The sequence below is a fragment of the Parasteatoda tepidariorum genome, chromosome 10 (assembly GCF_982258835.1).
Source record: "Parasteatoda tepidariorum strain Cologne lab strain chromosome 10, Ptep-v5.0, whole genome shotgun sequence".
Lineage (NCBI taxonomy): Eukaryota > Metazoa > Arthropoda > Arachnida > Araneae > Theridiidae > Parasteatoda > Parasteatoda tepidariorum.
Genome location: NC_141764.1, coordinates 26,908,805 through 26,966,586, shown reverse-complemented (window position 1 = coordinate 26,966,586; position 57,782 = coordinate 26,908,805). Strand labels below are relative to the sequence as shown.

The 57,782-nt window shown below is 29.4% G+C and overlaps 2 protein-coding genes across 2 annotated transcripts; both read right to left on the bottom strand.

Annotated features, from left to right (window-relative positions):
• Positions 1–8,770: 8,770 nt before the first annotated feature.
• LOC107456984 (prostatic acid phosphatase) lies at positions 8,771–30,978 on the bottom strand. Its single transcript, XM_016074997.4, has 10 exons — positions 30,725–30,978; positions 28,612–28,707; positions 27,606–27,686; positions 26,105–26,257; positions 25,069–25,164; positions 19,334–19,423; positions 16,971–17,091; positions 14,184–14,269; positions 11,670–11,979; positions 8,771–9,427 (listed from the first exon to the last, which is right to left on the bottom strand). The coding sequence occupies exons 1-10, from the start codon at positions 30,815–30,817 to the stop codon at positions 9,291–9,293; spliced, it is 1,263 nt and encodes a 420-aa protein (XP_015930483.3). The 5' UTR covers positions 30,818–30,978; the 3' UTR covers positions 8,771–9,290.
• A 5,679-nt stretch (positions 30,979–36,657) lies between these two features.
• Positions 36,658–57,213, bottom strand: LOC107456987 (lysosomal acid phosphatase). The gene is made up of 10 exons (XM_016075001.5): positions 56,866–57,213; positions 53,985–54,080; positions 51,528–51,608; positions 48,387–48,539; positions 48,208–48,303; positions 47,324–47,413; positions 43,182–43,302; positions 42,559–42,644; positions 38,114–38,423; positions 36,658–36,952 (listed from the first exon to the last, which is right to left on the bottom strand). Exons 1-10 carry the CDS (start codon positions 56,959–56,961, stop codon positions 36,819–36,821), a joined length of 1,263 nt encoding a protein of 420 aa, XP_015930487.3. The 5' UTR covers positions 56,962–57,213; the 3' UTR covers positions 36,658–36,818.
• Positions 57,214–57,782: the final 569 nt, after the last annotated feature.

The window sequence follows — 57,782 nt, the reverse complement described above, 5'->3', positions numbered from 1 at the left end:
TACAGTTAAAACCATTTAAGTTTTTGCAAATAGTAAATAGTTTTTCTGAAATTCTTGAATTAATGAGGCCACATATGTGTAATAAATAATGCAAAACGCAATAAGGCAAAATTCCCTGGAAAATTTTAGCGAAGTATAATGTGGAATGAAACTTGCTGGGAAAATTAGATTTCCAACCATGAAGTTGCAAAACTTACCTTTTCTTTGAATTGCTACTCAGTTTTAACTACATGAATGATTATATAATAATTTTCAAAATTGTGGATTATATGCATGCTTAAAAAACATTGCAAGACATTGAAACACAATGCTTGATAAAGAACACTGAAAATATCATTTCACCTATGTAACTGTAATACTTGGCGACCGAAAATGCAATGATCTGGTTTATAAGCGCACATCTAAGAATGCTTATTTAAAAAAAAAAAAAATGATCTAAGCTTGAAACTAAAATGATCTGTCGATTTAAATCAGAATCCAAATTTTTTTCAAATAATTATTTGTAATTGTGATATAAAGGCTTTATAATACCAAGAACAAAAAAAAAGAAAAAATTGCACCACTTTTATAAAGCTTAGTAAATTTAGTTAAAGCTATTGGTGCAATGGTGGATGATAATAATTATAATTTAGCATCAAATGCATTCCCAGACCCAATTCATCACTAAAAAAGTAAATAATTAAATAAAGAGGAAAATCTTACCCATCTTCATCTTGGGATGCCGCCTCCTCCTCTTCCACATCACTTCCCTCCTCTTTAACTTCTTCCCCATCGTCTTTACTGCAGTGGGGATGCTCTTGCGGCCACGTGGCCTTTTGGGCCCCTTCCGGAGTGCCCGTTTTGGGGGCCCCCGCTTTTCGGGACTCGCACGCACTTCCACCCCCTCCCCTCGCCTCCCCCACCTACGCACTCTCAGCAGTGCGCTATGCACATATTTTTTTGCACTCTCCAATTAACACACAATAGCATCTTCAATTGAGCAAAATAGCACCTTTTTTTTTTATTCCAAAAAATTATGAGTAATCCTTTTTGTGAAGTAGCCGGATCTCGACCTGTGTTCTACATGCAGGACTCGGAACATTCGCCGATGCAAACAACTGTTGGCCGGAGCCCGGACACATGGGGGGGGGGGCATAGGAGGTGAGCACTTTACACGGGACGATGACGTCAGTGTATCTATGGTGACGTCGGGAGAAGAGGGGGGTGGACGAGAGGGAAGGGAACGATTGAGATTTTCCACCCTAACTGTGCATGAATGTTGAAGGAAAAGTTTATCAATGATCTAGAATGTTTTCCACTGGTTGCAGTCGGGAGCTTCGAAGGTATTTGGGAGATCTACACTGAGGGCGATTTTTTTCTTAATTTCAAATGCAAGTGAATAAACGAAAGAAAAATTTTAACCAGTTTAATGTATCCGTCTGGTTTCAACAAATTTTTTTTTTTTTTACAGAAGTTTAATTAAAATTTTAAGTTTATGTTTGACAAGAAGGTGTCCTTAAATTATAAATTTAAAGTAAAGTTTAAAAATTCATAAAATATTTTTTTAAAAGTAAGGGCAAATTTGAGCTAAATACAGATTTTATATGTTACGCTAACAGCTTTGCGACAAATTGTAATGCATAAATTTCGGAACTATTTTTTGTTTGTTTATCTTTTCGCTCAAAACATCGCTAACATTACACAAAATCTACATATGAAATTTCAAAAAATTCTATTCTATATTTTCTTGAAATTAATTCTATTCTAAATTTTCTTAAAATTAGCATTCAAAATAGTTAAAATGCAGGTAAATTCTTAAATGTAAGAAAATTCTGACAGCAATAAAATTTATAAGTCGAAAATTAATTTCTAAAAATTGAATTTGATTTGCCTTAAAAAATATAAATTATTCAAATAAAAAAAAAAGGCAAAGCAAAAACTAAAACATTTCAGTTTTGTTTACGGAAATATATTACAGTTTCAGTTGGGCCCATCAGCATGCGAAAAACAACTATAACTTCATTTTTAAAAATCGAAGATAAAAAATTTACAGGGTTTCAGAGAGCTAATGAATAAAGTTCAAATATAAATAATATTTTTTTTTAAAAAAATAAAATTTTGTCGAACTTTTCTGATTTTTATCCAGCCTTAAGAATAAAGTTTTTTTGCATCTAATAATCAGTTAAAAAGAAAAGTTTTCTTTTCCACCTAAAAAAAGGGGATTTCTCAATATTATGTATTATCTCAAAATTTATAGCAAAATGATCATTAAGAAATTTTTTTTTTAAACTTTAATATATTTTGCTTCTGCTAAGGGCTTGCAAAACATGCTTTTAGTGGTCCATCCTATCAAAGTAAAGATAAACAGTATTCAAACTAATTTGACGTGATGCTGTTGCTCGAGGTCAAAACATGATAGTCAAAATTTAGCACAATCACACGATTTTCACCGGTAATTATCCTCCTCTTATAAACCTCTTTGCACAATATCTACATTAAAGTATCAACACATTTTTAATAGGTATCAAATATAGTTATACTTTATTCCTATATTTGTACTCGCGGTACTTGATAAAACTGTACCAATTATCATAATACGATCAACGTCTATTACCAAAATTAATTAAACATCATTGGCGTCAATAATAGTGTGGCGATTTTGCACGTTTCTCCATAACAAATCAGCCTTTTTTCTCCATTAATTTTGGGCATAGAATACTTAGCTTGTATTAGTAGCGCCTATTACCAAAATTAATTAAGCATCGACATTAGCTCTAATGATATAGCAATTTATTTCATTTCTCCTTAACAAATTCGCGCCACTTTATTAATTTTGCTTCATAATAGATTACGCTTTTATTTCAGTTAGTAATTATTACCAAGATTAATCGAGCATCATTGGCGTCAATAATAGTTTGGTACTTTTCTACGCTTCTCTAAAACGTATTAGTACCATTTTCCCATTAATATTGCCTTTTAACATAGCTTATTTTTAATTTCAATTAGTAATTACTACCAAAACTAATTAAGCATAAATAGCGTCTATAATAATATAGATTTTTTACGTTTTACCTATACAATTTAATATCATTCCTCTATTAATTTTGCTTTGTAGTACTTAGTACATATATTTTTTAATTTTCAGTTAGCACTTATTACAAAAATTAATTAAGCATCATTGGCGTCTGTTATAGTTTGATTTTCTATTTTTCTCTAAAATGAATTAGTAACATTTCTCCATTAATTTCGCTTCGAAGTGCCTAGCTTATTGTTAATTTTAATTTGTATCAATTACCATAACTAAGCATTTTTTTTTCCTTTTACCTCAGCGAAATTGAAACATTTCCCCGGCAATTTTGCTTTTTAGTAAATAGCTTTTGGTCTTATTTCAATTAGTACTTATAATCACAACTAAACATCATTGGCTTCAGTAATAGTAAGGCAATTTTATTATTTTTCTCAAAAAAGAATTTGTACCAATTCTCCATTAATTTTACTTTCTAGTACAGTTTATTTTTTATATCAGTTCGTAGCAAAACAAAATTAACTAAGCATTACAGGTATACAGCTTATTTCTTTTTAAACTTTGATTTGTACATATTACCAAAATTAAACCTCATTAGAGTCAATAATAGTATGGCAAATTTTCACAGATCTCTTAAAAGAGTAAGTACCTTTTCTCCATTTATATTGCTTCCTAGAACATAGCTATTTTTTGATTAAATTATTACGTAATAACACATTTAATCAAGTAACATTGGTGTCAATAAGAGTATGCTAATTCTCCATTAATTTTGCTTTTCGATACATAAATTATTTTATATTTCAATTACTTTTGATTTCAAATTGTTAAGTTTTATAGATTCACGTTTTCAGAACAAAGCCATAAACAAAATAAACATATTGTTTCAAATAACTTTAGAAATACTAATTTGATTACATATCTGCCAGTGATATCATTGAGTTTATTTGACATAACGAATAAAAAATAATTAAATATTAAAGAAAATGCACAAAAAAAAAATCAATTCTCAATGAGAGCTATAAGCTAGTAAATATCACTGATGTTATCTTTAAATTATTTAAAAGAAAGAAAATCGTTTGAGGTCTCATTTTTATTAATGGGGAGCTCTAAACATTTGAAAAAATTCCATTTTTTTAAGTCTCTCCCGAACGATTTAATAAAAATTTTTGAATAACTTTTAGGAAAGAGGGCTAAAATTGTCTCCTTAATCCACTGTCCAAATTTTAGAATGCTAGTGCAAAAGGTTCTGGAGTTGTAAAAGCAACAGACACACAAACTCTTCGTTTTATTATTACATATAAGAGATTTCGTAAATAAAAAAGGATATTTTAAACTGAAATTTTCATTCAAAACTATTTCAGAATTTATCACTAATAAGAATTTTTGTGGGAAGGGATTTTCTGCAAATGAAAACAGTCGAACTCAAAATTACTATTTTAATGATAATGATTTTAGAAAAAGAAAAAATATTCTTTGCACAGTTACATTTTGATTGTAAATAAACATTTCATAAATTGTTACTTTTAAAGACATTTGAAAACATTTCCTACTCCTACACTGTGTTGCTCAAAATTATTATACAAATACTTCTTCCAAGGAAGAAGTATTTTTGCTTCGAAAAGCTGTTATTCAAAATTAGATTTGAATAATTATCTCATAAGAATTTGTTAGAAAAAGAGGACACTGAAACAATCACATTTAAAATTTATAACACTATTTTTTACATATTATGATTCTTCCAATATATATATATGATTTCCTCGTATCAACAAAAAATCGAAAATTGACGCTCAGTCACCAGATAACTTAAAGAGCAGTTCTCTAGTTCATCATAACATAAAATGAAAATTTATATTTGTAAAACCGTTATCTTCATTACACTAGCTAATCTGAATATACCTTAATCATAATAACACAGTAAATATGGACCCCAGAGGAGATGACAGCAAAAAGGACGCAATCAAATAACAATTTTTGTAGTAGAACTGAGGCTCAGATTTTACAAAAATGAAAACTTTAACTAAGTAATGCAGCTCCTAAGACAGTCTTAAAAATTCTCAAACTGTTATCTATATTCTGACTAACACTTAAACTAGATGACAATTAACGTTACAAAACCTCCTGTGACACTAAGTCATCCTATTTTACAATACTTATTTAATTGATTTTTTTCATTACAAAAATTTAAAAAGTTTTACTCATTCATAAAATAACATTCTCATTGAGATGTTAAAAATCTTGCCAAATTCGTCATACAAAAAAAAAAAAAAAAAAAAAAAAAAAAAAATTCACAGAAATTAAAAACTTCTTTAAAAATTTCAAATTGTCCAAAAAAAAAGCAAATAAGTAAACTATTCAAAAAAGTATTTTATTTAAACATTTTTACATAATAAACAATTTCAAGTCAATAAACATTTTTCTTTTTATACATCACAATTACCTTAAAACACTGTCACACAAATATAGTTAATTTATAATACATAAGGTCCATTTCTTTTTGATATGTATTTGTTTATAGCAATAATACAATAAGACTAGATCTCAAATTTAACAAAGTCTATACCTGACAAAAGTTTAAAAGGAATTCGCTATTAGAAAACAAAATTGTAAACATTGAAGAGAATAAGAGATATTTTTGAAAAAAAAAAAAGTTTTATCATTGAAAATTATAGTCTTATTTAACTGTAAAATACACACTTATTTCGCCAAATTTTCACCTTGAAGGTCTCGATTGATAAAAGATCAAAATGACAGTCTCTGAGTGATTTTGGAGCAGAAGAAAGATCATTTGGCAATAAACAGTCGACGAGCAGAATACCTGTGATTTGACCGCAAATTAAAATGTCGATAATGTCATGAAACAAACATTTTAAGTGTGTGTTAGGAATTTATAGATTTTGTCAGTTGGAAGTTAACGAACAAGAAATAAATGTCACAGCATTTCTGAATGTATAAATTTTAAAATTCATTTACTCAAATTTATAAAAATGTGGCATAAATCTTTCACTCACACATTTCAATTATTAACTATAAATTGAATTGCAAAAAAAAAAAAAAAAATTCAGTGAATAATTATAAATAGTTTGTTCATTTCTTATTTATTTTTGCAAAGTCAGAATAATTCTCTAAATTCCTATTTTTTTTATCATAAAACAAATTTTATGCATTTTGCAAGACTTTCAAATATTTCTTACAAATTAAAAAGGATGTAGAGAAAATTCCTGAACTTAAACTTCTTAATTTCAGATTTATTGCTACCTTTTTTAGAAAATAATTGAAAGTTTAATTCATATGTTCTATTTCAAAACATTTTTCCATGTGAAAACTTAGATTAGATTTAAATTTAAAAATAAAATATCTGAATTGCAAGATGAATTTACAAAAATGATTAATGTTATTAATATTTTTGCATATTATGCAACAATATTAATGTTTCATTTTAAAAAAATAGAAAATGTGAGTATCCAATTTAATGCATTAAATGGAAGACTGATAAGTTACACTAAAAGTAGAAATTAAATACACGATTTTTTAAAAAATGACAGAAAAAAGGTCACAGAACGTAAGTTTTTTTAACATTGAAATTTGAAAGAAATAATAATAAAAAACTTTATATGCTTATAAAAAAAATATAAGATTTAGAATAATAAATTGCAAGTGATATATACAGAATATAGGTCATACACACAAAATTTCATTTACGTTAAATTTATAGTTGTTACACATTTTTTTTTAAAATTGTAATATTGAAATTTGTTGTTCATAAAGCTTTTATAAATAAATTATCAATTAATAATTTTTATTATACTTACTAATGTAAAACTTAATTACAAATATTGTCATAATGAAAAATTAATTTATTGCAGGTACGCCAGGATTCTATGCATATTAGTAAGAATGCATGGATTCCCCCCCCCCCAACTCAGATTATGGGCAGACTCTAAAAAATATCAATTTCATTGCAATTCTTACAATGATTTGATAACTTTAAATGCACCAGAATATAAAATATGGAATAACTTGCATAACACTACATAAAACTTTCACTTATCACATTGTTCTACTAAACATGGATCAACTGTTTACACAAATTATAAACAATTCAAGAGATCAAGAGAAATCAAAATTTGCAAATTTAAAAATATTTCATTAATTGCTTATCATTACAGGAGCTTCAAATACATAATACATTTAACGTTTTAATTCTAAAACAAAAGAACAAGGCAAAGGTAGTAACACAAAATCTTATTTACTTCTAAGATAATTTTATCTATATTAACAGTGAACTACACATGATCATTTCTGTCTCAGAAGAAATATATTAATATTGTAACATAAATGCTACACAAAAAATCCGTCAAAATTTATTCAATATATATTGTACAAATATTTTTTATGGTAATAATATAACAATAAATACAGAAATGCATATATTATTTAACTTTATAGTTAATGTAAAACAAAACATTACAAAACAATATTTAATATATATACAATACGTTACAAATACAGCAGTTAGTTGCATAATTAAATTTTTAAACAAAGAAAGTATGAAAGTAATAAAATTATACTTTATTCAATTATTTTAAAAAAATGTTTAAAAAAAAAACCTAAGAAAGATGAAAAATTTTGAGCCATATAATTATTGTAATCTAATTAACTTAATTAAATTATAATTATATCACTATTAAAAATTTTTAAGCATGAAGTCGATCACAAGTAACTTTGGTCTGTATTATCTGTATTTAAACAATTATCAACTTAGACAAAACTTGACATTTTACCAAAGACTGAACATTCAATGTAAAGCTATCACACCAAAATGAAAAAATTTGGCAATGGAAAATTTGCATTAGTGAATTAGTTCAAATAAGGAATGGTAATCATCACACAGAACTTTAGAAATATTGAACAAACTATCACATTTGCATTTTGTTTTGAATACCTTTCTTTGGCTTCTGACTAATCTCACCAAGTGAATTTTTTTGCATTGTTACACAGAACTTCACAAATGTGAAAAATTAAAATTAATAGCATAAAAAAAATGAAATTTTTCAAAATTAAACAAAGAGTTTAAAGAAAACTGGCTGTTTTGGGAGAACAAAAAATATAACTCATTAAAAAGCACCAACTAAACTTTTTAAAAAAGCACCAACTAAAATTTCATCTACAGATTATTCAACCATAAAAGATTATTTAAAAACAGAAAACTCCAAACTATCAAAATAAATTAGAGTTTAAATTGTATTTTTTAGCACTTATGAACATTTCGAACATTTTGATTTTTTAAACATGTGCTCCAAATTATATATATTCATGGCTACAAACTGAAAAAAAAAATTTCTATTAAAAATAACTAGGCTAACAAACCAAAAGGTACCTGTCATATTAAAGTACAATTAAATAATAACAAATGTATGTATATGGATGCAATAATTTGAATATTTCACTTTGCATCTTTAATTAAGTTATCAGTAGAGGAGCAAATAAATCAAGTAACAAACTACAGAATTATATTTAAAAATATGTAACAGTTGAAAAGGATAACTGTAATTACAGTTTTTGTTATTATTAAATAAAATGCATTTAAACTCCAAATACCTGAACTTTAATTTATAAAAAAAAAATGCCAACTATAATAGATAATTTTGAAATTTGTTTGATGAATTTATACAAAATTATTTCTTTACATCCCAGAGATGATTAAGGTTAGTAATGACAAGTTATCTACCCTATGTTTGAAAAAGCATAGAACTGTAAACATTCTTTTTGTTGTCATTACATTAATATGTTAAATAGTTTTGGTGTCTATATTATAAACTTTTTTCTCCATCTATTTAAACATTAAGCAAATTAAGTTCTGATACCAATTAATAAGGATAACTGATGTTTCATCGTAGATAACTTTCTTTGTAAATAGAGAGCATAGATTAAATTTTATATAGAACAACTTTGATAAACAAAATTAAATCTGATCCATGAAATTAACCAAGATAATTAGAGTTCCCCTGTTCCCAACTTTTTAAATTAATAAACAGAGAGCATTACTTAAGTTCAATGAGTTATTTAAAAAGGTTAAAAAGCACAGAATTGCTTTTTATTACACGTTAGAAATGCAAACACATAATAAAAATTGAGTTTGGGGACGAAAAATATTTCTTTGAGATTCATTTAATAAGAAGACAAGTAATACTGAATTCTGTTGTGTGCATTTGACAATACATAAAAGAAAAAACAAATTGAGCAAAATTTCAAAAATAAATGCAGATTATAAAAATGCCACCATTCAGCTGTAATTCTCTTGCACTAACTGATAAGAATATTTATCTCTTCTTCTGCTAGTACACAACTTCCATGTACAAAAAACGGCTGTTCCTGCGATAATCAAGGCTACAACCAGGAAAAATACCTCTATCATCAGTTCTGAAATAGAATAAAAGAAAGTGTGCAGTTATATATTATTCAATCAAAACTACAGGTGTAACAAAACTAATGGTCAAATGAAGGTGAATGAACTAGCCAAAACAAACAACTTTCACCATATAAATGGAGTCGGAAAGCAGAGATTAAAGCAAGCCGGAAAGAAAGGCCATTAGAAGGTACCTGCTAGACGAAACTATCTGGCTTTTGAATTTCCAAACAGATGGATTGCTCTATTTTCAGAACTTTTTCTTCTTTGGAAATTTAAAAAGTTACATCTACAAAGTATCCAACAAATTGAATTATGAAATGCCCAATGCAGTAGCAAACATTAACATTAAACATACACACTTTACAATACAACATACAATAACCATTCTCTTGATCGGTTAAGTTATGTTTAACGTTAATGAAATGTAGAGAACTTTCAGTGTGTCATTTACTATCACTAAAGTAAAACCTGTAGAGCTACTGCTTGACTATCATACCAAAAAAACAATATTCCACATTTTTTTAAAATTTTTTGTTATTTATGTGTGATTAAAGTTTCTGAAAAAATTTATAAGTGGAATTTAATTTTTTTTAAGCATTTATTTTTCTAGTTACACTTTTATCAGTGTAAATGTAAAGATGTCGTTCACAAAACAATCTAGTAAGATCATCCAATTACTCCAAGGCCAGCTCTTATTCTATTTTAAATTGCAAAATATCTCTCAAAAGCTGCAGCGGTTATTGGCAGTGTAATAGCAATTAGTTTTCTAAATTTAGAATACAGAAAAGGGATCATGGCTACTATCTCTACACTCATCGACTGATTTTCTAAGGGATTAACCTGTATCTTATCAGCAGGAAAAAAGAACTAACATATTAACAAAATTTTTACCAAAAGTATTTCCACTCCAATCAAAGTTTGAGGAGTAAAACACAAATCCGCCAGAGGATGCATATTAGCAAACTAAGCCGGGCAGTAATGGTATATTATTTTTTAGGAATTTCTTATAAGTTCAACTGTGGTTTTTGTTTTTACTGAATTTCTACACAGACAGGCATGAGTTCCTGATTCAAAACCATTGATAAACCTCAGGGCATATATAACAGTAAAAAATAATGTAAACAATAAAGTTTTATTTTACTAAGAAAATTATTTGTTATCAAACAATCGAACTTAAATTATTTTAGTTGCCATCGCATGTCAAAATTGAAAATATAATTTTAAAAGATCTGAATACAAATAGCACTTTTCAATAAAATATTACATAGTTTGTAAATTAAGTAAAGACAGGTGTTTTAAATATTTTTATTCGAATAGAATTACACTTCAATATTGTATCCCACAAATAATTCCCTTCAGAAACCACTTAGGGTTGAAGTTGGTTATTCAACTCCTCATAGAGGAACTAGAACTCAGATATTCGAATAACCATAACGAAGACGGTTACAGCTCTTTTTTCAGTGTCCCAATACAGCATACCTTGAGTTAAATATCTAAGAACAGGAAAAAGTCTAAATAATCAAGACAGGTGAATGAGGAGGTTAACTAAAACATTTAATAACATTGATGGTTGAGAAGGCAGGATCTTGATTTTTGATGCCACAAGTATGTGCCTTTTTCTGAGTTCAAACTAAATTTGTTACTCAAAATCTGACAAATGGTGATGGGATTCAAATTCAACTATTCTCCGATTATTTTGACTGTCATCTGAACACAGAAAAGCCTAGATTCTATTGAAACTTTATTGATCCCTGCACTTGAAGGTCTTCTGCAGAATAATTCATTTTCTGTCATCTCTCGTCCTTCTAGAAATGTTTTAACACATCTTCAGAAGGAAGAGAGTTGATAAAAAATGAATTACTGACCAAAAAATGCAAACTTTTGAAAAAAACACTGTCTTCATGAGCCTGCTGTATTTTTTCAAAAGTTTTTGTTGCACTGAATCAAAGTCGAAAGCAAAATCCAAAATTTACTTCACATTAATGTCACTTATTTTTAAAACGAACTACGAAAACTGTTTTCACAAGAAAGTAGACTTGGATGATAACATGAATCTACTGAGTTCCCACTTGCACAGAATATGCATGATATGTCCACCTTCAGCCTCTCCAAGTTCTTCAGACCTAAGTTGCCCTATCAAATGTTGCTGTGCCAGTTTCTTAACTTTTATTTACACACATTGCACAAACACAAAGTTTTAAAAAATCAAAGACTATATTAATAAAATAATAATAACATTAACAAGAAACTTACCTTGATCAATAATTACTTCTGTCAGTGATTTTGGAATTTGGCATTCTTTTTCCCAATCATCAGGTATTAAATGTTGGGTATAATTAATAAAATAATCCAAAGGACAGAACTCTGTGCAGCCATCGATAATCAGTATATGGGGAGTTTGAGCAGCTTTTTCAGGCTCTGTCGAGTTTAAGTATAGTAAACGGAGAAAATAAGTATCATCTTTTCCATTATACAGTTCAAACAGAATCGTGGCACAATAAGGTGGCATTTTGTTGTTAAAGAGGTTTAAGGAATTTAAGACGACTGCTACATTTGTGTCGTGCTGTAATATCAAAGATAAAATTTAAAACTTTTACTCAATTCAACCTTAAACATTATAAAATAGCACTTAAATTGCAATATTCTTTTATAGCGTAAAATATTTAGAATATAATGGATTATTTTTCGTTTTGTAATTTCTCAGAAACAAAAGGGAAAAAAAAACTAAGGAAAAATCTGTAAAAAAACAAGTTTCTTCAAACAGAAAAGAAGCAATCAATGAACTTTTTTTTAAAAAGGAAATAAAATATTCAAAAAAACATTTTTAAGCAGCTTATAATAAATTTTTTTATTTATTTAATATTATTTTTACATTTTGTTTTAAAAAAATAAGGTTAACATAACATACATTTACAAAAATATTCGGCACATTTTGCGTGTTCATCTTACTCTAACAAATGTTAAATAGATTTTAAGAAGGTTAATGTGAAAACTTCTACCTTTTTTTTGCACTACAATAAGTATTATTTATCTAAGTGTAAAAATATTCTTATAAAGCTCACTGCTAAAAAATTACATTAGTCATTTGTAATTTGTCCATTTTAACAAGTTTTTAAAAGAAATAAGTTTCACCAGGAAAAAATTCTAACCCAGTAAATCAGTCTTTCAAACAGTTCAACACTTATAATAACAATGATAATATGTAACAGTGATCTTCAAAATTTAAAAAAAAAATAATAAATAAATAAAATAAAAAAAATAAAAAAACAGTGAGAATATTACTCTACAATTAATAGAAAAATAAAATATTCTTGAATATTAATTTGAAACAATTAAAACACAACTTTAGCACACAAATTAAATAACAATCATACACCATCAATCCTCAGATAAGTTAAATATATAATACCCAGGTAATAAAGCAAAAATTGCTAATTAATATTGAGATGTACAGTGGATAATTCCCATTATTGCATAACATCAAGCAATGTGTGAAACAAAATAAAATATTAAATGACATAACATTAAAAAATGAAAATCATGTCAGTTTTTTAATTTTCTTAAGGATATTATGCAGTACATTAAAAATGATTGACTACTACAAAAAAATTAAATAAAAAAGACTTTTTTTTAAAATTATTCTTTTACTTTAAATTATTAAAGGGTAATAATGTGCGAAGTTTTTGAACAAGTTGTCATTTATAATTAGCAAACATTAGAGTTTTGATTTATACATAGTGTTTTAAAGAAATTATGTAAGAAAATTCATTCAAAAAAATTATGGGTTTAAAAATATAGTATTTTATGACATTTTACATGATTTAACATAATCTTAGTTAAATAAAAACGTATTCAATCAAAAAATATATATTATATCTTTTTTACATTGTTTATTAGTTTTAAACAGAAAGAATTTTGGTTCTTAAACAGAAGGAATCAGGTTTCATATAAAACTAAATTATAAAAAAAATAGGTTTTACAAAAATCTTATAAATATGCAATAAATATTGCATTAAACAACAAACTTATTTTGAGTCTGAATTTTTGTACTAAAACTAGAAATTTGCCCATTTCTATCACAATAACTGAATGGAAAATTAAGCAGATGAAGCACCTTAAACAAGACAAAAAAAAAAAAAAAAAATTATGAATATAAACTTATTTTCGTTTCTTTAAAAAAAATGAATAAAAACCAAATAATAATTCAAAACCGGAACCTATAAGGTGACAAAAATGATTTTGGTAATGATATTTAATCTAATTTACACTTTTATCGGATATCACAAATCGTTCAGAATTTGTCTTATAATTTATTAATTTTTTAAAAGCCCATTATATAGATAACAATAAAAAAAAAATTACAGCTTAAAAAAAAGAGAACAACTTTGATTCAAATTTAAAATAAACATTTGAATGCGAGTGCTAAAAAGATTTTCCTGGCTAATTTATGACTGTAAAAGAATTTAATGTAATTAATTCTCCTGAATTCTAATAAAATACTTATAAATAATATATTATAGATAATTTATTATTATATGTAATTTAGAATTCAATAATATTACTTATAAATTGTAAGTCCTATTGAAATGGATAACATATCAAAATATTATATGGACCATCTTAAAATAAGTTATAATTTAAAATAGTAAGTATTAATAACCTTAAAGAGAGAAAAAATTACCAAAATTTTTAAAGCAAGCTAATATAAGAATATATAGCGAATTGAAATAAGAAAAAATAAATAAATAAATATAATTTAAAACTTACAGCTGAATATACTTGAAATTTCAAATCAGGAATATCACCATTAATTTTCTCTTGCATCTTTTGGATTATTCTTTGAAGTAAAGGTCCTTAAATTACAAAACAAATATATTGAAACTTTTGTTAAATATAAAGCTAGATTGTATAAATATACTTTTAAAAAAATAAATAAACATATACAGTAGACTCAGGATTAACCAGTACAGTCGGGAAATGCTTTGTCCTGATAAGTAAATGTTTCTGATAATCCAATTTATGATATTCTGATAACCCAATGATAGTAAATGTAAAATAATTAAAACACATTCCTTTTGAACTATCTGAGGTTTCAGAAAATTTTAATAACTTTTGTTTCTTTTTCACAAAGCTTGGTACAGTTGGATCACCAATCTCAAATTTATGCAATTATGATATAACTGTTTGTCCGTTTTCTAATTTTCCTTTTATTATCCCCAGCTTTTGATTTATACTAAGAATGACTCTGCTGTGTTTAAACATGTTAACGCTACAAACCAAATGCAAAGCATGTGGAAATTTTTTAATCTGAGTTAGGTTTTATCATATCTCGCCTTACCCCACTCCACCAGCGTTTCAGAACAGCAAAATCGGTTGGCTGTACCAAAGGTCAGTTGGGATGAGTCTAATACAATAGCAAGGAAGGGTTGACAATAGTGCAGTCTTCCTGGACATTCTAACTGTTACAATCTGCACTTTTTATTGGAGGGGGTTGTCATCTCGAATAATCTGTAACCTGGATAATCCGATGCCGGTTAATAAAGAGTCTACTGTATAAACAAATTTTAAAAAAAAAACATGTATAATTTTTATAAATATTCAGAAAAATTGCCTTTGTACTTTTAGTTCTATTTCTGTGTTTTGAAAACAGAATCAGGAGTAAGGTAGATCAGGATGAATTTCATCTCTAATCTAATCAATAGCTTTTTTTCATGAATTGCATAAACTTATTTTCAAAGTATTTATTTCGCAAAAATTAAATAACCAGTTTTAAATAAGAAGTTTTTTCTCGCAAAATAATGTAATTACTGTTCTATGATTACTAGGAGGAACACTTCCTAAGCTGCAAGTCAAACAGTTAAATATTTTAGGATGCGAAAAATCTGTAAACTATTATTCAACATTTTTATCTTTAACAAGCAATCTCTATTATGATTACTATAGACATCTGAGTGAAATGGGGTTTTGAAAAGTAAAAGTTTATGATTTACTTGAGCATTCCACTTTTTAAAGTTAAGAATTTAATTACAGTAGAATTTTATTTTATGTTACATAACAGAAAATAATTTGCAGATACTAAAAATTATTATATAACAGAATGAAATGAACATGAAATAAACTCAAGTAAACAAAAATATGAAAAAAGACACTAAATTGTAGAATATCTTTAAATCTACAGTATCAACAAAGCAATCCCTATTAAAGTTAATAGGGGCTCTACAGTATCAAGGATGAAAAGAAACTTTAAAATATGTGTTGTGATGTCACAATGGAACATCCTTAAGAAATATTCTTTCAAGATCAAACATGTCTGCGAAATTTATTTATATCAATGTTGATTATATTTTTCAAGGCATCAATAAAGAGTCACAAGGGTTTCAAGGAAGAAAATGTTTTCCTTTTCCTCAATATAATAAAAGAAAAGTATTTTCCTTTAAAAATCAAACCATTGAAAATCATTTCTGAAGTAAAAAATTTTGTAATTGTAAACTGAATTTCTAAAAAATTATTACACAATTCTTATTTAAATTTCCCACATCCTTTAGATAGAATTAAATAGTGATTAAATTAAGGGGTTTTTTTTCAACAAAAAAATGAAATTTAAGTTTTTGGATGAGTTTTATGCAAAAAAAAAAAAATTTACAAGTTTAGCTTAAAGAAAAGGAAAAAAAAAAACACTTTAGTTAAATAAGTTAATTTTGCCATGTGAAATTTCAATAGAATTGGGGCATTTACTTTTGAGAAATGGTGTCAAAGAACTTAAGAGTTTAAAAAAATATCTACTAATGTTTTTTGTTCCCTGACAAAAACAGCCCTATGAGAAGGACTACTATAGGATTCTTCTTACAGAATTTTACTTCATTGTTAAAACTTAGGTAAAATATTCCTGGCATGTTCTATTATTAGAAAATTAAAAAAAGCTTTTAAATTTCAAACCTTATAAAAACTTTTTCACTATTGTTGTACTTAGTTAAACAAATTATTTGCACTCTTATGCATTGTATTCAGCTTTATTACAACAAAGTATGCTATAAATAAAGCTGATATATATGTGGGAATATGATGAAAAACATCATTGGTAATTATAAAAAGGTTTCCAAAACATGAAAATGAAGTAACTCATTCATCTTCATTGCATAAAGTACAGTACAGAACCCGTTATCCGGAAATCAGAAAACCAGAAAAGCGAAAAACCGGAACAAAATTCGATAAATTTTCTGGCCATTTGTAAAAATTTTTTTCTTTTCCTTGTAAGATTTTACGATTTTTCTTTCTTTTTTTAAAGAGGTTTACCTTACCATCATTTTGGAAATAATCATTAGTGTATTACTTCATTGTTTTTTCTTATTTTTAAGATTATTTCCAATTTTTTTTTTTTTTAGTTGGGTTTAACAATAAAAAAAACGGCTTTTTGTAGCGATTCAGAAAACCGGAAAAATCAGTTATCCGGAATAGCGATGGTCCCGACCGTTCCGGATAATCGGTTCCCTACTGTATTTTAAAAACATATAGAGGGATAGAGCAAGTAAAAACCTAGATGACTTAAATACTTACCAGCTCGCAAACGATGAAGTTCAGGAGAATTAAATTTCCATTTGAATGACAGATCTGCCACTTGTTCCAGTTCATTCCACCAGGGGTCAGCCCAGCTTGGAACAGTGAGGTTATACCTCCTCTGAAATAGAAAAAAAATATTGAAACTTTTAATAAAAAATTTATGAATGTTCAATTATAAAATCTTAAAATTAAATAATAAAAAAACTATTCAATAAAACTTTCATTTATATATGCTATACCATTAGTTACTTTTCATTCATAAACTGTTAACTGTTATTATTCACTGTAACATCTAATTTCTAAACAATGAAAGAAGAAAAAAACATAAAAGAAGATTGCACAATTTAAAAAAAAAAAATTATTTAGCACTTTCTTTTTATTTGATGCTTTTTTCAGGGTTGCCATTCAAATCTGGAAAAAAATTCCCTGCATTTTCCATGTACATACTATACTCAATATATTAAGATGAAAAACACAATGATCATGCTTTTGTGTGAGCTGTATTGGGCTAGTTTTAATTGCTGGAACTAGTTTTTATTGCTGGAATTGCTGCTATGCTAGTTTTAATTGCTGGAAAAACATATATATATAGAGAGAGAGAAAAAAACAGCTGAATATACTTAAAACAAATAATGCTATAGTAAATGAAATAGTTTAATATTTCTAAAATATCATCTTTAAATATCCCAAATCTTATAGACTGCCCTTTAGAGTGGTCATCATTTCTTAAAAGACGAAAATAAGAAACAAAATTCCCTGTATTTTTTCAGTTTCTAAAGAACGTCAATAACTCAAACTTCCCTGCATTATCTGAGTTATTTTAGATGATTTTTAATTTCCTGTACTTTCCAGGTTGTGAGGTGTAGAAAGGCAAACCCTAATTTTTAACTTTGAAATTCCTTATCCAATGATTTTCTATCAATATTTGTTAAGCTAATTTTCATATATAAACTGTTTACTGTTTTTATACACTTAAGCATTAAATTTCTATTCAATGGGGAAAAAATGCATGAAAGGGGATCATGTACTTAACAAAAATATCAATGAAATTTTCTTGTATGAAGACTCGTATGAGACGTTCTATATTTTATATATATACATATGTAGGATGACCATTAATTAAGTCAAAATCAAAACCAATAAGGATCATACTTATCCATTAATAATTTAGAAAAAGCTTTCACACAGAATCATTCTCAAACCACACAAGTTAGCTTAACATTTACAACTCCTTTCTATTGAAATAGTTCTCACAGTTTTATTAAGGGGAGCGACATCTATTGGTCTTTACTCACACAGAGGTTAGGTTGTTCCGTTTGTCACAGATTTTTTACATTTCTATTTACATTTATCTATACATAATTTACTATTGGTAATTTTTACACATTAAAAAGAGCTTAAATCCTCAAATTTTCATGCATGTAGGAGATAACATTTATAACTGCATTATTTTCTGCATAGCATGATCAGATTTCTTACACTATTAAATAAGGTAAGAGTGTATTGTTGAATGATAAAGGAAGCAAGAGAAGGCTTGCTCTTGGTTTTTGAAAAAAATTTCTGAGAAAGATCTTTGAACCAAAATGGAACTTTATGCAATCATGAAATTCTTTAAACCAGTGGGCTGCGCCCCCTGCTCGGTAACGCTCGCCAACCCCCGAAAATTGCTACGCAATCTTATATGGCAGTACTAACTTAGGTACATTGCAAATGCACAAAATTCTAAGAATTCAAAACAATCATTCAAATCCATATAAAAACTTTTGTTTAAAAAAAAATTACATCTTTTTAGTAAATACTAAGTCATTAAAATAAATTTGAATTCAAATAAATGACATGTAATTCATTAAACCTATTAGAACTGTGCTATAGTATAATTCGTGATATAAATCAAAAATCGTCAAATAAATTCGTAATTTATAAATTCGTGAAAAAAAGCGCTTTCGACAAAATACTAAAATAGAGATCTATCGACAAAGACTACTCACTTCTGCCTAGCTTAATAGTATGAGATTGCCAAAGCTGATGCTCTCTGGTTACTTCAGTTTCCATTTTTAAATGCGCTATAAGTTGAGTCACCTCAACTAGATTTGGCATGTGACATTTTTAGCGGCAATCATTGGTCGATTCGCCATGTAAGAGAAATAGTAACGCAAACAAAACAAAGCAAACGTTGCCACTGGTGGAAAAGAAATACATCCAAAATTTGGGAGCCACGTAAGAGAATTATATATATTAGATATTGCTACAGATGTTTAATCAATTAGATTTTTAATCAATAATTTTAATATTACCACAGACAAATATTACCATAGACATTATTATACGTACACATAGAACAGATTAATAGATATTAGTACCTCAATCCACAGAACATCAAAAAGGTAAGAAGCTGAAGTCCATTCTGTAACGTCATTTCCACTATTTATAGTCAAATTATCAAACATTACCTGAAAAAGAGAAGTCGTAATTAACACAAAAGACTAGATTTTGTAAAATGGATTATCAACTAAAACCATTTCTGACTATGCATAATATAAATTTGTAAAAATTTAAAAATGAAATTTTTTTTTTTCAAATTTAAAAATTTTAATGATTTTTGGTCTAATTTTTTTATTTAAAATTTTTGTTAATATTTTTATTTCATAATATGAGTCCTATTTACTTGCAGCTTATGTGCAATTTAAGAAACTTAATAAATCTTAAATTCCTAATGTTTCTTAATAAATTTCTTCTCGCTTTAATTTTTTACTATGTTTATATATATATAAACACAATAAAATATATATATATATATTAATAATTATACATATATTAATAATTATATATATATATTAATATTGTTATAATATTTAATTTTAATCAAAGAAGTAAAATAAGTACTTAATATATATCTAAATACACATTGAATAGCATTTGCCTTGTAATTTATAGCAAGATATATATATATATATAAAATTGATTGATATTTTTCTTATAAATATCTGATGATACAATTATTAGTGACTAAAAACAGGTAATTAAATTATTTTTTAATTCACATTCAACATGATTAGGATTCCTTTAACTCAGAATAAAACTTTTTCTCAGAATGTGCAGTAATTAATGTAGCAATGAGTTATGAGTTTTTTGCATGTACAGTAAATGCATTTAAAAAAAAATGAAAATTTACAAACATTCATTTTTACATAAAACAAGCTATAAATTATCAAGTTTAACAAACTAACTTGAGTTGGTAAAAATACAAATCATATTTACTTAATCTAATTTCAAATAGAAAAACCATAAGACACTGAAATGTCAAGGTTGATGTAACAAAGTAAAAATATAAATGAAGAAAATAGGAAGAATAAGATCACTAGGATTCCTTGGGGCCATGAAATCTATATTTAACAAAGGAATGAAAATAATATACTATTAAATAATATATAAGTGGGTTGAATGTTTACTCACGGGTTGAAATAAAACTCAAATTTAAACAATTCACAACATTTAAAAGAATATCAAACGAAGGACTCATCATTAAACACCTCAGACTTCATAGTGGTCCAAAGAAAAAATATTAGGATATTTTTTGGAACAGTATACAGATACCAATATACTTTTAAAAAGAGTAAAACAAACTATATTAGTTATTACTATCTACTTAGGTAAAATAAAGACAAATTTTGTTTTAAAAAAATAATGTACACAATTTCTAATTTCAGAACTACTCTGTTTAAGACAGAAAGTTTCTATGGTTTTCAGTACAATTTTATTAATGGAGCACAGAACAACTTGTAATAGTTAAAGATCAATATATACAAAATTTTTACAGTATTGTTGTATTGTATATACTAACCAGTATCAATCAGTTAATATTCTCTCAAAGCAATATTTAATTCAAATTTATAATAATGTTCAAGATTTCCTTAAATAATTTAAAAATTGGGTGTCAATAATTCGAAAACATGTGAATATGCTGCATAGCATTTTTGCAAAAAAGTAATTTAGTGGGTGACTTCATATAATAAAACTTTACTAGGAACTAACACAAAAAAATTTTATAAAAGCAAATTACAACACAAGGACTAAAGCTAGCCATAATCAATGTATAGCTAGCTTTAGACCTTGCATAATGAATATTTCATAGGACTTTTTTTTCCAAATTTTTTAAACAGGGTTCCCACTCTATGATGAGATTAAAATTCAAGGACTTTCCAGGACTTTTCAAGGACCTCAACAAAATTTTTCAAGGACCTTAATCTAAGACTAATTTTAAAAATTATTCTCTTCCATTTTACTAGAAGCAACAATGCTTGTTGTGGCAATAATTAATTTCAAATATAATACCTAAATGCTTTGCCTATATAGAGAGAAGAGAGTATATGTATTATGGACTAAAATTTATATTTTTTTAAAAACAACCCTACTGGTTTTACAGATTAATTCACAAAATCATTTTCAGCACAATCTATCACTAATGGTAATGAGGTGTTAATGGTGAAATCTTTTAATCCTGTGTATTTCCATGTGAAGGCTGCATGAAAGACAGAGCTAAATCTTAGGTATTCCATAACCCCCTCCTCTCCTCGATTAAACATCGTTTCTGAAATTATTCATCCATAATTTACACAACGTTCTCTAAATGTTATGCAGCAACAATTCTTTCTGAAAATAAAAATTAGAAGGAACATATCCCATTTTCACCATGTTTAAAAGCATTATTCGTTATGTGTAATCCACAACTGCCAATGAATATGACCTGGTGGGAATATTTCTCTTTTAATTCACACTGAAGCTTCTAATAGAATTTCCAATTGACATAGGGTCCATCCATGGATAATTGAAGTATTTTAGAGAGTTTTTAACCATCATCCACGCATTTGTAAAAAGAGGACAAAATATTTTCTGCAGTTCCATGACCCATAAATTGGGAGGTAAGATACTTAGTGCAAACTTTATTATCAATTCCTTACCATAATGTCCATCTGCTTAGATTGTAGAGACTGATTTAACGTCTCATCAAAGAGTACAGTGTAGCAATCAACATTCTTCAGCTCATTTATAAGAATCCCTTTGAAGTATAGTGCCAATCCAAAGGAGCCCAAATAGGCTCACTTTGTGGCACTACAAAAAAATTGTCACGCTATACAGCTATCAGCAAACATTTTGGAGAACAATTTACTAATCCCTTCACAGGAGTTACATGAATAATTACTAGTGATGCACTTCAGACTCCAGAGAATTTCAGCATCAAGCACATTCCTTTTGACCAGATAAGAAGACAATGTTACCTCGGCCACTAAAGTTTCTGTTTCACATGGGGCACACGATGTTGAAGGAGTATTTACACCAGATGAATTAGATGTTGATGTCTTTGGAAAAAGAGAACTCAGGGCATGAGACTGCTTTTTTGTTTTACCTTTCTTTGATGTGTGATTTCAGAGCAGATTCTTCCATTTTCGCGATATCGATCTCCTTCATGCATAATCGGCACTTGGCTCTGAACTTCTTTTCAGGCATCGATAAAATCCATTCTTAATAAGCTTGATTATCCATCCATTGGGGATTAAAATAGCACTTCCCAGGCATAACTAGTCTAAACTACATAACACAAATACAAAGCCGTGCCTTTGCGAATACGCTTTACAATAAAGTTTTGAAATGACGCAAACGTAAGGACAAGTGTGGATGGTAAAACGGCAAATTTATTGAAAACTACAAGGTACATATTGTTACGAAATTCGAGAGTATTCCAGTTTCGATAAGAAAAAAGAAGATCGAAGCATATGCGACAGAAGATGAAGCGGAGTCTCGCCCCGAACGCATTGATTGTTTGCTGTGCTCCGCGCGCTTGGCAGACACCAAGACGCTAGGCCCGGTTAGAAACAGTGGCATTAAAAACCACGTGAGAGAGCTCGGGAACAAAACAGAAAGAACGAGAAATATCCGCGGGTGCTTTATAAAAAGGGCCTCCGGCAGTATTGGACAAATTCAAGGACCTATCAAGTTTTTCAAGGACCTAAGATGTTTTTCAAGCACTTTCAAGGACCTAAATTTAGCAAAAAAAAATTCAAGGACTTTCAAGGACTCTCAAGGACCGTGGGAACCCTGTTAAAGCTATTTTGAGATAAAAATAAATTTTCCTAATATTAATATATAAAACAGGGATGAGAGTAGTCAGAAAGTTAAAAAGAGGAAATCCAAGAATGAAAGAATATATATATATATATATATATATATATATATATATATATATATATATATATATATACATATATATATATATATACAAATTTGACGAATAAAGTGTGATTTTTAAACTTGTAAGCCATGTGATTGTAAATTCCGATGATTAATTTCAAAATTCTAGGAATATGAATCCCGATATGAGGCTTTTAAATCACGTGAATATGAAACTCTATATCGAATTTTAAAAAATGCGAAAATACAAATCATGATGCGTAATTTTTAGATCACGTAAATACGAATCACGATGCATAATTTTTAAATCGCGTGAATACAAATCACAATGTCTAATTTTTAAAGCACGTATAATTACGAAAATCGACGTTTGATATTACAACCGCAATAGCGAATCACGACATTGGATTTTAAGATCGCGTGAATACGAATCGCTACATAGGGTTTTAAAAGCGCGTAAATACAAATCGCTATATTGGTTTTTTAAATCTCGTAAATAAGAATCGCAATTTACGATATTTAAATCGGCTGAATCTCAATTTTCAACGTTCATATCAGGTAAATACGAAAATTGATGTTTGATAATAAAATCGCGATTTTAAAAATGCATAAATACAAAACGCGATATTGGATTTTTAAATCTCGTAAATAAGAATCATAATGCACGATGTTTAAATAGCGTAAATAAGAATCGCAATGCGCAACTTTGAAATCAGGTAAATACGAAAATCGATGATTGATATTAAAATCAAGTGAGTAACAATCGAGATATTTGCAGAGTCTGGACTTGGGATTTCTAAAAGGCTTGTTTGTATTGTTTTTGTTTAGACCTAATAAATAGAAATTTTCAAGATTAATTGAATGAGCAAATAAATATTTTCACCGCAAATCCACGTCTATATATATATATATATATTTTTTTTTTGTTTGCTTTTACGCCAGACAACAGGGTCACGACGTCTGAATTGCGAAAATACGAGCTATCCGGTGGACGAATAAAAATACGGAAAATCTTATTTTTTGTGTGTAAAAGCGGAGAATATAGCTAAAATAAGTAAAAATACGGAAGGGTTAACAGCTAGGACATAGTTTGAATTTTCTGTTTATCTTTGAAAATCGTAAATAAATATAATTATTTTATTTCAAAGACTGAATTTTCAAAAAAAAAAACAACAAAAAAAAAAGCGGGATATTTATTTTTAAAAAAACGAAACTTTTAAAGAATCGGAGTTTTTGATAAAAAAGGCTAAAATTCGAGAGGCAAAAACGAAAAATGTCATCCCTGTATAAAGGTCAATCAGTTTTATCCCAAGGAAATGATTTTTAAAGAAACTTCAGAGGGAGGAATGAGGACTTCAATACTTTCGCTCCGCTGAAAATTAAATTCCTCATAAAATATTTTAACTTGTTCAAAAAAAAAATTTCCGCGGAAATTAGCGGAAAAAATGGAAAAATCTGACAAAAAGCGGAAATCCGCGAAAGAATCACATCCCTGATAAAATGAAATATTTCAAATCCAATGCTTAGAATTTATAGAATACATAATTATTATCCGAAGTCAATTGATATTCCATAACTATTGTCTCGTTGTAATAAATATATATATATATATATATATATATATATATATATTAAAAATATTAAAATTTAATTTTTATTGCTATTTATTTTACTTACAATTTTTCAAAGCAATTAAAAAGCTCTTTTATATATTTATTATATAAAGTTTAACAATGAAAGTTTATTGAAGTAATTACTGTACAATAATAGAAGAAAATAAAAGTTTGATTTTTTTGTAGCATTGAAAAATTTTTTGCATATAAAACAATAAACAAAAATTCAAGTAGTTAAGGAATTCCTATATATTTAAAAAAATAATTAAATGTTTAATTAAGTATAATTAACAAACCTGGTGTTTCTCTATGAATGCTCGACCTTCAGGAGTGTTGACAAGATTTTTTTTCTCTTCATCAGCTTTAGGACAGTAACTGTCAGTTTCTAAATACTAAAATTTTAAAAGCATTATATTATGAACAAACAATGAAAATACATTTAGGAACAATCACAGTTTCTAAATAATATAAATTACTAAACATACAAAAAATGTGAAAAAAATTCGACATTTTCCCAATTTTTCACACAGTTTGATTCAAAACTATCTTTCTAATGTTGGTAATATATGAACAATCAATTACAATAGGATTAATTTGTAAATAGTTTAGATTATTGGACATACTAAAAAGTTTTCAAATTAATTATACATATTTTCAATTTATACATTCAGATTTAAAATTATATTTATAACTTTGTTAATACTAAAAATCTAATGAAATTAATTTTTTTAAATAAAATTTTTGGGTACTATTCACCTGTAGGAATTGCTGTTTGGTAATAAATTAAAATGCAAACCCTAATTTTGAAAATCTTTTAGGTTTTTCAGAAAAAGGCAATAAAAAATAAGGATGCTTAAAGATGATGCACGAATTGGAAAATAAAGTTTAATCAGTTCTTTACCTACCACCCCATGTCATTTTTCAAAATCGATTAATGGAATAAATGGACACAGTAAAAAATTTCGGTGACCTCGAAATGACCTTATAAGTGCTTAATTTTCTTGAGACCTTAATTTAACTCAATTTTGGGGAAAAATTGATATAGTAAGTTAAGGCTTCCACAATTTTCTATTTTACGTCCAGCAAGTGAATAAAAATAGAACAATGAGTGCTGCAAAAATATCAATATTTTAGAAAGTCAGAAAATTACATAGAATGATACTTGGCATTATTGCTGTTACATGAATATATTTTATCATTATATTGATGAGGAATTAACACTATTATACCCAAGTTGATGCATAAATGATGGCTAACTATCACATTTAAAAAGTGTGGATGAAAATACATAAATAAAAAAATTAATTTAAATTTAAAATGAAATCTGCTTACCCTATCTTCTTTCTTTGGAATGTAGCGAACAGGAAAAGGTTGCCAAGATACATCATCTTCAAACATCCATTTACCTTCAGGTGCATAAAAGGAAGCAAGATTTGTCTCTGCACTATCAAGGCAACGATCACAATCCGAACTAACAACATTTATCTAAAATATAATGCAAACATTTACATTAAATTACATTAACAAAAAAATATAAGGAAATGAAGTAATATTACACGAGTCTCACAATTCCAAACTCTATAAACACTATACAGAATTTTTTTTTATTACAAGAATGTTAAAAACATTACTTTGGAGTTTTTTTTTCCTTCCCTAGCTGCCTGAAATTTGACATATTTTTATAAAAAATTCTATTTCAAATATATTTTTGTCCAAATGAAGTACACTCTTAATGTTTTATCAACAAACTTTTAGACTGAAAGAGTTTTTCTGCAACATTTTGACATCGTAGATTTTGTAGCAATGCAAATTATTGATATTTAAATTTATCACCAACAATGAACAACCATCCACAAAAGTAAATTTTATAACTCCCACAACCTTCTGATTTTGAACATGACTCAGAAGGCTAAGGACTTTTGTCATATACGACATACTTACTATTCGTAAAAAAAATAATAATACATTTCTAAAAATGTAACACATCATAAGAAAACAAAAACATTGAACTAGGACTAATCAAAATGTTTTAAAAGTTATGAATCTATTTTCATAAGTAAAATTTATTTAAGTTAAAGCATGATATTCATTCTCACAAAAAAGGCTTCAGTTATTTGTACTTTACATGTATCGGATAACAAGTTTACAACATTAGAAATTTGTCTATTTAGAAAAAAAAAAAAACAAATCTTGTTAAATTAAGAGTGGTAGATAAAACTGTATAGATAAAATTTCCCTTACATTCTAGAGCAATTTCTTATTGATTAATTTTAATAATCCTTTTGTAAAAATAATCACACAAAAAAATTTAATTTAACATAATTTTTCAAAAATATTTTTAGCAATACTTAAACATTACATATCTATTTGGAAATATAATTTAATAAAAACAGAGTAAAATTTAACAATGGATGAATAGACAGAAAAAAATTCCATACATCTTTTAAAACTTATAACTCATACTTTTTGAAAAATTTAAAAAAAAATCCATTGTTATATATTTTAAATATAAAATATAGTCAGGAAACATAATAATTACAGTAATAAACAAAAAGTGTCCAACATATTTTTAAGAAATTTCTTTTCATATCTTTTATTAAGTTTGTGCATTTTGAAAAATATACACCATGATTTTTTGTCCTTAATTAATGATTCAATAACTAAATATTCAGCAGTTTTTTGAATAACAACTATTTGATCATTTCTCAATACAACTTCAATATTCATTATTTAATACTTAACAAAAATAACCTATTTGTATCTCTAAAATGCACAGTACCTATTCATTACATCTATTTTAAATTCTACTGGGAAAAAAATATATTCTACTTACTTCTAAAGGGTTGGAAGTCTTGAAATCTTTATAAATTGTGCGAAAGAATTTCCCTAATCCAAAGTGTTGCTTCCTGCCAAGCTAAAATGTAAAAACTGATACATAAATTTGATAAACAAAGTTACATGAACTAACTTCGAAAATATGATAATATGGGGTTAAAATAAATAAATTTGTTAACTGAAAAACATTTTCAAAGAATTTTGTACTATTTATCAATAGAAAGAAATTCTTTGTAAATCTTTTTCAGTAAACATTATTTTTTTTAAATTTATTTTCATCCACTTATTATCATATTTTCAACTACCTTTAATTCTTCAGCAATTCAAAAGTAGGTTAAAGGAAACATGAAGAAAAATTTATAAATCAATTATTTCTGTAAGCAATTATAGTTGGAGTACTAAAATTAATATAGTTCTTAAACAAGATAGTTTAACAAGCACAATGAGTTCATTCAATAACGCAAAGGCTAAGTACATATCATTTGATTTCAGTTAATTAGAATGTCATAAATTTGCATTATTTAAAGCTGTTTTCCCAAGACTTTAAATTTCAAAATAAATCAGATAGTAGAGAACAAAAATAAATGTTAATATGAGTTCAATAAAATTAAAATATAGTGCAAATCAAATTAAAATATAGTGCAAATCAAATTCAATGTGCTTAAAAAAAAAAATTCATATCCAACAGCAATTTTATGTTATCTATAACGAAATTAGTTTCAAAAGATTAGTTCAGATTAGAAAGATTTTAAATTTATAGAATAAAGATTTACAAAACTAAAAAGAAAATAAGTTACAAAACCATATAAAGTTTTGTATTAAAAATTTAGAATAAATGAATTAAATCAAAAACAAGATAAACTAATTTAATTATATTAATTTATAAATTAATTCAAATTCAAAATTAGTATTTTCTGGGTTTTCAACCAACACCTACAAAATCAATAAACTATATTTCTCAAAGATACACAATTATAAAATATGGAAAAATAAAACAATCTTACCAGAGTGAGAGCCCCAAGACCAAGAGGAAAAGCTGAAGATGGATTTGGATCATTGGGATACAATTCAATTGGAGCTCTATCCCCATGACGATATAGCTACAAATTTTATATAACAAATATTAGATTACATACTTAAAAAATGAATAAAAAAGGAAGTTATATAGAAAACAGATCAAATTTTATCCAAGGGATGTAAAATTACAAACATTCAAAAAAATAAATAAATAAAAAGAGAAAAGAAAAACATGTCCAAAAATACTATTACATTTTGATTGTTAAAATTCCCCACTTAAGTTGGAAATGTGTTAAAGCAACATTGTTTAAATGCAAGTTACAAAATTATATTCATAGAAAAAATATTTTTGCTTTATAAATCAAAACTCAAATAAAACTTAAAGTCGATGTGAACTTCATTTTAAAGGAAGGAGGCTTTAAGAGAAAAATACTCAAACATTGTCACTCAACTATATACATATTTCCAATTATCATAAGATTCAGTGCCCATAGGTTTGCAGATGAAGTTTCAATTTTTCGTCGGTTTTGCAGTTTTTTTACTGATTGTAAAATTTCTAGAAATTTTTTTAAAACATACCTTTAATAAGTAAATGGGAAAAAAAAATATACATGTTTATTTTGTAATACCTATGAAACTATTTTTTTAAAAGATAAAATTATGTAAATAAATTTAAATTAAACTGGAAGAATTGTCTTAATAAACCTTGCATGTTTTAGGCACATGGGAAAAAAAATGCAAAAAAAAATGTTGGAATTTTGGAATTTTTAGTTTATCTTCCCCACAAGAAATTTGCCATAATACAGCATAAAATAAAAGGCAATGTCGTAAAATAATGTACTTTAATCCAAAATAATTTTTTCAAAAACATTTTTAAGGTGACTAGTTAATATTGGGAAAATGCAAATCCTAACACCTAGTATAAACAAACATAAGTTTGAAATTTTTTTTAATGATTAAAAATTTTATTTATTTTTGTATTTAAGTATTATTGAGTTATATCAGTAATTACAGTTATAAACATTACCAATAAGAAGTCCTGAAAAAATGATAATGTTTTTATTTTGTATTTTGTAATTGTAATTTATATACTGATTAAATGTGAGATAAAATAAATTTATAATATATTTTAATATATATGAAACCAAAGATAGCTTATTATACAATAATTTTTAAACAAATATTTTTTTAAAGCCCAATGTCTATTAAATAAGAAAGAAAATCTTATTCTTATTAATAACCTTTCTCCCAATTCAGCAAACAATGCAAATCAACAATGTTTACTAATTCTTTTTTAAGTTTAACAAGACTTTTACCAAGCAATCAAATAAATACTAACAGTATAACAAAACTAAACAAATAAAATTTTGAACACATAAATAAAAATAAACCATCAAATATAAGAAAGAACACCAGAAAAACATAAACCATTTTAACATAGCAAAAGAAATAAAAATATTTGTTTTTTAAGATAATTCAATTTTTTATTATTTCAAGTTCATATACACACACTGTTAACCCAAATATTTATTTAAAAAGATAAGGGATCAAATCTTATCTTATCCTTTATTTGCAAAGTTGACACATCTTAGTCTGCATTTGCTGACTAGTACAAATTTAATTAACGTATAAAATTTTCGAAAAATATTATGTTATTACTTTTTTAGAATGGCTAAAGTAATTAAATAAAATTATAAAATCAGAAATAATTTAAAGTATAACATTGTAGGACAACATTACAAGAACCAAAAAATTTAGAAATTTTTATATTAAGTAAAAAATTATTAATTATTAAAATATTTTATTATTATTCCGAAAAAATTTAGTAACACTTTCCCCGAATAGACAAAAAAAAAATATTAAAATTTTATTAAAATTCGGGGAAAAGTTTTCTTTTGAGTCCTAATAAACTAATAAATATAAAGATACAAACATAAATATACAAATAAAAATAAAATTGAAACAACATTTATATAAACAATTACATATTTAAAAAAAACCAAACGCATATACATTTTTGAAAATGCAACACAAATATTTCCACAAAAGTATTTACTTAATTCATACTTATGACAAATAAGTAATAAAAGTTATACATACTATTTGTACAAATGTTAGATTTAGTGACTCAACAGCAGCTGTTAGGGAGATATAATAAAAACACAATAGCAAAGAAAGCAGTTTAATAACCATGATTGCGAATTTAAGAGAGTTAGAATATTAAAATAAAAGTAGTTTAAAGAAAATATAATTTAAAAGATCAGGAAAAGGAAAGAAAACATAACTACTAGCTGCGATATCGGCACAATCCGCGCAGACAAAAATGTTCTGTTGACAAAGCGTATGATTGGTTGAAAAAAAAGACAAACTTTTCAGCGCTGTTGCTAACCTGAGTTTCGTATTTTGAAAAAGAACTGAAGTTTAATTTTTACTACAGCCAAAATATACGTATACGCAGTCGCAAGTGCATGTACGGTTGAGGAAAAAAAAGAACAAACAAAAAGTTTATATCCAAAATCTCCTTTTATTAAAAAATTAAGAATCTGTCTAAATTTTGTTTTCATTTTCAGATTTTATAATTTCTTTTGTAGTTTTAATGCTTTGGTCCGTCTTTGATTCCTCTTTACTTTTTCCTTCTCTTTTTCTTCATGTCCCGCAGTCGACTGATGCCGAAGACACAGTTCTCAATAGAACACCGAAGTCAAACGTCACTGGCAGTGGTCATTAAGCGGGTGGGGTATCACTTTGAGCACCCTAAGTAGGGACAGAGGGTGTGCTGTATCGTTCCTCGTTAAACTGTTCTACCGTGAAGTGCTCGACTTCGCTTACATGTCGTGGTGCTACCAAAGCAGAGGAGCCATTCTCTTTGCAAGGATCAAAATTGTGATGGGATGTCAAGGGATCATCCTCGGGGATGTTTCCCAGACAGTCGCCAATAGCCCATTGTGCAGATCTAGAGCGACGTAAGCAAAATATCTACCTCTTTTTCTTCTTTCGCTTACGTTTGGAGTAATATGGCCCATTCTGACCTTTAGATAGCTTTTTATTCAGCTTGGGAAAATGTCGGGCCCTTATAGTCAGGGAAATGGACAGGTTAGTATTAGCCCCTCTTCTGTGAAATTTTCTTTGTTTCCCTAGAAGATATTAAAAAAAAGGGGGGGGGGTGAAAGGGTAACATCCACTCGCTTCGTACACCGATCCCCTTGATTACTGCAATCATTTTAATTTTTAAGCGATAAGCACTTGACAAAATTATTTCATCAAAATTTAAAAGTATTCAATTGAAAATTTGAAGTATTCTATAATGCTTAATTATATTTTAAAAAAAAACACATATTTGATTTTACAGATTAAGTTTTTGATTCTTTTGCGATAAAATTTGAACTAAATAATTTTGCAGGGTTACGATCATTATAAATTTTTCAATGATTTAGATTTTTTAAGTTTCTATTTAATTTTTATTTGTACCGCAGTGGACTGATCGTAAAGACATGGTTCCCAGTAGAATACCGAAGTCAAGCATCACTGGATGCGGTCATTTAGCGGATGGTTGACCACTATGATCAGCTTGCGTAGGGACCGAAGGTGTGCGGTATCGGCCCTCGTTTCCGTAGGTCATTCTACCGTAAATTGCTCGACTTCACGCGCAGATCATCGGGCTACCAAAGCAGAAGAATCATCCCCTCTGCAGAAGATCAAAATTGTGGTGGCATGTCTTCGGATCATCCTCAGGGATGTTTCCCAGTCAGTCTCCGATAGCCCATTGTGCAGATCTAGTGGACGTAAATATGTACGTACGAAAGTACGACATTTTATGACACAATTCGAAGAGTAGCACACTCAAACTTTTGTTTGACAAGATAGTGCTTGCTTTTAAGTTGTGTCATAGCTTATTCTAGTTTTAAAGGCTGACTCGTAAAGACTGATTTTATTTAGTCACTTCACAGTACGAACTTGCTGCACTTTTAATCACAATTTTATTTTTCTTCCCTATCAATCTCCAGGTCACGCATGCTTCCCGGCATGGTCGTAATATCGTTAAAAGTTTAAAGCGTAGCGTGAAAAACAATATTTTTTCTATTCCAACAGCGGTTTTCATCAAAAGACGCAGTTTTCAAGTGATCATCGAAGTCAAATATCACTAGTAGCGGTCAGTGAGTGGGTGGTTGACACTTTAATGTGCCTGCGTAAGAACCGATGGTGCACGGTATCGATATTCATTAAACTGATCTACCGTAAAGTGTTCGACTTCACACACAGGTTAACGGCCTATCGTACCAGGGGAGCGGTCTCCTTTGTTGAAGATCAAAATTACAATGGTATGTCTTCGGATTATCATCTGGGATATTTTCCAGATCATCGCCTATAGCCGAATGGGCAACTCTAGCATGATGTAAATAAAATACTATTATTTACTACTATCCTACTATTACTAGACTGATGTTATTCAATTACTTCAGAACGCGCACCTATTACCCTCTATATCACACCTTTTTATTTTTCTATCAATCTCTAAGTTTCGCTTGTTACCCGGAACAGTTGAATTAGCTGTAAGGTTTGAAGTATTGCATGTAAAGCAGACTATTTTTCTATGTTGTATCTTTGAAACGTTGCTCTTGCCTACAATGTGTACATTTATTTATAAAGAAATTGTTTTACGTGAAACATTTCAGAAGTTCAGAAACTCTTTAAGAGTTCACGCGTCTATGCCTGAAGTTAAGGCTGTCCTAAAGTGAAATCTAGCCTCAAACTTGAAAATTAGATGGCGCTGACAATCTCACCCCGCCTCAGGCTAAGAATATTAATGCTTACAAACAAATTGCGCAGAAGTGCTTAGATGATCAAAAACAGAATTTTATAGTCAGCACGCTACAAACTTTAGGCATTCGTTTTTACTATTGAAAATATTATTATTATTAACGACTAACGTTATCGTGAATTCAAAGTTGTTACTGTCTGCAATATAAATCATATTCTACAATAAAACACTTATGCGCAGTTCTTTAATTGTGTTGAAATTCTTGAAGTATATTTATCACTTTGGCTCATAAATCGACGGATTTCTATCTTAATCATTAATTGCTTGACAGATATACGCAGGATTGTATCTTCATTACAGGATCAAAATTGTGATGGCATGTCTTTAGATCATCCTCAGGGATGCTTCCCAGACCGTCGCCTAAAGCCCATTGTGCAGCTCTAGTGCGACGTAAATGAACTACAACAACAACAAGTATCATCTTTACAATGTACTTACTGTTTATCATAAAGTATACATATAAAGACAAAGCCAAATCTAAAATTCGATCACAAATCTACAGGGTTATGCACTCAAAATAAAAAGAGGCAGACAATGTAAATTATAACAGTTTATCACTCAAAATATTGCGCCGATAGTTGTTGTAGTTGTAGTTCATTTCCGGCACCCTAGAGCTGCACAATGGGCATGGGCGAATGGCGGCGGTCTGGAAAGTATCCCTGAGAATGATCCGAAGGCATGCCATCACAATTTTGATCCTCTGCAGATGGGATGGCACCCCCGCTTCGGTAGCCCGACGACCTGCACGCCAAGTCGAGCACTTTGCGGTAGAACAGTTTAACGAGGACCTATACCGCAAACCCTCGGTTCCTACGCAGACTGATCCAAGTGGTCACCCAACCGACTTCGACCCATTTCAGTGATCTGCTGGGAACCGTGCCTTAATGATCAGTCCACTGTGGGATATTGAGCGGATAGATTATGGGTTATAGGGTATCCAACTAGATAGACTTTTTCTAACTGAACAGAAATCAGTGGCCGGAAGTTATTCCAAACAGTTCCTTCTGTAATAAAAGCCCTATCTTCACTCACTCTGAGCCCACACTGAGAGTTATCGCCCAATCAGTCTACTTAACATACTTGGAAAAATATACGAAAAAATCATCTACAATAGAATAAAACCACTTCTTACAGCCCTCCCCGACGAACAGTATGGATTCCGACAAAAACTAGATACCACCAAACAGTTACTCCGAATAATAGACTATACTGGCAGAGCAATCATAAATAAAGAAACAATAGCCTTCCTGATGATTGACATATCCAAAGCATTTGATAAAGTATGGCACACTGGTACAATATATAAACTCATACAGCTGAATTTTCCACCCGGCATAATCAAACTCCTATCCTGCTATCTTTCTAATAGAACATTTCAAATCACCATCAAAAACAAAAAATCCACAAAGAGAAACATCACAGCCGGAGTACCACAGGGCAGCATTCTGGGACCGATATTATACATATTATACACTTATGATTTTCCTATAAACAAAGCCGATTATAACAGCATAACAGCCTATTACGCAGACGATACCGGTATTATTATTAAATCCAGAAACCCAAATCATGCTCTTCAAAAACTACAAGACCATATAGACGAAATAGAAGACTGGTGCTTAAAATGGAAAACTGCAGTAAATGCTGGAAAATCACAAATATTAATTATACAAAAAAGAAGAATTAAAATACTTCCACAACTTCAACCAAAAATGTTCAACATACCAATACCAATAGTTAAAAAAGCAAATTATCTTGGCCTTATAATCAATAGCAAACTCACCTGGAATGATCACATCAAAAGCACAATAGATACAGCAAATGCAGCAATAATAGCCATACAACCATTAATATATAATCAGAATATGTCACTTAAACTAAAGAAGCTACTATATACAGCAATGATCCGCCCAATACTTACCTATGCCTCACCTGCCTGGACAACGATACCTCAACATCTACTGAAGAAATTAAACCAATGCCAAAACAAGATCCTTAGAAAAATAACCTGTGCAAGATGGTTCATCCGGAATACCAATATACATGCAGATCTCAAAATACCAACTCTATCACAGCATATATACAAGCTAAATGCAGATTTTTTCGATAAAGCCATAGAATGTAAAACAGCAAATTTTAATGAAATCTTTAAATTTGAAAATTATATCAAAGATAAAAACTACAGACCAATAGCTGCACATTTCACCTCCGACGCCTCATATCATAACTATCAAAACAAATAATTTCATCAACTTTTCTGAAAATAACGTTTACTCATGCTGATACAATTCTGAACAACTCCAAAATCAAACAAACACAGTTTAGAGCAAGCTGCTCAATTTATTTTTGATTCTTTTTTAGTTATTCAAGCAAAGAGCTTGAAACATTCATAAAAGCAACTCCATTGCCTGCTCACCTCATTGCTCAACCAAAACTGATATAAAATTCCAGATGAATGGGATAGGGGCCGCTTCGCGGCCCAGGTGCCCAATAAAATCAGAACACTAGGACTAGGACTCTGAGCCCACAAGTCCTTTTGTTTAAGTCTCAACAAGTTGCCATATGCGTATGCTACAGGCAGGAGAGTTAATCATTTGTACTCCTGGAATTATCAATTAAGTCTTGACTTATAAGTTTACTTCCATTTTTGTAATTGTATTTATAGTTACTGTATCTAGGTATTTTTAAACTAGCACTGAAACTACCAAATTACATTTGTATCTCAAATTCAAAAATTCGTAAGAAATTAAACTTTTAGGCGAAGTTGCTGGATAAAATTCTAAATTTCAATCCATCTTTTTATTTAAATCCTTCAATATTAAAGCAATCGTATACATATATTTTTAATTAACTAGAAGGGGAAAATAAGTTTTGTGCACAAGAAAATAAAGCTATGCATAACTTTTTGAAAAATCTAAATAACTCGTTTCTGACAACTTTTTTTTTTCTTATTTGGTTTTTGTCTATTTTGTCTTTTGGTTTTTGTAAACAAAATATATGCTCTTAACGTCGCATGGTTTAGACTAAACAAATGCTGCTTAAAAAATGTTTAGTGTTTATTTTACTGTTATTAGCTTCACACCTATGGGTATTTTTGAAACATTTGACGCTTACATTGTCATCTGAAACAAGCTTCAAATGAAATCCTCATTGTAAAAAATTATTAAAAATTCACAAAATGTCCTCCTTTAATTTTATATGTATGCTAATAACATAGTAACAAGTTTTCAGTTTTATTAAAATATCACATTTTAAAGTATTTCATCATTTTGCAATTTATAACTATATTATGAAAATGAGCATTAATGAAACAATGAATTTAACAATTTTCAGCCAAGGTTAAAAGTGTGTTTAACAATTTTCAACATCAGTTTTTCAAGAGTTTGGTATAGATATGAGAAAAGCATTTTTCTTTCTGTTGTTGGAGTACATTTTCGAAACAGCCGCTGCAAAGCTTACCGTAACTATTATGAAAACAATAGCAAGGAAAACTACTCCCAATCTTATTTCTGGAATAGAAAAAGAAAACAATTATTAATGTTGAGGAAAACGGTTCCTACTTCTCTATTTTTTACAGACATTTTCTATCGATTCTCTCATCTTGTTTTGATAATAACTTAAATAATAGTTAAAATAAATAATAAAAAAACATCATTTAAGCTCAAGTGGCCGACACTTATCAACAAATGCAGTGTTATCAACCGGAATTTCTGGTTAATCAGAACGATAATAGTAGTATAACGATAATAGGTAATACGATGATAAAACGATAATATCCAATAAGAAAGCAAAACAATTTTTAAAACTTAAAAAGTATTTAAAACAACTCAATATGCAAAGTCAGTCTTCTATAAGATTGTGCGAATTGCTAAATTTCATTATGTCAATTGTGAATCCTCAATTTTACAACCACTTTAATATTTAGTAAAAATGACTAAGGGCCGGGATAACCTGGTTGCTAGGGCGTAGTCCAAGATGTCGTTAGTTCAGCCCCCGCCGGCCAAAGACTTTCCGTGTAGTAAATGATGACTGGTGCACGTTTAATCTGTCGGGTCACAAAGTCCTCCATGTTTCCATTATTGAAAAAAGGAGTACATCAAGTCACATACAGAAAGCAAAATTTGAAATTTGATTCTTGGATTACTAATTTTTATTCAAAATGAATCATATAATGCGCGCATAATTTAAACAGATAACTAAATCATATTCCGTTTCTCCAACATAACTAATAGTGAAACTAGTATTTTAAGCTTAATCTATTTTTTCGAACAAGTATTTTAAATTATTTTCATTTTCTAATACACATATTTTGAACCATATCCATTTTTTTAAGCACGTAAAGTTGCGTTCATTTTTATTAAGAAAATAAAAATTGCTTGAAATGCATGTTTATAATGGATATCTGTAGTTAAAATAAAGTTAAAGATAAATGCAATGATAGATGTAGTTAAAAATTGTTAATAGCATTTCCAGCTATATTTTTTAATAGCGCAAATCAAGCTATATCAATTTTTTTAAAGTGTTAAACACGTTAACGATTTGTTAAAAATCATGATTCGATTAAAACAGCGAAGTATTTAAACCATTAAAACATTTCTAGGTATTTTCTTCTGAAACATTTCTCTTTTAATTTTGATAACAACTAAACCCAACTACAAGCTGTAACTTACCTTCTTTTTCAAACTTTTGAGAATTGGATTCTGGCAACTGACATTCTTTTTCCCAATCATCAGGTATAAGATGCTTCGTATATTCCGTGAAGTACTTCAAAGGGCAAAATTCACTGCATCCCTCAAGTTGCAGAATATGAGGTGTTTGGGAAATCTTTTCAACATCTGTGGAGTTCAAGTAAAGCAATCGAACAAAATATGTATCATTCATGCCACTGTAAAGCTCAATGAAAACAGTTGCACAGTAAGGGGGCTGTTTCAGGTCAAAAAGTTTTAAAGACATCAAGAGGGCGGCTAAATTTGTGTCGTGCTGTAAGGAAGAAGGGAAAAAAACATATATTTTGACAACCTTATCACAACCAAATTTACATAAGTTTCATTTTAAAATAACTGAAAAATTTAAAATTGATAAGAAACATATTTTTTCGTAATTGCATTTATCAAAGCAATTAAAAAAAGTCTTATGTATTAGATCAATAATTTAAAAATCAATCATAGAAAGTGATACAAACCACGGATGTTTTATTTTTAAAATAGAAGTAGTTATTATTAAAAGAAAAATATTGTCTTATCTTAAATAGAATTAAGTTGAACAATAAGCCGACAGGTTAAGGAGTTAACTTCATACAGGAAGGTTCCAAATCCAACCCCGCTTCGGGCATGGACGTAATTTCAGTCTGTCTGTCCTTCTTGCGTTATTGGGATGAAGTTGAAACGTTAGATCGATATGGCATAATATATGTATCTCTACCTATGGCAACACTTCGTATGCTTTCATCATTAGCGTGTGGAGAGTCATAGGTGAAGGAAGTACGTTAGTTTCCGTCTTAATTTTCGAAATAAAAAGCTTTTAAGTTAGGAAACTATATGTAAATGAAAACTACATTGTACATAGTTCAAAAAGAAAGCATCGTGGTAATTTAAAAAAAAATGTTTTTTACAATTAAATACGAAAAATATTAAAAAAGAGGAAGATATTGTAGTACATTCTTATTCAACTGAAAAGAGGGGGAAAGGGAAGAGGAAAAGGTTAAGGCATGGAACTGGTCTTCTCCCCAGATGGCGTATTCGAGCGTTGCGATCGCGAATAGCATATGTTGCCCACGAACAGAAAAGATATCAATAATATCATCCGTCAGGTACCACGAGGCAATATGCAGCCAATAAGTGATTGGCATTTGTAAAAAAAAACTAGCTATAAATTTTTTATAATTATTTTGGTAAAAAATTAATAGTAAAACTACTTCATTAGTAATTTTTATGAAAAAGTAATAATTTGTCATTACCACTTTTTTTTGTTTAATTTAAACTTATGCATAGTATACTCAGGGGGCTGTTCAAAATAAAAGAAACACTTTTATACTAACTCTATATAAACTTTGTAATGTGATTTTTACCGCTATTTTATTAATTTACTCTATGTAACTTTTCTTTCATCAGTAAATTTTTCCGAAGATCTTACATGGCAAAACTGTTGGAACAATGCGACATTTCATGCTTGAAGCTTTTACAAATGGTATCTTTTTTACAAAATCAAAATTTGCATGGACCGAAGTGAGAGTGGGAGGTTAAAAGCTTCTTTATTTTTCCTATACCACTATAATCATAAAAGCATGTTTTGTATAAATATTGAAATCCTCAGTATGATTTCAAAATTGCTGGTATTAAAATTAAAAAGAATTTATTAAATCCCTTCCCTGATTTTGATCTATCCGAATTTTGCATGGGTAAAAGTGCCATCGTTTCTGAATGCTTTAAGCATGATCTTTCTAAGTGTATTAACAATTTTGCCATTGACAAAGATTGAAAGATCATACTTGAAGCTTTTAGAAATGGCATCCTTTCTACACATGCAAAATTTGCATCGACTAAAATGAACGTTTGAAGTTTCCTTCCATTTTTAATCATCATCATCAGTAGCTCGACAGTCCTGGGTGGACCCTGGCTTTTTCAAGAAGACTGCACCAGTCCTTTCTTCTGCGTGCCACGGCTTTCCAGTCTCTGACCTTGATTGTGGTAAAGTCCCTTTGGAGGCAATCCGCCCATCCCAGTCGGGGTCTGCCTCTCTTTCTAGCTCCAGTTGGCCTTGCCAAAAAGATTCTTTTAGTTGTTCTGTCATCGTTCAATACGACTATATAATTCTAAGCGTATTTGCATATAAATTATCTGAATCATTTTTAATCGTTTCAAAATTGTTGGTATTAAAGCTAGAACCATTTTATTAACTTCCTCTCCTCATTTTAGGTGATTTGAGTTTTGGTTGAGTAAAAATGATAGAATGTCTAAAAGTTTCAAGCATGATTTTTAAAAATATGCCAACTGTTTTTCCATGAAAAGTTTTCCAAAACATTTGCTACTTAAAGAAAAATTGTCTACATAAAGTTAGTATTGTGGCGTAACTACCAACCACTATAAATATTAAATACCAATTCACTAGTATATAAGACATGTTAACTTGATTCTATCATGAGGTACCTTTTGATAGATGAAGGTTGACATAGTCGATAATTAATTCCCCACATTGGTGACCTGCGGACGTGATAAGAACATGCCAATATCGATGGATGATCCACTTTAACAGTTGATTTACTTAAAAATATACTGCTTGAAAAAAAAATTGGTGAAGTAAATAAAGTCTCCTGGTCAACAAACAAAAAAAATTATGAGGAAAAAAAATAGCAAAATGCTATAAAAAAGCACCAAAAAAATAACGAGCAAAATGTCATAAAGAAAATATATATATATATATAATGAGCAAAAATGTTATAAATAAATAAACAGCATGAATCAACTAGTAGCATTCATTCATCAAATTCTATCACAGATACAATTCTGGAAGGGGAGTAATGTGGCGTAACTTCCACTATAAATATTAAATACCAATTCACTAGTATATAAGACATGTTAACTTAATTTTATCATGAAGTACCTTTTGATAGATGACGGTTGACATAGTCAATAATTAATTCCCCACAGTATGTATTTCCATTATTTTATTCAACTCCTGCATATATATTAAAATCTGTTTAGTGATCACTGCGCCGACCTCCTCTCAGAAAGATCCTGGGTTTGAATCCCGTTTCGGGCAACCAGATATCTCTTTTCCTGGTAAGTTATAACCGTGGCATATAATATTTGAGGTATACATCAAAACTGCTACCTGTTTTGCTTCCTATGATAACATTTTTGTAGTGATAAGGAAAAAATATTCAAATAGACAATTGTAAAAGTAAATTTTTCACAAAAACTTTCGAATGTCTCAGCGCAATAATTGGCCTTATAAATTATTTATTTGAAATATTTATGCTTTGCAGTAATAGAAAAACTTTGAAATTTAAACAATTAAACCAAAAATTATATGTTAAAACATAAATATCATTTCCACTTTAAACATTGAAAAAAAAAATCCGTTACAAAATTTGGATAGCTTTGTAGCTATGAACAGGTTATACAAATTATATTTGAATTTTGACTAATGTATAAAAAAATAGGAAGTTAAAATTTATTTATACGACGGAAATTTATAAAAATTGGAACATAAAACGTTTAGTTTTAATACCAGCTCAGCCTGCTTTCATAAACAAATAAAAAGTAGCATATCTCTCTCGAAGAAAGGGTTCAATCAATATTTCAGGTATGGTTCTTATCCAAAATGAGTAGTAGGCAACAGATTATAGAAAAAAAAAACATATGACAATTATATATATAATATATAAACGATATAGAGAATTTATTATTACGAAAAAAAAATTATTCTACCATTTAAATAACGGTTGCAGTAAACTTACATATGCAAATATAAAGGATATTTCGTAATGATTACTCTTTCTGACAAGGATCCTAAAAAAATATATTATGTTTCTTAATATATATATTTAGAACCCTTGTCAAAAAGAAGCCAAAAAAGCATACACTGTAAAAATTGAAACTTAAGTAGAAACGTTGATTATTAGAAACATCCTAAGTTTTTTTGGATAATCAAACTTCTTTAGACATTATCATTCTATCTTTCTCACAAGGGATTCGACAGATTAAAGTAATATCCACCCCCTTGAATAAATATTGATTTGCGAACCCTCGAGAGCATTATATTTTGACTTTATAAGGATTTTGACAAGGATTCTAAATTTATTCATTTTAGATGGTAATTATAGAACACCCTCTATACTTTATAATCTGTTGATAAGTCAGGATTTTACTAGTTCTATGCAGGAAGCAACTATGAATTTATCATTTAAATCGAATTGACACGTTTTGAGAGAGAAATTTTCTTCTGAGAAGTTTTTTTTATCACCTTGAAAAAAACTGTCATTGTACAAAATTATGTCTTCAAGATCGTTGTTTTCGTTGTTCAAGATCAATCAACAGTCTAATTAAAAAAAAAAAAAAAAATAAAAAAAAAAATTCAAAATTTTAATAACACTGAGTAATTTTTCAGAACTTACCGATGAAAATATTTGAAACTTCAGATTTGGAATTATACCTTCAATTTTGTCTTCCATTGTTTTAATCATATTTTGAAGGAGAGGACCTTTAAAAAGAGTATAAGAAAATAGTAGTGTCATTAGTATTTTAATACAGGTTTCCTAATGCTCAAAATGTAACAGATGTAAACAAAAAGGAGTCAAAATTCGAACATTTAATATATTTGTGTTCGCCATAATAAGTTATTTTGTAAAGAAAAAATATCGACCAATATTTTGTCCTTTTCGAAATCTAAAGTGTTTTGGAAAAACTGAAAAAGCTGGTTGCTAAGAATTCTAAAAGAGTATTCGAAGACGCATTGCTTTACCTTTTCTAGTTTAAAATCCGCATGTTTAGCAACTGTGAGCATTTGTAGGATTTAATTAAGTTCCGTAAATGGTGTCATTATTTTTACCCATTTCTTTCACGGTTCTTTAGTATTCTTTCTCACTGTTGTTTCGGAACATTATGGTCATAACTCCAAAACTATCGTGTTATCGCCTGATTGATTTAGCAATGAAAGTAAGTTATTTGATTTGTAAAACACGAAAAAATTTGTTTGATGTATATTGAGTGAAAATAAAAGCAGTGTGACGACACTTACCGGCTCTTAGGCGTTGAAGAAGTGGAGAATTAAGAATCCAAAAAAAGGCTAAATCTTTGACTTCTGTCAGTTCATTCCAATAGGGTTCAACCCAGGTAGGAACAGTAAGGTTATATCGCATCTACCAAAAGAAAAATAATATTTAAGATTTTAATATGCACACATAAAAAAAAATATATTGACTTTTTTTACACTTTTTTCATGCTCAGGTTCCCCAAAATACTTTGTTTAGTTGGAATACGGGGTACCCCAACCGAGAAAAATTTAAAACGCGTCTTCAATAATATCATCGAGCTTTTAGAAATTTTCTCTGACTGGGCTAGCCAGTTTTAAAATCTAAATATATTTTGACAGATGGAAATTAACAAAATAAATTTTTTTCGTCAAACATACCACTTTTTAGATTTCTATCCCAGTCCTGACCAATCTGTTACATCACACATACTGAATTGAAAAATTAGTAATAGACTATCACAATATGGATTCACTTGGTGCTTAAAAAATAAAAACAGTCGTGCTAATTTTATTACATGTAGGTTGTAAATTTAGTTATATTCAGCTTTCGCTTTTGAATTTAAACCGCAAAACTGCTGATTTTGAGTTGTCAAAACACTGTGGTACTTAAAAAAAAGTATGTTAAAATTATTCTAAAAGTAAACTCAGCGGCACGACAGCCCACAGAGGGCCAAGGTCTACTCTGCCCATCTCAGTTTTCTCGACCTTGGGCTCTGGGGTGCAGGAGCAGATGTTCCGGTCAGGTGGTCAGCCGAACGCGGAACCCCCAGTGTTTAGTCCCCAAGCATGCTTGGTACTCATTTATCGACCCACTGAAGGGATGAAAGGCTGCAACCTTGCTCGGCCCGAGGATCGAACCAAAGACCTGTGGCACGACAGCGCGAAGCCCTACCTCTCAGCCACCGGGCGTCCTAAAATTATTCTGATCTTCCTTAATTTTGAGTATTTAACTTGTCATGCTGTTTATAATAACTTTGGACGAGCCAAACACGCCAGTCATTGACCTTCCGCGAATTATTTCAGGAAGGAGCGCCTTTCATTTGACTAGAGAACACCGCAAAGGTGAAAATGCGTCTTAGTTCAGAACCCAACTGATAGAAGGCAGCACTACCAATTTGTGAGACCACTTCCTCAGTTTAGACGTAGATTTGATGGGGGAGATAATTTTCTCCAGATCCCTGTACCAATGCTATTGCTAAGCGACCGAACACAGGATGAATCCACAGATGTTTCAAGCACGACTTGGTGGATCTTAGTGGAGTAAAGGATTGAACCCCGGCCTTTCCGGATCAAGAGTCCAACTCTCTAGTCACGGCTACCACGACTCTATACAACGCATTCATAGAACAAGCCACGTATGTTTAAACATTACTCCTTCACGTAGCATATAATCGAGTTCAAATGCTGACTAAACTAAAAACTTTATTCCGTTCAAATATCATTTTATAACGATTTTTAAAAATTTGGGAACTCTGCTTAAATTAAATCATCCTAAATTTAACTTAATTCCTACGACTGCTAGCATTATTTTCTTTTATAGTCTGCCTATTTAATCTTTGCATCCGTCATAATTTATAGCACTGTTTAATTTCATTATATTATAAGCGTAATAGCTTTTTTATTTGGAGCTGTCTAGCAGCTTCTGATTCTTGCCTCATTAAATTTTAGTTTCCACCACAACGAAATAGAAGTGCATAAGTTAACTAACAAGTCAATAGGGGGAATAAACTTACTTTATTGTAACTCAGTTATTGAAGTCAGTAATGCAATTGTAACTACCACAACGTATTGACATTGAACAGAATAACTGATCTGCATTTAAATTATTAATTTTAAATACTTCCATCTGTTCTAAATTCTTAAACTTTCAAATTAATGGAGGAGAAAAAAAGTAGTCGCCAATATATATTTTCTAAACATCTCTTAAGGGATCTCCCATAACAACCAACTAAGAAACAATTTAAGACCAATACTTTATTTTAACTTCACTAATTAACATTTTAATAACACACAACAAATAGTTGTATTTACTTTAATTTTAAAATCTTATTATAACTCCAGTCAGCATGTGCAATTGAAGTAATGAATACGAAATAACTATTTAAAACTCGAAAGCAATATTATAATAATTGACTTATCACACTATTGCTAAATAATCTCTAACAAAAAAACAGGTTTTCATAGCAACCAAAAAATAAGTAAGAATTTAAAAAGTTGGTTTGTGTTTGAAGTTGCGATGATAAGCGAGCAAAATTTAAATGTATAAAAATCGTGATAGCGTCAGAAAAGTTAAAATGTCAGTTCATGTGGTTTTAAAGAAAAGCATGAAAGATACACCGCAGACTGTGTATAACTGATTAATCAGGTCAGATGAGAGCATTTGAAGTGGATATAAAGTTAAGCTGAGAAGGATGCGTCCAGAGTAGAGAAACGTGAAGAAGCGAGGCTTTTAGTATCAGGAATGATTGCATCATTCTTTGTTTCATTTCAAAGAGCTGCACAGGTGTCTGGAGTTTTAATTCGCTCATTACCACTAATCATTTCATGAGGAGCAGCAATGGATTCTTTGGTGACGAAAGCCTCTGCTTGAACTCATCTTGGTGGATCGGGTATGGAAGAACGCCCTTTACGAAATTTTTCACGCCAATTCTTTACATCCGATTGTGATAAGCAATGATCACATAAGCAAATATTTGACGCTAAATGGGATGGATCCATTTTAAAGTGGCTTAAGAATATCTTTAAATGCCAAAAACGAGGTTTCTGCGCAGTGTGCATAACATACTTAATTATGCACATTCAGTTATACGTACACACGTATACATATATAACATATATGCTTACATATTTATGATTCACATGTATTCGTGCATATGCGAACAGTGAGCAAAAAACCGGTCCTCCCTGAATAACATTTGGCGTAAAAATCAAATGTTCGGATCTTCACGTTCTAGGATTCAAACTTAATAGCTCGAAGGGGTGATTTTAAATTTGGTAATTAATAAGTGCAGACGATATTTTAAATTACGAAATCAGACACAAGAACGTATTTTCTCCGAATAAACATACCTTTTTTTCGACGAATTCGAATTTCTGACCCCAGAAATATAGAAGGTAGTCGCAATCTAAAAAATATGATCCCAATAGTTTGAACAGGAGAGCCCTTTAAAACTTGGATCCCATAAAGTTAATTTTACTTTTGGCGCATTTCGCTATATCTCATGAGCTTTTAAAGCGAATTAAAGAACATATGCACCAGATTACAAAATTTATTTATCCAAAGATAATTCTATACAAAAAATAACTTTCACTAAATATGTACTGTTTTTATTATTTTATTTAATGATAGTGTAAAAAAATTTGAATTGTAAGGTATAAAATTTTTTGCATAATTTTAAATAAGATATTTTTACATGATAAAATAAAAAATTTGAGAAAAATTGGTTGAAAAGTTCCTGAGAAATTGAATTTCAAAAATTTGATTTCTCAGGAACTATTCGACCGATTGCGCCCAAATTTTGTATTTTGCTATGTAAAATTATATTCTTTGAAATGACGCAAAAATATTATATCTTATAATTCAAAATTTTATCGACCTTTATTAAATAAAATATTAAAAAATAGCAAATATTTACTAAAAGTACTTTTTCGGGATCCCCTTCATTTTGGGGATCAGGAATATGAACCCGTTGGAAAAAAAAGAAAACAAGGAGAGAGAAATTATTCAGAGAAATTAAGTTTTTGTGTATGGTTTTGTAACTTAAAATATCGTCTGCACAAATTAATTAGCATATTCGACGTCAGTCCCTCGAGCCATTAATATTGAGACCTAGAACATGAAGATCCGATCATTAGAACAAAAGTTATTCAGGGTGGTCCCTTTTTTTTGCTCAGGGCAAAACAATGAAGAGTGATGCCGTCCTCGTTATTATACTTCTGACTCTAGCAAGCGTGTTCATTTTTCATTTGGGTCTAACATTAATCTACAAACACTATTTTAAAATGCAGTGATATTTTCGTTTCCCAATATATTTTAGAATCATTATCTAGTTTTTATCTTTCGGTTTTTACTTAATTATTAACAACGCTACAAGACATAATACGAAATAAACAGGAAAATGTCTTACTTCAATCCAAATATTATCTCGTAGAAAAGCAGCTGGTTTCCAACCGGTGATCGGCTTTCCACTGTATTTTTCTAAGTAATCATACATTTCCTAGACAAAGCAATACATTAATATAAATAAATAAATCAAGATGAGTTTACTAATCTTACTAAAAGTGATCAGCAAAATATGGTTAAACAGGAAAGCGGATTAAATTTCAGACAGTAAATTTTACTTTTTAAGTTTTTCGCCATTTCTTCGACGAAAAATTCGCCAAAAGACTTAAAAATGAAGTAAATTATTAAAAAAATTAAAATATTAAAAAAATCAAAACATTTTCAAAATAAAACGCGTTTATCCCTCAAAGATAATTTTATATATAAATAAAATATATTATTTTTTATTATTTAATTTACTCGAAAAAAATTAAATAAGATATACAACTTTTTACACATGTAAATGAAAAATTTCAAAAGGGAATCGGTCAAATAGGCTTTGAAACAAAATTAAAAATTCAGAAAAAGTAGAGCTGATCTGGGGAGCAATTTTTTTGTTTAAGACCATTCGCATTTACCGATATGACATTCATGCTACGCATCCTGCATGCGACAAAAATATGATGCTTTTAATTAGTAATCAGCATGTTAACATATTCAATAAATGAAACATTTAAATAATTATAATTTGTGCAGAAATCCTACCTATGATTATGATGCTTGTTATTAGTAATCAGCATGTTAACATATTCAACAAATGAATCATATACATAATCATAATTCATATGAAATCCTACCTATAATTCTTTTTATTTGCTCTTAATTATAATGCTTTTAATTAGTAATCAGAAGGTTAACATATTCAAAAAATGAAATCTTTAAATAATCATAATTCACACGAAATCCTACCTGGTGTTTTGCATTGAATTCATTTGCTTCTGGTGTATTTGCAACTCTTAACTCTTCCTCGGCAGCTCTAGGACAATCACTTTCTGTTTGTAAATACTTTAAAATACATAAAAATTGAACAGCAATAAAAACAATTTAAGAACACAAGAGTTAATTTCAAAATGAGAATAAATTTTTACCTTATCTATATTTTTAGGAAGATATCGAATTGATATTGGTTGCCAGTCAAAATTTTCATCAAACTTCCAAGGTTTACGAGGAGCGTAAAATGATGCTAGGTTAGCCTCTGCACTTTTGAGACACCGCTCATCGTCTGCGCTTGTGACATTAACCTAAAGTTAAGAATTATTCATTTTAACTTAATTATTTAGAAAGTTTTCATGATTTGATGGCCGAATGAAAAATATTTCTGAAGGTGTCAGAGACTTGATTTTCTTTAAAAAAAATAAAAATGAAAATAATATTTTCAAAAACCACGTTTTTGTAGTGGAGAATAATAATTAAAAAACCAAAATTTGAAAAACTGAAAACGTGGGGCACATGAAATACATGACAGTAACAGTATGTGTGCTCATGAGAATATGTGTATGTATATCTGAAATTGTATCTGAATGAGGATGTGTATGTGGTTGTGCATGTGTATGAGTAAGAAAATGTATATACGTATGTGTATATGTACTGTTGTGTATTTCATGAGCCCCACGTTTTTCGTTTTTCAAATTTTTGTCTCTTAATTCTCTACTACAAAAAGTGGTTTTTAAAAATATTATTATTATTTTTTATTTTTCTTGTACTCACTTCCAAAATCTCAATTTTTTCACTCACTGCACACCAAACTTTTCAACTGACCTATGACACTACTTTGAAATAATCGAATCGACAACACAAGACAATCGCGAAAATATTAAATTTTCTTTAATTTTAATTTTATTTTACTTTGTATGTCTTTTTTTTCTTCATTTTCATACATTGTCATCCAATTCTGAACTATGTACCAAATTTGAAGTCTGTAGCTAGTCGGGAAGTTAGTTTAAAATCGGTTACGAAATTCCCCCCGAATAGACATACACGAAGGCAAGTTGATATAAACGTGGTAATAATAAAATGAACCATTACTATTTTAAACCATTAATGCCATGCATATTTCATTTTATTAACTAACTGAATGCCTGATCTTCATACGGGATGAATGAAAGAAAGAATAAATAAATCAGAACTGAACGATAGACTTAGATAAAATTAAAAACTCTCTGCGAACACGAGATCTCATTTACAAAAACTTTCTGCACAGATTGTAACACTCTTGTATCTAGTTTCAAACTTTTCATCCTCTCCTCATTTTGACGAAATTTGTTTAAAAAAAACTTTTATTTTTTTAATTTTTATACAACTTGATATTGATTCATGCCACTGGGATTAGTTTGTTTAAAAAAAAAATAAAAAAAAATTAAAAAAAAATTAAAATGAACGTCCAAAAATGCCATGCGCAAAAACAGTTTTAAAATACAGGAAATTTTAACAAGAAAAAAGTGCATGTAGGAAGCATTTAACAGCAGAATGATATCCACGCTCTAATAAAAAATATTGATGCTAAATCTAAATGTTTGTTTTATTTATTTAAATTGCGTGAATATGTATCTCAAAGTATGATTTTTAAATCACGTGAATACGAACCTCGACATTTAATTTTAGAATCGAGTGAATACGAATCTCTATGCTTGTTTCAAAAAACGCATTAATAGGAACCTCGATGTTTGATTTTAAAATCTTATGAATACGAATTTCGATGTGTGATGTTAAAATAGCGTGGACACGAATCTCTATCTTTCATTTCAAAATCTTTGAATTCGAATATCGACATTTGATTAAAAAATCGCGTGAAAACGAATTATGATGCATTATTTTTAAGTCAGTTGAACGAGCATCATAATTTTTTTGTAATTTTGTTTTATAACCGTCATTGAACAATCGACACAATTTCGGGTTTACGGCTACCAATGCTCAACTCCGTAGCCTTATAATTTTAAACCCAATCCAGAAGACAAGGGAACTCCTGGATCAAGTAGCGGAAGGAATTTTCCTTCATGGAGGTTAGCTTGACGGCAATGGGATTCTAAACCATGATTCGTCTACCACTGAGGGTATCTTACGTCAGCACTGTGGTTGGTGTGAGCCGGGTGTGGAATTCGAATCGACCAGACATCGCCGAGATTCGAACCCAGTTCACCTCATTGGAAGACGAAAGCGCTATCCCCTGAGCCACCACGACTTTGTGCACCATAATAGTAACTTTTAAATCACGTGGATACAAAACGCAATGTTTGATATAAAATCGTGAAAATACGAAACACAATGCGTGATCTTAAATGGCGTAAATAGGAATCACGGTATGTGATTTTAAATCATGTAAATGTAATTTTGAATTGCGTTTGCATTGGTAGAAAAAAGCCTAAAAATGTATTCGAAAAAGACAAACTTTCTTTGAAAAGAAGCGTATTTTTCCTTTTCTTTTTTAATTAAAGTTGAAAAAAATTTTGCGATGGTGATAATCCCTATTTGTAAGTATTACCATATTGTAAATATCATTTTGTAAATATTACCACCACCTACCTACCACTTTAAATATAAAAAAGCACTGTTGTTTCGACTTCAGATCGTATTAATTAATTATGATAGTTACTTAGAATAGTCTCGTTTTGGCCTAACATATCCTAAAATTTAAACACTGGGGCTACTTTTTTTGGAGCTAAAAAGGAACCTCCAGCAACCCTTTAAAAGGACGATATACAAAAAAGGGTTAAAAAAACTAGTTTAAAGGGAACTAAAAATATAACTCTCTGTAACGTAAAATCTAAAGCATATTTTATTAATTTATTTATTTTGAAAATTACTTTCCAAAATAAATGTCATATCCTTTAATTTGCGTTCAATATTCTAAATTACATTCTTCAAAGGTTATACGGCAATTAATAAAATATACGTTTTTAACATATTCTTTAAGGTGGCCGAAAAAAATTATTAGGATTAAATTCCACCCCAATAAAACTTAAGATGTGTTTAAATAAAGTAAAAATGTTTAATAAAATAAAACTTTTGGGAAATTTTAACTTAGAAATTTTTAATTTTGATGTAGTAATCTGCAACAATGAAATATTTTGGGATCTTTAACTCATATATATATATTTTTTAATTTTGATGTAACAAAATTTTTATTGCCAAGATGAAATATAACTGTATTGCAATCTTCGAGGGTTGGGGAGTGAAGCAAGCGGATTAGACAAAGCCCTCTAGTAATATATTGAATTTTAATGTAAACTTACCTCTAATGGACTGGATGTTTTGAAATCTTTGTAAAAGTCACGAAAATACTTCCCTAAATTGTAATGCTGTCTTTTACCAAGCTGGAACATAACAGAGAAGTGGGTTATAATCGATATTAGATACGCAAAAAAATAGAAATAAATAAATATAAATATAAGCTGCATATAAGCTGATATCTTTTGTTTTATAGTGCTATTCCAAGTACTTTTTATGACAAAAGTATATCAATAAAAATTATAAGCCATTAGAATTAAATAATCGAGATCGTAACATACATCTACAGAAATGAAAAGCCAATAAAATCTGTCTATTATCGAGATCATACCATGCATACCCTTCATTTTGGTTTTTGCAAAGAATTATTTCTAGTGGCTGTGTACTTCAACGGAAAAGATTACACCCTTACCCATATGATACCATACACCCTTCAACATTTGGGTTTTTTGCAAAGTTTTACTTCTTGTGGCTGTGTACTTCAGCGGAAATTATTACTCTCTTACCCATATGATACCATACACCCTTCAGCCTTAGAGTTTATTGCAAAGCATTACATCTAGTGGTTGTGCACTTCAGCAGAAATGATTACCCCCTTACCCATATGATACCATACACTCTTCAGCCTTTGAGTTTATTGCAAAGCATTACATCTAGTGGTTGTGCACTTCAGCAGAAATGATTACCGCCTTAACCATATGATACCATACACCCTTCAACATTTAAGCTTATTTCAAAGTATTATTTCTAGTGGTTGTGTACTTCAGCGTAAATTATTACACCCTTACCCATATAATACCATACGCACTTCAACATTTGGTTTTATTACAAAGTATTATTTCTAGTGGTTGTGTACATCATCGTAAATGATTAAAACAAATCGAAATCATCTCGACGTTAAATCAGAGCATATAACCAGTTCTTCTTGTTGGAAGAACTAGGTCTAACTTGCCTATTCAATTTGAAGTGCTGGAAGAAATCAATTTTCAGGTCTGTATGAATATTTATATTTCTGATCTATCTGAGTGCTTCTGTTATTTTTTAAAGTATTTAATTTGGAATCTTGTTATTCTTTTAAGTTGAGTTTCTGTGATAAAACACTATGCTGTGGATGGAAACGAAAGAATTGGTCAAACCATGAAAATGTAAAGTAAGCGTTTTTAGAACAGTTGAAGTCTTGATTTAGTTGCTGCACGCTGTTGTACGCACCAGAAGCATTGTTGGGAATGTGATCGAGTTGTGATTCCAAACGAGCTTTGTGTTGAAAATAATCCCAGGATTGGATGCCTTTTTTACAATTGGCACCATTTCATTAAATAACATAACCATTCGACCTTTTTATATGTCTATTTAAATTAGTAACATGTAGTGGTAGACAGAAAATATTTTCTGCCAATTTATTAAAATGTTAATGCATTATATTTGCTACTATTAAGAAAAAGTTTTCTTAAACTATGGAACTTCCGTAGTTGTTGGAATATACATATCAATAAAAAGGTTAGACGAAAAAGATTTATTGTTGTTGTTGTTGCTGGCCCACACGGTTAGCGGAGCTAAACCAAGTCCATGACTCCAGAGACTCTGAGCAAGTCTGTAACAAAAAGTGGATCTGAAAAGAGTTCCACTTTAGAGATATTTAGGCATTGAAGTATATGTTCAGGAATAGCTTGTTGGACGTTACACTTAGTGCAAACAGGGAAAACTCTTGAACCATTACTGAACAACATAGTTCTTAGGTGACCGCTTCGAAATCTTGATATAACCGTCTGATCCCGCCTGCTGCACTGAAGGGTCAGGCTGCCACCTGGGCGGTTGCACTGATACCAATGATGAACAGGAGGGGCCACAGGATCACGAAGCCTGTTAAAACGGGAGTGGAGCTCCGAGAAAGTCAGAAGTGCCGAAGAATGCAGGGGCAGATCAGTTCCGCTCTTAGCCAAGGAGTCTGCAATCTCATTACCCTCAACATCGACATGAGATGGGATCCATTGCAGGTGTATATTATGGGAGAAAGAAAGGGTCTTCAGCTTGTTTAAAATTGAAACTCCATCACTGTCACCCACCCCATGCCAATCCGAAAGGTGCTGGATTGCACTCCTACTATCGCTCAAAATCCAGATGTCATTTGATCCAGGAAAAGTAAGCACAGCGCCCAATCCAGCATCTATAGCGATCAGCTCGCTGCGAAAGACAGAGCAGTGATCAGGATTTCTCAACTTGATATGGTAAGAGCTGTGATTGGATCTGACGAAGACACCACTGCCAGAACAAGAATCGGCATTCCTACTGCCATCTGTATAAATAAGAGTTGCCTCACTCGGAATGCTGTTGATCAATTCAAGAGCAATTTGTCTCAGATACTCAGGAACGTCAGAAGATGATGTATTGTTAATAATAGATATCATAATATATCTACACATTTTAAATAATTGAAATATGAGTAATATATTTTTTTAGCTTACCAGGGTTAATGATCCCAAACCTTCTGGCCATAAGCTTTCTGGATTCGGATCTTTTGGATAAAGTGAAAGAGGAGCTCGATCCCCGTGTCGATAAAGCTGAAACATTAAAGCAAGTAAGAATCTAAATTATTATAAAGATAAAATTCTTTATAAAGAAGTCAACTTTTTAAAAAAAAAATTTACTTTACCCTATTATTAATTTGTGTTTTTGAACCTCAAGAAGCAAGAAAATTGAAAAAATAAAAACTTAACAATAGTGTGTTTTTGATAGTTTTTGTTTGTAATTTTTCTTTGAAGATCTAAAATCGAAGACTCAATCGATGTCAAATCGAATGAAAGGCAAAAAATTTGTTTGATATCGAGAGTGAAATTTTTTGTTTTTGTTTATCCTACAGTTGGCTGATTGTAAGGCATTATTGTTCCCTGTAGATCTCCAAAGTCAAGCATCACTGGCTGTAATCAGGGCGCGGGTACTGGATTACTTTGATCAGGCTTTGAAGGGACCGAGGGTGCGAGGCATTTGTCCTCGATAAACTGTTCTACGAAAAGTGCTAGACATTGGGCGCAGATCGTCCGGCTACGAAAGTGAGGGAGCCATACCCTATGTCGAGGAACAAAATTGCGATGGCATGTCTTTGGATCATCTTCATGGATGTTTCTCAGGCCGTCGCCAATAGCTTATTGTGCAGCTAGCTGTAGTGAAACGTAAATAAAATACTACTACTATTATTTATTTATTTTTTTATGGATAATTTTTATTTATTTCAAGTGTTACAAGTACACAACAAAAACACTTCGTAAATTAATTTCTCAAAAAGGAGTTAAGAAACCTACATTTTTTGGACCTAGTGAATTCCTGCATGTGTTTTCTTTTAAAATGTAACTTTATATTTCTTATTCGAATTGTAGTTCTCTGCCAGAAATTAAATTCAAAATGGGACCATGTCTTCGTTTTTACGTTATAAGACACTTTAGAAATTAATTGCCCCAATTTGTTTAGCGAAACCTATATTTTTAGGACATGAATCGTTTTTTAATGCTTCATTTTTTAAAATGGTGCCATACAAACTTTTAATTTTGTCTGAAAAAGACAGACTTGAAATCTGAACCTAGTACCTAATGTTGACAATAGATTCACAGCCATCTTTTCTATAGCCTTGAAATTCAAACCTGCTACCTCATGTGGACAATAAATACACAGCCATCTTTACTATAGCAAGTTGCTTAGAATTATTTTCACTTTCTTTTCAGTTAAACAAGCAAGGTGCTTGCTTTACAATATCAGTCACCCCAGAGACTCTGTATACAAACTGCTTATATTTTCTAATTTTTACTGTAATTTCAGGATGAATGGGATATGGGTCTTCTGCGCGGCCCAGGTGCCCAGCTTTTGTTAAATAAAGTAAGTAAGTAAGTCTGAAAAAGACATTCAAAACTAAAGAATTTTCTATTAAAACATAGTAAGTTATTCAACTGACTTTTAAGGTTAATTTCATAAATTTTTGCAGCTAAACTTATATTTTAGGGCCATATATAGGTTTTACTTGCGTTATTCAAAATGGTGTCATGTAGTTTTGTATTCGAGTTGTTGTTTGAAAATATCAAAAAAGAAGACCAATTTTTTTATTATGCATAGGAGACATATTAGATATTAAATTTTAAAGTAACGCTTCGAAGCCTACATGTTTAGGGCATAAATGGCTTCTAACCTGTATCCTTCTTTAAAATGGAGGTATACATTTAGAATATGAGTATAGCTTTGAGCCCTACTTGTATACACTTTGCAAGTAAGTTGCGACTGTGCCTGAAAATAGTGATAAGGAATTTCTTTTTCTTGAGCTCCAGTTTTAGCCTGCCAAATATGACAAGCGTAAGACAAAGCAAAATTCAATCGTCTCCTAGCCAAAAAAATTTCGACCACTTTCCTACCTTCTTGTGCCGGGAGACACACGACAATGTAGTTTTAAAACGTTTCCTAATCAATTGAATTTATTGTCAATTGAAATTGTGACCATTTTCCTACAAGCTGGAATATTCACGTTTCAAATGAAGCTCTAAGACGGATAGCACAAAACAACAAAAATTTTAAACGTTTCTTTATCAATACTGTCAATCAAAAATTAGACCATTTGCCGAGTATTCACATTAAAAGTGAAGCACTGGTTCTGGTGATACATAACTAAACAAATTTCAATCGTTTTTTATCTTAAACAGTAATTGTTGTTGACAATGAAAATTTTGACCATTATCCAACAAGCTAGCGTGTTCACATTAAAAGTGAAACACTGGACTTGCCGATACATGACGAACTAATTACAATCGTTTTTTTATTTATTTACTTATTATTATTATCATAACTAGTAGATCTTGTCGGTCACGCGTTGTTCCTTTCATTGCAACACATGAAAACAGAAGTTTCAATTGTTTTTTAACCTATAGTTTTTATTATCCATCTAATTTTTAACAATCTTCTGATTAACTTAAATATTCACATTTCAAGGAAAGTTCATTGCTGTGTGACGCATAGCAATACAAGTTTCAACCATTTCCTAACAAATAAATTTTATTGCCAATCAAGATTTCGCCAACTTCCCGAAATAAGCAACCTATGAAAAACACAAAAACTAAAATGCAAAAATTAAATACAATAAAAAATTCAGAGACACATTTTTTAAGTGGACTAAGTTTGAAACTAAATAACTTTCGAAAGTGTTATGTCAAATATTTTTTGTTTTTGGTGGGACAAAAAAATTCAATTTACTTCCTCGTTTTTAGACCAATTAAAAAACAGGATTCCTAAATTTCAAATATTTGTTTCAGAATATCATCAAAAAACAATTTGTGAACTAAGAAAATAAAAGAAATTTTAATATATATTTACCATTTGTACAAGTATCAACTTCAAGTCTGAATGATCGGAAATCAATTTACCCGACGTTACTGTACATAATACGAAAATTATCCAATGAGAAAGCATATTAATGAAAAAATTTTAGATATACACACTATAAATAAAATTTGAACGAGAAAAAAAATTAAACTACTGAAACAGACAGAAATCTCTCAAAAACGATGTCATTTCTGAATGTTAATAATGAGATGATGTTAACTATGAACACTTGTCACTAACAGTAAATCATATCTGTGATTCCTGAATAAAATGAAAAATTTTATTCCCTTGAGGTCTGAAATTTAGTTGTAAAGATAAAAGGACAGGTTAAAAGGATTTATAGAATGTGGCAATGATTTGTCAGCTCTTATCTGAGGCATTTTCGAAATCAGCTGTTTGTAATAAAGCTAATTTTGATAAAAGTAATCAGTAAAACACATTAGAGCTCTTCATAGAATGTTTTTATTGGAAAATATTCCACTTTTTAGGGGAAAAATTTCGCTCGAAATTTTTATTATATTCGAAAAAAATATAGCTTTACAATAAGTTTTGAATCCTCATTTTCAATAAGGAATTGTTAAATTTGGGGTTTAAATTTAATTCGCAATGAGAAAAAAAGAATAAAATGCTTAACATTACTGCAAGGATTTTTTGCAGAGTACTTTAACCTGTTTTGTAAAATAAATAAATAAATAAATAAAAAATTTTGTCTTTTTTTTTAAAGTTAAATGATTTTTTTCCTCGCTTAAGTTAATTGTCATTTAAATATATTTTAGAATGTCGTAAAGAAATAAGTCAAAACATAAAATTAAGACATCGTAATAATCACCATATGAAAATTTTAAAACAAAAACATTAACAATTAAATGAGAAACCGAGATAAGTTAAATCAGTGCTAACAAAAAACT

Bases quoted from the DNA above. Each gene is read 5' to 3' on its own strand.
- LOC107456984 (XM_016074997.4), bottom strand. From the start codon at position 30,817: ATGGTTATTAAACTGCTTTCTTTGCTATTGTGTTTTTATTATATCTCC. The intron at 26,258-27,605 runs GTAAGTAGAATA...ATTATATTTTAG, and splicing joins AGACTTCCAACCCTTTAGAA to ATAAATGTTGTTAGTTCGGA. The intron at 25,165-26,104 runs GTAAGCAGATTT...TTAAAATTTTAG, and splicing joins TTCCAAAGAAAGAAGATAGG to TATTTAGAAACTGACAGTTA.
- LOC107456987 (XM_016075001.5), bottom strand. From the start codon at position 56,961: ATGCTTTCTCATTGGATAATTTTCGTATTATGTACAGTAACGTCGGGT. The intron at 38,424-42,558 runs GTAAGTTCTGAA...TCTTCCTTACAG, and splicing joins AGTTTCAAATATTTTCATCG to CACGACACAAATTTAGCCGC. The intron at 36,953-38,113 runs GTAAGTTACAGC...TTTCTATTCCAG, and splicing joins TCAAAAGTTTGAAAAAGAAG to AAATAAGATTGGGAGTAGTT.